Source organism: Ctenopharyngodon idella, chromosome 1 (genome assembly GCF_019924925.1).
Source record: "Ctenopharyngodon idella isolate HZGC_01 chromosome 1, HZGC01, whole genome shotgun sequence".
NCBI classification, from domain to species: domain Eukaryota; kingdom Metazoa; phylum Chordata; class Actinopteri; order Cypriniformes; family Xenocyprididae; genus Ctenopharyngodon; species Ctenopharyngodon idella.
In genome coordinates, this window is record NC_067220.1 from 3,359,602 (window position 1) to 3,423,486 (window position 63,885).

The 63,885-nt window shown below is 37.5% G+C and overlaps 4 protein-coding genes across 8 annotated transcripts; 1 reads left to right on the forward strand and 3 right to left on the reverse strand.

Moving 5' to 3' along the window:
• Window positions 1-10,676: 10,676 nt before the first annotated feature.
• On the reverse strand, window positions 10,677-15,898 carry LOC127508614 (tumor necrosis factor ligand superfamily member 14). The gene is made up of 6 exons (XM_051886729.1): window positions 15,446-15,898; window positions 13,081-13,116; window positions 12,966-12,993; window positions 12,787-12,876; window positions 11,942-12,176; window positions 10,677-11,867 (listed from the first exon to the last, which is right to left on the reverse strand). The coding sequence occupies exons 1-6, from the start codon at window positions 15,650-15,652 to the stop codon at window positions 11,696-11,698; spliced, it is 768 nt and encodes a 255-aa protein (XP_051742689.1). The 5' UTR covers window positions 15,653-15,898; the 3' UTR covers window positions 10,677-11,695.
• Window positions 15,899-18,224: 2,326 nt separating this feature from the next.
• tmed1b (transmembrane p24 trafficking protein 1b) lies at window positions 18,225-21,400 on the forward strand. Its single transcript, XM_051886751.1, has 4 exons — window positions 18,225-18,567; window positions 19,066-19,163; window positions 19,542-19,728; window positions 20,741-21,400. The coding sequence occupies exons 1-4, from the start codon at window positions 18,400-18,402 to the stop codon at window positions 20,957-20,959; spliced, it is 672 nt and encodes a 223-aa protein (XP_051742711.1). The 5' UTR covers window positions 18,225-18,399; the 3' UTR covers window positions 20,960-21,400.
• A 242-nt stretch (window positions 21,401-21,642) lies between these two features.
• Window positions 21,643-38,065, reverse strand: dnm2b (dynamin 2b). Of its 4 annotated transcripts, none has more exons than XM_051885577.1 (21): window positions 37,692-38,065; window positions 35,512-35,585; window positions 35,156-35,305; window positions 34,863-34,947; window positions 34,664-34,782; window positions 34,333-34,431; window positions 33,438-33,598; window positions 33,212-33,354; window positions 32,917-33,052; window positions 31,955-32,022; window positions 29,830-29,968; window positions 28,998-29,084; window positions 28,765-28,835; window positions 28,639-28,690; window positions 28,443-28,553; window positions 28,227-28,336; window positions 27,275-27,386; window positions 27,030-27,194; window positions 25,591-25,817; window positions 25,091-25,363; window positions 21,643-22,779 (listed from the first exon to the last, which is right to left on the reverse strand). In XM_051885577.1, exons 1-21 carry the CDS (start codon window positions 37,850-37,852, stop codon window positions 22,710-22,712), a joined length of 2,613 nt encoding a protein of 870 aa, XP_051741537.1. In that variant the 5' UTR covers window positions 37,853-38,065; the 3' UTR covers window positions 21,643-22,709. The 4 variants fall into 4 exon arrangements, with proteins under 4 accessions (XP_051741537.1, XP_051741556.1, XP_051741546.1 ...); XM_051885596.1 differs by having other exon boundaries at window positions 21,643-22,776; window positions 37,692-38,064; XM_051885586.1 differs by lacking the exon at window positions 29,830-29,968 and adding an exon at window positions 30,391-30,529 and having other exon boundaries at window positions 21,643-22,776; window positions 37,692-38,064.
• Window positions 38,066-49,755: 11,690 nt separating this feature from the next.
• On the reverse strand, window positions 49,756-60,190 carry LOC127508339 (GTPase IMAP family member 8-like). 2 transcript variants are annotated; one of them, XM_051886178.1, is made up of 5 exons: window positions 60,026-60,190; window positions 59,881-59,919; window positions 52,149-52,787; window positions 51,159-51,699; window positions 49,756-49,998 (listed from the first exon to the last, which is right to left on the reverse strand). In XM_051886178.1, exons 1-5 carry the CDS (start codon window positions 60,036-60,038, stop codon window positions 49,929-49,931), a joined length of 1,302 nt encoding a protein of 433 aa, XP_051742138.1. In that variant the 5' UTR covers window positions 60,039-60,190; the 3' UTR covers window positions 49,756-49,928. The 2 variants fall into 2 exon arrangements, with proteins under 2 accessions (XP_051742138.1, XP_051742131.1); XM_051886171.1 differs by lacking the exon at window positions 49,756-49,998 and having other exon boundaries at window positions 50,388-51,699.
• Between the last annotated feature and the right edge of the window lie 3,695 nt (window positions 60,191-63,885).

The following is a 63,885-nucleotide window of genomic DNA, read 5'->3' on the forward strand; positions in this document are numbered from 1 at the left end:
CTTTCATTTCAGCACCTTCAGACTGATGCATCATTGACTGTGTTCTCAAACCAGGGCCGGTGTCATGAGAAATCGAGTCCCCCCCATTAATCAGGTCTCCTTTAGGACCCAGGCGGTAATGCCTGAATAAAAGTTGTTATCATGATGTCTTGACTAATTATAACCTATTTCACTATTGTATGATGATACATTAAGTGCACAAATAACATGCTTGAAATATAAAATGAATGCCTATGTATTGCATAATAAAACAAGCTGGAAACACAACCATGCTTAAAAATGTATATCTTTTATAAGGATAAGGATTGCTGCAACATACAATGTTCTGTAAAAGTAATTTAATATTAATTTTACACAATAATAGTAATGTGGTATAGTATATAGTAAAACTACAATAATTTTTTAACAAATTAATTATCGGGTAGGTGTATGCTATGCAAGTACATAAGCTAAAACAGTAAGAACGAGAAATGCTTGATTTCACAACTTATAGCTTCAGTTACTAGTATATGAACCATGTAGTTTAAAAGACATTAATGGTCATTATAACACATTTTAAAGGGTTAGTTCACCCAAAAATGAAAATTCTGTCATTTATTACTCACCCTCATGCTGTTCCACACCCGTAAGACCTTCGTTCATCTTCAGAAAGCAAATTGAGATATTTTTGTTGAAATCCGATGGCTCCGTGAGGCCTACGTAGGGAGCAATGACATTTCCTCTCTCAAGATTCATAAAGGTACTTAAAACATATTTAAATCAGTTCATGTGAGTACAGTGGTTCAATATTAATATTATAAAGCGACGAAAATATTTTTGGTGCGCCAAAAAAAAAAAAAAAAATAATGACTTATATAGTGATGGCCGATTTCAAAACACTGCTTCAGGAAGATTCGGAGCGTTATGAATCAGCGGTTCGGAGCGCCAAAATCACATGATTTCAGCAGTTTGGCGGTTTGACACGCGATCTGAATCATGATTCGATACACTGATTCATAACGCTTTATAATATTAATATTGAACCACTGTACTCACATGAACTGATTTAAATATGTTTTTAGTACATTAATGGATCTTGAGAGAGGAAATGTCATCGCTGGCTATGCAGGCCTCACTGAGCCATCGGATTTCAACAAAAATATCTTAATTTGTGTTCCGAAGATGAATGAAGGTCTTACGGGTGTGGAACAACATGAGGGTGAGTAATAAATGACATTATTTTTATTTTTGGGTGAACTAACCCTTTAAACTATATAAATCATAACGTAATTCTGCAGGAATTATAATCTAGTGCTAAAAATACTATCCATTAAAAGTCCGTTGAACAAATGGGATCACTCAGGGTCCTAAAGGAGACCCGATTCCTGTGGGGACTCGATTTCTCAACACACTGGCGCTACCTATAGGCAGAGTAGGCAATTGCCTAGGGCCTCAGGCTTTGAGGCGGGGCCTCCATAACCGTAACATCCCATAATCAATAGTCCACCAATCAAGACAGGCAGCAAAATACTAGGCTCTTTGTCCCCTGGATATAGATGACTTTTATGTAACCAATTATTGTCACCGTATCAAATACTGGATACAAAAATGCAACGCCTCAGCAGCTGACTGACTTTAAGTCACTGAATTATAATGGCGCCGAAACGAACACCTTCGGAGGCTGCTGAGCGAAAGGCTCGTAATGTGTGTGGAGTTGTCATCTCTTTTGGAGCAATTGTAATGTATTCTAAAAATAAACTTCTGTTGATTGGCGTCATTTCGGGACAGATCATTTGCCGGTTTATTATGAGCGCCATCAACACATCCAGACTGTAGACACTTTGATTTTGTGCGTACAGTGAATGACATTGCATCAGGAGCTGACTAGCAAAATGCTAAAGTAAAAGCAAAGAAGTTCATATTCAAAGTCAAAGAGCAAACACAGAGCATGTGAATATTTCAAAAAAGTACGTCAACTCTGTCTTCTCAATTCTGCTGATGTGTACATTACTGCTGTAATTTCGGTTTTCATGAATACTGCCGTTTATTGAAAAACAAGCATCTCTTTCACTTTCACTATCATTTGATTTGTGTATATTGTGCATATTTGAGGTATTGCACTGTAATATATAATATGACAATACAGTCTATATTGGTTCAATAGAAGGGGGAAATCCCATTAAAAAAAAAAACGATTAAGGTCTTTTTTTTCCATTTTACTGTATAGAGTAGGCAAAACCATTAGTTATCCCAGGTTTGTTAATGTAAATAAATTAATAAACAAATGATTGCTAAATAAATAAATAAATCATGGCCATGATATCATCCTCAACAAACTAATGAGAGATTATGTCTAGAACCGGCAAAAACAGGTACTGTAACTGAAATAAGCAGCTTGTGTTCCTAGATCAACAGCATTCCCATTCACACATCCGATGTTTAAACTGGATTCTTATCAGCCCGTTATTCCCTCTGGTTTTTAGGGCTTGACAGGTATATTGTTCCACACCTGTCTGTCTCAGTTTGTTCTCTCTTGTTATGGTCTTTAGAGGAACAGCCTGATGTTTGGAAAGAAACAAGCAGCCCATCTTTCTTTCTTTCTCATGCCCTTTAACTCTCTCTATCTTGCTCTTTCTCTCTGAGTAACAGAAAGAAACGAGAAGAGAAAATGGTCTCGGTCGAGTCAATTGCGTATGAAGACAGAAAGTTTCAGGAAACTTCCACCAAGATGCCAGAAAAGTGCTGAATCAGAAGCGAAGGCACTCACCGCCCCCATCTCTCACTCTCGTTCTCCATCTCTCTCTCTCTCTCCATTCTCTCACCACTTCCTACCTCACTAAATCAATCTCTCTGCAAGACAGAACAATATCAGACAGACTTAATGTGTAGTCTCTCTCTCTCTATCTGTCTATCTACCTGTCTACCTGTCTGTCTGTATGTCTGATGTCAAATGCAGAGCAGGGCTGTTGGAGGATGTGACTCAGTGTTGTACAGGTGCCGTGTGAGCAGCGGCTGCTGTAAATCACCAGGTGTGTCATGCACACAGAGATGCCATGTCACCACAACTATACAATGAGGGTACAAGAGCTTTTAGTGTGTAAGAGTCTAGATCTTGCACTTATTCTAAAGCTACATTCACTCCATAAGCCTTAATAGAGTTGTTTTCAAAGCGTTTTTCTATTGACAGTCATGTTTGCACTTGATAAGACACAGGAACTCTGAACTAAAGCGCCACACTGAGCTCATGTTGATGCAGATGAATGTGTCCCAAACTGATTCAGTTTCCCTCAGATAAAATCAGATCTGTCATCATTTACTCACCCTCACATTGTTCCAAGATATTTTAAAGAACATTGGTAACCAGACAGCTGACGGTACCCGTTGACTGAAGAAAGAAACTCATACAGGTTTGGAACAACATGAGGGTGAGTAAATGATGCCAGGATTTTTATTTTTGGGTGAACTATCCCTTTAAAGCTGCAGTCCGTAAGTTTTGCCTCTTTGTCGCCATCTCTGTTTGAAACCCGCAATTGCAGTTATTTGCGGAATTATCATCTTTACGCGAGTTGTGTATCGGCACGGCTCCTCGGCGTGGATTAATCTAATGTTTGCTGTCAGTCACCGCACCGGTGTGGATACTGTACTTCACAATCACAGATTCTACATCTTGGAAGTATGACCAAAGTAATGTCGTCTGAACAAGTAAGTAGCATGTCTGCCACTTTTGTTCTGACCAACTGAGAAAAAAAATCATTACAAAAAATTCACGCTGCCAATGGTGATTAAATCTAACGATCGCTTAGCTCGGATCACATCAAACCTTGCAATTATTGTTATACTTCGTTCTCAAATTGTTAATGTTAACAACATCAGCATTGCGTGACTATGTGTCTTTAGTGTGTATTAGTGTTACCTGTAGATTTCAATCTCTGTAGCCACTCTGCAGTCTAAAGTCTTTTGCTTTTGACCACGGCTGAATCTCCAGTTGTCCCTGATGATTGTCATTTGGACCTTTCTGGATTACAATCCGCCATCAAAATGATAAGTTTAATTATTTCAGGTGCTGTGAGAAAAGGCTATAAATGATTCGTCACATGCAGCATCTTCACGTGATATGGCCTACTAGCTGGGACTCCTTCATGTAAACAGACGTGACGTAATGACGCAAAGACGAACGGCTGCATGCTTGAATTTCCCGCAGAAACCCACCAGTACCGCTCTTATTAGAAAGCATTATTACAAGCTTACCGTTGTGAATCGGGCTAAGGTAAGGAGATAAACTGGCTGTTTATGTACTTGCTCAAAAATTGATTTTGGATCATTAACAAAGTTACGGACTGCAGCTTTAAGATGCGTTTCAATTGTTTTCATCTTAGGTTTGTAGTCTGTTAACCTGAGGTGGGAAACCATACAGCAGTGAAATACTGCTCATGTTTCCTCAGCTTTGCTGATGTGTGCAATTTATATACACACTAATATACTTTTCCTACTTCTAGTTCTGCTATTTTCTGGTGACTCTCCTGAGCTATGATGTCAAAGGCAGCAGAAAAGGAGAAACACAAATCATTTAATTATTTCTTTTAAGAGCCTCCAAAAAAGAATCTGTCAGTAGTAAAACATCTACTGCAATATAATGGCATATGGTGCATGCATACAAAATATGATCAGAATTTTATTAGTCTTCTCTAAAATGTAAGTGCAATTGTCACAACTGTTTTACAGGACATCACGACTCTATTTCTTGTAAATGCATTAACACACCCACAGATTTTGATAATTAAATGTATCATTTTGCACATGATGACTCACACAACTAAATGTTTATAAGTGTGACAGTCTCGCTGAGAATCAACTTTTGATCTACAAGCCATATACATTTAGTTACTGTCCAAACTGTAGACCATTGTATTTGCAGAAACTAATTGTTCAGAGATCTGGACTGGTTGTAGTTGTATTAAAGGGAAAAAAAACTAATTTGATAACTGATTCCTGCCTTCTAAATTAAGAGACAATCGCTGACTGGTAAAGTCATCACATCACTGCACCTGCCGTTAAAGCTCCAGTTGCCATAGAAACAGTCATGGTGCGTTCGAAATCACGTACGGTCTGAGTTGGTACTACCAAAGTCCCTTTAAGACAAGTCATTTCACTCGGCTGCCATCTTTGAAACACCTCTCGGGCATGTAAGTGCAGCTCTTTGAATGGGGAAACATCAAATTCTCCAAAGTTGTTTGCCAAGCTTTTGATTAAATTTCATATTTGAAATCACCAATGAAATCTGACAACAACTGTCTCATAAATTTTGTTTCTAAACGCTCGAATCATGACAAAAAAAATGGTATTTTTCAGGCTGGATCAAGCTAATGCGCAGTCCTAAAGTGCACGTCTCATTTCGGAGGCGCGCGTCTGACTGTTTCTATATAAACCGGAGCTTCTAACGGCCGCTGCAGTGACGCGATGACTTTACCAATCAGCAACTGACTCTTATTTAGAAGGCGCAACTTATTCCGCCATATTGCGCATTGCACTTTTCTCCCATTCAAAACATTATGAGTGACGTGTCTTGTGTTACTCTATAGTCTTTGGTACTACATTTGAATATTGAACTTTGCGACCGTTAAAAAAGTATGCTTTATATAGTATGAATGTGTGTAGTATGAATGTAAACTGGATGTACTACATTTGCCATGTTGTCATTATCATGACCAGTGTTGGAGGAAGTTACTTTTAAAAGTAATGCATTACAATATTGCGTTACTCCCTAAAAAATGTAACTAATTGCGATACTTTTTATGAAAAGTAATGTGTAAAAGCAAATCTTAAATATAAGCTGAGAAACAACATTTGTGGAGAAACAACATCAGTTCAAATCTGATTTGAAATATGCTATTGAGAGTGTGAGAATTTATTGAGATTTCAGGATTTCCCCATTCACTCAGACAAGGAGTTGGTTGGAAAACCCCAAAATGGCCGCAGAGTGAACTTACTTTCCTTTTACTGGACTTTCAAATGGGACACCTGAATGTGATCAGTGGATTACAGTGTATTGAGGAATATATCAGGACATCATATTAACAAACCCAGTCGGACACACAGGTGAGTAAAAAACGTCTGCAGGGATTCTTGACTGTCTTTCTCTCAAGATAGAAAGATATTTGAAACTAGCTGTTTGTTTGTTTGTGGTGACAGCAGGTTTTTTGGAAACTTCCGCTGTAAATGCAGAAATGCGCTGACTCAGGAAAATGCAACCCCCTCCCCCCCAAAAAACTGTTCCTGTGCGCGGTCCACTTTCTGTCTTTTTCCACCTCACTTCACCACATCCTCCACAGTATCTCCCTGCTTATCTCCATTTCCCTCCACCTCTCTCTCTCTCTATTGTGCTCAGTGTGGGTTTGATGTGCAGGCTGCATTCAGCAGGTTGAGGTTGAAAACGAGAAAGAGAAAACAAGGTAGATAAGAAACATTGTGACGATCTGACTCAAGTGACTCGCTAGAAAAGACTCTGAGATTTCAGTATTTTATTATGATGATGATGACAATTCAATAAAAGCACATTCCAGTCAATAATTACAATGCTCGACTGACACATACAGTATGTACTTTATAAATAACAACAAACACAATGCCACAAACTCAATCTATGCAAGAACACAGCGTGAATGTTTGATTGATTCAAGTAAACGTGTTCTAGAGGCCTGTTCACACTAAGGATGATAGCTATAACGATAAACAAGGTTTTAAGAATCGCTCTAAATGTAAAGGAATAGCAGAGTCCACAGCACAACTATAACGATAAGGTTGGAATCAGGTTCAAAGTGATTTTGTCGAGCTGGTGAACCATAAAAACATTGACAGCCAATCAGAATCCATCCTGCTATAAAGAGATTGAGCATTTAAAGCGACATACGACAAAACTACTGTGTGCACTTATAACAAAGACTATAGAATAACACAAGACGTGTCACTCGTATTATTATGAATGGGAGAAAGTGCAACGCGCAATATGGCAGAATAAGTCCCGCCTTCTAAATAAGAGCCAATCGTTGATTGGTAAAGTTACTGCAGCGGCCGTTAGAAGCTCCGGTTTCTATAGAAACAGTCAGACGCGCGCCTCCGAAATGAGGCACAAGAGACGCGCATTTAGGTCTGCACATGCGCATTAGCTTGATCCAGCCTAAAAAAATACAGTTTTTTGTCATGATTCGAGCGTTTAGAAACAAAATTTATGAGACAGTTGTTGTCAGATTTCATTGGTGATTTCAAATATGAAATTTAATCAAAGCTTGGCAAACAGCTTTAGAGAATTTGATGTTTCCCCATTCAAAGAGATAAGAGCTGCACTTGGATGCCCGAGAGGCGTTTCAAAGATGGCCGCCGAGTGAAATGACTTGTCTTAAAGGGATAGTTCACCCAAAAATGAAAATTTGATGTTTATCTGCTTACCCCCAGGGCATCCAAGATGTAGGTGACTTTGTTTCTTCAGTAGAACACAAATGATGATTTTTAACTCCAACTGTTGCGGTCTGTCAGTCGTAAAATGCATGTCAATGGGAACTCCATCTATAAGAGTCAAAAAAACATGCACAGACAAATCCAAATTAAACCCTGCGGCTCGTGACGACACATTGATGTCCTAAGACACGAAACGATCGGTTTTTACCTCTAATAGACAACTATGTCCGACTGCCTTGAGCATCCGGTTGGTGAGGTCTAAAAACGCGCTCTGATGACGAAAGTGATCTCTCGCGTGTATATGTCAATGAGTGCGAGCGATCACTTTCAGCATCAGAGTGCATTCAGACGTGCATGCGCTCAATGTGTCGTCACGAGCTGCAGGGTTTCATTTGGATTTGTCTGTGCTTGTTTTTTTTACTCTTATAGATGGAGTTCCCATTGACATGCATTATTTGACTGACAGACCGCAACGGTTGGAGTTAAAAATCATCATTTGTGTTCTACTGAAGAAGCAAAGTCACCTACATCTTGGATGCCCTGGGGGTAAGCAGATAAACATCAAATTTTAATTTTTGGGTGAACTATCCCTTTAAAGGGACTTTGCTTATAATTAACAGAACGATCTAGCGTGTGGACGCTAATATATTCATCATTCTTGGTGTCAACGGGCATTTACTATGGCGCTAACAAACCTCATTACTGAAGTGGGACACTAACTAACTTGCTCAGCAAGACGCTCTCGTCATAACTGTAGATCACCTGAAAGAAAAAACCTTAAACCATAACATTTCAGAAAGTAACGATGCATTAAATCGAGTTTGCGTAGCGAGAGGTGTCCGCGTTCACGTACTTGAGTAAAGTACGTTTCTGCCCCAAAATATAAAACGTCATGGTAAATTTGCGTCAGCTGAAGGTGAGAGTAATGATCAAACCATCTCAGAGCATCTACCCTGATTGCACACGTACATCACAGAGACGTCTATTTGAAGATTTAAATCTGCAAGAGTGTTTGCACATCTGCAATACGATGTTTCCTGTCAGATGTTAAAGAGACATTTAGAAAACATTTTTTAAGATGTTTATGATTTAGAATGCATGTTTATCAGATGTTTGAACACAAATATATATTATATATAAAAGATATACAGCAGACATCGTGTTTACAAGCTTCTGAATCATCTGACGTGATCTGAAGCCACTGTGAGAGAGTGACTTCTGACCTCAAACAAGTTTATGCCTTTTTAAACGACTCCAGATGAATCTGAGCTGACACAGTAAAGCAGATCATTCTCAGGAAATGGTGTGTGTACTACTGATGTAATTAACAGCATACTGAACTTCGTTTTAATCCCCGCCATTTGTCACGTCCACACGTCAGCATTACATTTTGCAGGGTTATATAATATGAATAACTTCATATTGCTCGTCTTTTTAGGGCAAATGCAGAATGTCACTTTCCGTTCAACACTGTTATCCTTAAATTCCCCCGTTTAAACCGATGCTTTGATCATATTTGATAGAGTGATATCATAAGTCTTTTTGACCACATAGTTCAGTCAGTTTACAGAAAAGAAAAAGAAAAAAAATGCTGTTCTCGGCATAAACCACATGAATAACAAAGTGGTTTGGCAAAACAGTAATTGCTAGCAAAGACATTGCTGCTCTTTTATTTAGCCCTAATGATCAACCCTGAAACATTCTGAATGGAACACGGTTAAAACTAAGTAGTTTTTGAAACAGGTTGTAAATATTGGAAGTTCCAATTCTGCTTTAAAGAGCCCGAGCATTTAAACTGACAAACGACAAACAAGCACTTAATAAACAGAGCGATATTGTGTGATGGTGTGGACGCTAATATAACTATTGTTATAGATAGCATTCTTAATTGGCTGATTTTTAAGGCTGATTCACAACAAGAATATATATATATATTTATTTATTTATTTTTATTTTTTTAAATGGCACCGTCTCCTGAGAATGAGCCTTTAGCACACAAACCGGAATGTTATTTTACATTTACAGAGAAATAACATCTAATGGGTCACTTTTCAGCAATACACACTAAATATATTTAAATATCTGTAGAAATGAAAAACAAACAAACAAACAAAAAAAAAAAAAAAAAACTAGTGGTCGACCGATACTGAATTTTTTTGATGGCAGATGCCGATATCTTAGAGAACCGGGGTGGCTGATAGCCGATATATTTATAATTTATTTTACTTAATATTTAATAAATTACAAATAAATAATTAGTTAAAAAATGAATTAAAACATAAATCTGTAAAACAAACAGACTTGCATTATACTTTAGACGGCAACTTCTTGATTCTGTAGTCCTGTTTTCACAAATAAAGAAATTGTAAAATATATATGTATATATGAATAAAAAAATAAAGTAAACATTGTAACCAACAGGACACTCAGTAATCTGTTAAGTTTGTACACATGGGAATCATATTTTTTCAAATAATGACAAAGTAACACTAATTTTACATACTGCACACAGCATAAATGACATGAACATGACATAGTGGCCAAATACATATATAGCGCAGCATAGTTTGAAATCGAGGGTTTAAAGTTTGTTGATCGTGCGTCTACAGTAGCCGTTTCCACCAAAAGATGTGAATTTAACTTTGGAATATCGCAAAAAACATTTGCGAATAAAGCAGCGTTTCCATCCCATGTGTTCACGAGACAAAATTGTCACTTCCTGTGAAACCAGTGCAAAATATCAATAATAAAAATGTAAGTTTCTGCAGTCAGGCTCTTTTTCCCTCCATCATAACGAAGTTGGTCTCAGAGCGTCAGACGAAACACAATAAACGCTGTCATGTTCTCTTGCGTTCGGATGGTTTTTGGGAACACAATCGTGTGAGACGCTTCTGGAGGGAATTAAACCAAATCATTCTGATGACAGACTCTGACTTTCAGAACACCAAACCAACATCTGAGATGCTGCGATGTGATTGGTGCACTGGTTAGTCCAGTTATCCAATCACAGCCTCTGCTGAGGCAAAGTCATGTGAGGTTTTGAAGGATTAAATGTGTTTCCATCGTAGTTTATGCGCATGTCATGTATCCACCTCAATTGAGCGCATACATTTTTATGCACATTTTTAGGGATGCACAATAATTGGTATCGGCCGATAAAAGCAAATTTTCAGATTATCCGATAGTTTAAAAACATGCGATAGTCAGGGCCAATATATCCTGTCAATCAAAAGAGGGCAAGAAAATACACTGCATTTGGGCTTTGTGTAAAGAAAAAGCTAAGAAACCAGAATGATGTTCAATATTAGTAACATTCAGAAAGTTAAGAAGTATGGTTACACTTTATTTTACAGTGCCATAGTTACATTGTAATTACTCAAATAAGTACTGAGTACTATTAATTAACTACATGCTTGCTATAGAGTTACAGTTAGGGTTAGTTACTTGAAATTATGCATAATTTACTGTTATTACTATAGCAAGTACACGTAATAATGTGTAACTATGACACCAAAATTATCATTAATCTAAAAGAAGGTATAAAATGCAGAACCCCCAAACTATCGGTATCGGCAGATATCACTCTGAATAATCGGCGACTGGCATCGGTGGCGTATTTTGGCGTTTCCATCCAGCATTTTTCCTGCATATTTTTTATGATATCCCAAAATGTGCATAAAATAGGTGGATGGAAACATGGCTAGTGACAGCTGAACTCTCCTATTTCCGTTCAATTTGCACGGACCGACCATTTCGCACAGAGTACATGTTTTTATGCAGTCTACAAATACACATTTCAGATATGTAACAGCTGGAATTGAAAGTCTGCAAGGTTTGTGACAAAATGTTTTTTTAGATATTCAAAGATTTGTTTAAATGATATAAATGCGTACTTGCTGAATACAGATGGTAAATGAGAAAGTATTATAGTGTTTGGCTTTTTATTACTATTGGAAGCGCTGCGAATTGTTTGTCAGGCACTGTCAAAATAAAAGTCTCGCTTCCGACACGACGGCCAAACAGAAAATATTATCATGCCGATATTTAAAAAAAAAAATAAAATATATATATATATATATATATATATATCGGCTATATTGGTGATATATTGGTCGACCACTGGAGAAAAATAGTAAAATTCTATATTGCAAAGATTAACAAAATGTGTTTATAAAAATAATATTTAAAAACTGGAATGAGAACCTGGGCGTGAAAGAGTGTGTGTGTGTGTGTGTGTGCTTTTCTTGCAGCAGTTTGTCAGTGCTCAGACCATGAAGGCACCAAAGAAGTTCTCATATGCATTATTGTTCACCAGCGAGCTGTTATTGACCGTAACAAACACACTGTCTCCTTTATTCAGGTGGAAGACGCCGCCCAGGTAGCTGTTGCCCCGCTCGCCCGTTGGATGGGGTTTATTGGAGCTGCACTGTAGGTACCTACAGCGAAAACATTCATGACCTTAATGCTGACAGAGGTGATCTAAAGTGATTTCTGATGTCAGATGGAGTACCTGGAGTTCTGCATCAGCTCGATGGGCTTGTTGCTGTAAATCTCTGAGCGCTGCATGACTTTATGTTGGAAGAATTTGCAGTTCTCCAGGTGGGAGATCTTGGAGAAGATGTAATAGTAACCATCCTGCTGGACGTACAGACTGTTGTTCTTGTAGTCCAGACCCTTCTTGAACATTGGGTAGCCGACTGACCTCCAGAGCAGGATGCCGTTGCCTTTAGACACGGGCGAATCGCCTACAAAAACAAACACACGTCATGCAGGAACAGGAAACACTGAACCAGACTATTTAAATGTTGAGCAAGTAATCTCATTGGCTGCAGGATCAGCAAAGGCCAATGAGTTTGTGCCATGCGGTAATGATGTGATTGCTTGCAGATTGCATTTAAAGGGCGGATCAGCCTGCGCCCTGTAGAATTTAATGACAGAACTAGATATTTAATAAAAACTCTAACAGACGACAAAAAATGATAAAAAGGTTTTTTACGAAAAATGACCTGGGTTATAACATAATGATTTTACCAGAAGTTATTAATGGAAAGACTCTGTGTGTGTGTGTGCACCTACTTAACCACATTTTGGGGACAAATGTGTACCCAGAAGTGAGCTAAACCTGACAAAACCTAATTTTGGGCATGTCCCCATTTGTAAAAATGTCATAAAGTTGTTGTTTTTTATTTTAAATTGCAAAAAGGCCAAAGTTTTCTGTTAGGGATTGCAGTTTTTATAACTAGCTGAACTGTATATAAAATCAAAAGAAGTGTATGCAATGTCCTCATTCAATCAGATAGTAAACGTGTAAACGTGTGTGTGTGTGTGTGTGTGTGTGTGGACGGTTCGTCATACTTTGCAGAAATGCTGCAGGTTTGTCCTCAGCTTTGGCTGCTGGTGTGCTCTCAGCTTTGGGTTTTTTTTCAGGTAAAATATCATTATAATCTGTTGAGAAAACAAGCAGGATAAACACTAAACACATGGTGAATATCAGTATTTCAAACCTGTGTGTGTCTGTGTGTGTGTTTACCAACCATGTGCACTGGGAAATACGTCCTCTCCCTGCAGATAAATATTTACAGCAGAATTAATAAGATCATCCAAGACGTGTTTAAATACTCACACATACCTGAGTAAAGATAAACTCACTTTTATAAATTCCGCTTTCTGGACATCTGATGAAACCTGGGGGAAAGAGAAAATATTTGACATGTTTTTTCACAACTTTTTCCTGAAACATTCTGCCATTTCAGATGTGAATTTACTTGGAAATTAAAGCCTGAAGCTGTTAATGCATCAGACCGACACAAACACATAAACAGTAAGATTCATGTGGCTAGAGTTAAATAAAAATATGATTTGATGACGCTCACGACTTAGTCTGTCATAATTTTGACTTTTTCCTCATTATTATGACATAATTATTTCATAATCATGATTTTGACTTGGTATGTCATAATGACTTTTTATTAAGATTTCCCCAAGCATGATTATTTTTACTTGTGTGGTTGAAACAGGCAAAAATGTTTGTATAATCTGAACCTGATAAATGTGTTCATATATTTGCTCTCAGACCCTGAAAGTAAGTGTGCAAACCAATATATATGTTTACAGGAAATCAACGCAGTAATCCAAAACTATGAGCAATGTACTGCGGGGGTTGTGTAACCTCATGGTTAGCAATCTGGGCTAGTTACCAAAAGGTTCAAAAGGTTCAAACCTTCACCATCACCAAACACAACACCTCAGCCAGTTATTAATGACACTAGAAAAAAAGAGGGCAGAAGTCACTATCTATGACACAAATTTAACTTGTGTGCAAAATTGGAATATCGCAAACAACATTTGCGAATAAAGCAGCGCTTCCGTTCCATGTGTTCAAGAGAGCAAAATCATCACTTTCTAGGAAATTGGTGCAAAATATCAATAAAAAAAAAAAAAGAAAGTTGCTGCAATCTTGCTCTTTTTTCCTCCATCATAAATGAGTTGGTCTCAGAGCGTCAGACGAAACACAATGAAGCGGTCATGTGATCTTGCGTTCGGACGCTGGTGTTCGGGAACACAATCGTGTGAGACGATTCTGGAGGGAATTAACCCAAATCATTCTCATGACAGACTTTGACTTTAAGAACTACCACTGCGATGTGATTGGTCCACTGGCTAGTCCAGTTATCCAATCACAGCTGCTCAGGCAAAGAGTTTTTTGTTGCGCATCAAGGGACTTGTTCGGTAAATAAATTATGTGTGAATATTCCCTCTTGCAGTGCGATCTCTCTGTGGGATTTATCTAAAATAGGCCTATGTCTTTGTTAAAGTAAAAATTGAGGGAAAACACATTTTTTGGATAGTACTTTGGGTGTCTTGTTCAATATATTTATTTTCATATAAAAGCAATATGACTTAAGTTACATCCAGTTTATCAACACCACAGCGCATGAGTGTGAATCCCGTGATATCCGCCGTTGATCTCGTAGGTGTCTGATCCACTGCGAGAACAGAGAACTGTTTTTCCCCTCACTGCAGCCTAAATTTCAGGCAAGGCGCATCTCAAGCAAGCCTATTCCCGACAACGTTAGAGGAAGTGATGTCAGCACAGGGGTAGAGGGGGGAATCTGGTCATCTGACCTACACTGATGTTGTCATGACACGTCCAGAATTTCTTGTGTAAATATTGCACGTGCAAGTTTCATCAGCTCATATTAACACAATACGTGGAATATTTGTGCTGTTAAAACAAAAATGCACACCGCAGGACCACTGAAAGGCTAGATAGTGATTAAGAAGCAGCACCTACAATATACACTTTCCTTTTAGATGTACAGTAGGTCTGAATTTAACTGATTTTAACCGATGTTTCTAGTAATAAATATTCTCAGAATAACAATCCGAGTTAAAGCTGAATGTCTCAGTGTTTGGCTTGTGTCCCTTCAGTGCAAACTAAACCAGGAGATCATGATCTCCTGCAGGATCTGAGATGACTCGAAGAGCATCTTGAGCTTCACATAGGCAGCAATATTTCTGCAAAAACTCTTTAACTCTAGATGTTGAAAGAAAGTTCATGTCTGCATCTGCGTCAGGATGTTTTAACCCTGTTATTTCTCACGTAGGGTTCTTGAGATCCAAAGACAATCAGTGTTAAATTGTGTTTTGAATGAATGTACCTATTGTTTAATTGCTTATGAGTATTTTTTTGTTTTATTAGGTTTTGCATTTGGATATATATTTAGACTTCATCATGGCTGATTTGTAAATTGTAACCCCCCAAAAATCTCTGTATGTATCTTTTTACCATTCATTTCCTACGGCAGCTGTTTTTGACCACAAATATCACAAGTTTAACCTTTTTTTTTTTTAAAGACCATTAAGGCCTTTTCTTATGTCAATATTGTTCAGGTTTCATACCAATCCAGTAAAGTAAAAACTTTGAAAAACTTATTTTTTTCTTCAGTCTAAAATGAAGCATAACTATATAAACCATATAACTATATGAAAACACACATGCATGAGGACTCACCGCTTGTCTGCTGTACAGATGACAGATGAATCCAGCTTCGATGAAGATGCCCACCAGGGCCACAGCCAGCAGCAGGTAGACTAAGGTGAGCCGCGGGATGTCTAGCTTGATGGGCACCTGACGTGGGAACGCCTGGCTGTCCACCACGAACACCTGAGGACAGGGCTCCTTCACGTCTTTATTCACGCTCTCACCTGCGTCCGTCATGCTGCACGTCACGAGACCGATCTAACAAGTTTACTGCATCCTCACCATAAGCACAGCAAACACACAACCATAAACCATCATCTGAGCTTCAGACTCTCTCAAAAGTGAGCCGACATCATCTGACCTTAAACCTCATGAGAGTGAAGGGTGTGTGTTTCACTGAGAGAGAGAGCGAGAGAGAGAGAGAGAGCGCGAGAGAGAGAGCGCGAGAGAGAGAGAGAGATGACCGCCCACTGCTGCTGTCGGAAGGGTGTGTGTCTCACAGAGAGAGAGAGAGAGAGAGAGAGAGAGAGCGCGAGAGAGAGAGAGAGAGAGAGAGAGAGAGCGAGAGAGAGAGATGACCGCCCACTGCTGCTGTCGGAAGGGTGTGTGTCTCACAGAGACATTTGACTTGACATTTGATATTCAACAGTGCTTTGATCTGCCTGCATTGACACCATGTTCTTTAAGAGCTGCCAAAATTATTTACCAGTTATCACTGTAAAGCTGCTTTGACACAATCTGCATTGTAAAAAGCGCTATATAAATAAAGGTGACTTGACTTGACAGAGAGAGAGAGAGAGAGAGAGTGCAAGGGAGGGGTTCAATAAGGGATAGAAACTAAAATGAGGAAGTTTTGGCTGTATGATCATAAATCTGTCACTCCATACGTACGTCTTCTGAAACCATTTTGCTGTTGTTCTCTATTTACATTGCTCAACTTTTATTTGCAATGTGAAAAAAGTGACAAAATCCTACTTATTGAATATAAAGTAACATTTTACTATTGCTACTTAAAAAGTAACAATGTCCTACTTGAATAAAAAGTACCTTTTAACTGTTACTCAGAATGTAACAGTATTCTACTTATTTAAAAAAAGTAACTTATTGTTAAAGTACCAATATCCTACTTATGAAAAAGTAACTTAAAAGTAACTTTTAATTGTTACTTAAAAAGTACCAATATCCTACTTGACAAAAAGTTAATTTAATTTTAAATATATATATAAATATTAAAAAAATCTTAAAAGTAACAACATCATGCTAATTTCATAAAAAAGTAACAATATCCTACTTGAATAAAAAGTACCTTTTAACTGTTACTCGGGATGTAACAATATTGTACTTATGAAAAAAGTAACTTAAAAAGTACCTATCCTACTTGATAAAATGTTAATTTATTTATTTTAAACAATTTATATATATATATATATATATATATTTTTTTTTTTTTTTTTTTTTTTTTACTTAAAAATAACAATATCATGCTAATTTCATAAAAAGTAACATTTTATTATTGCTATTTAAAAAGTAACAGTGGCCTACTTATTAAATAAAAAGTAACTTTTAATTCTTACTTAAAAAGTAACAATATCCTACTTTAAAAAATGTTAATTTATTTAATTTAAACAGTATATGCATTAAATAAAAATAAAAAATTTTAATATTGTTACTGAAAAGTAATCTTATTTATAATATCCAATGACGACTACTAATGTACCAAACAGGAAGTAAGCTGATGTTATGTAATTTCATTTCTCTAAATACATGATGAAATTTTGAGTTTGTCTTTTTGAAATTTCCTCGCTGCAGTCCTAATATCTCGCTGCTTTCTGTGCATGCATAGGAAAAAGGTGAAGCTGATGCATAAAGATATGCACAAATGTAAAGACAATCCGGAAAGAGCAGACACAAATAAGGTGACCACATGTGCACTTGTTTATCTGATGACCTAGAGACTAGTGCACACACTCAATCACACACACACACACACACACACACACACACACAGAGCTGAGAGTTCCGGTGCAGAGGCAGCTCAGATGTAAGGATGCAGTGAGACAGGAAACAGTCGCTTTCTTTCACAAGCTGTTGCACTGACCGTGAATCAACTCTGAACACACTCTCTCATGCACTTGCCCTCATGAAACTGGACAAACGCCTGATCTCTCATCAGTTTTCAGTCAGTATTTCCAGACTCTCACTTTGTGTGTTCAAAGTTCAGCTCTCAGCTCTCATTAATTTCACTGTGACATTTCTCAGGTTTATTTTACAGCTTCTGTGCATTATACAGTTGCTTCTACCAACTTTATTGGCAGCTGAAGCTTTTTTGTGGATTAGGTAGGTAGAATAAGACAATAACCACTAGCCCAGAGGAAGAGCAATAGTAATACTGATGCTTGATTTAGCCAATACCACTACTGCCAATACCACCATTACTATGACTAATAATAATATTAAAAGCAACTAATTGTCAGTCATTTCTTATTTTACACCCTCGGATTTATCTAAAGCGTCTCTTTTAGCAGCAGAACTACATGAATGTGCTCAGTATGATTTGACTGTGCTGCCATCTAGTGACAGGAGATCATATCAGTGCATCTAAAACAAGATCTGATCGCAAACACGTACGTGTCTCGCTGAATTAAGAAGCCTAATTGTATCCTGTATTATACCAGGTTTATATATCTATATTTTTTATATTATATGGGTTTATAAGGTTTATCTTATCTATAATTGATTTATGATTCAGAATATCACGGGTCTATAAAAAGTTTCGATGTCATGGTTTTACGCCGCATGTGTAAAACGCGAGCCCCTGCGCGCTGATTGGCTGCAGCGCGGACACTCGGTGTGCTCCGATTGGCTGAGCGCCGCAGCAAAACTTGAGCTACGGAAGCGGAACACATCCGTCGCTGGACGGAGGGTTTTAACTGGTTTTCCCGTATACAAACACCGTTTAAAAGGCTCTTTCTGTGATAAACAGCATGGATGATGTGCGGAGGATATGCGTGCCTCTTCTCGCGGTGTTCATCGGCGCGGTTAACGCGTTCAGCCCCACAGACAGCGAGTTCACGTTTCTGCTGCCAGCTGCCAGCAAGGAGTGTTTCTACCAGAGCGCCTTTCACAACGGCACCATCGAGATCGAGTACCAGGTATGAACCGTGAATATGTACATCGTTCTCAGAACTTCAGCTGACGTTCTGGAAAGGTTCTCTCAATGTTATGAGCAAACGTTCTTCCAGTAACGTTATCTGGTCTTATGTTCTCTAAACGTTAGCACAAAAACATTTATTATTATTATTTATAACATTTTAGCAGAATTCGCTAACGATAGACAAATATTCTTATAGATTTTAAACCAAATTGATCTAATCAGTGATGGTTTCATATACCTTTGATTTTACCAGAAGTCTCAGTTAAACTACAGTGTATGTCAGTTAAGTGGGTGTGAGATGTTTGTTTATCGCGGCCTGTCGTATCCTGCCTCAGATCCGTGATGACACGTTAATCATCTTCAGACAGATTTTAAGACAATGATGTTTACCCGGAAAACTCTGCTAGGATGTTGTGGGGGGTTGCTATGCTGTTGTTAAGGAGTTCTGAGTGGTTATACAACGGGTAAAGTAAGACATTACGTTATTTTCCTGCAGGTGATCGCTGGAGCAGGTATGGATGTGGATTTCTCCATCGTTTCTCCTCAGGGGATCTACCTGGTCTCGGAGTTCCGTCGTTCTGACGGCGTTCATATGTGAGTGCTCACATCTCCCTTCTTTTTGGGCATTATACTGTGGTACATGATTGCTAGTACCATGGTATTACCACTTCATCATCATACACCACTGTACGTTTTTTTGAAAGTTAACCGTTCACACAGAATGCGTTTCGCGCTCAACTGCTTTTCCCTCGTTTTTCTATGTAAACACGCGCATCAAGACCGTTATAACTCAAACAACTTACCTTATTTTTTAATTCCACTGCCCTTCGTCTCACATTTTTTAAAGCAAAATCTCGTTCTGTGTGAATCTCGCCTCAGTAATAATTACAGGTTTATCATCGTGCCAGAATGATTGGCTGTTGCTCCCGCGGTCTGTCGCTTACTCGCCTGTGATTGGTCCGATGTTTTCAGGGTGGAGCCCTCAGAGGCGGGAGACTATCAGATCTGCTTCGACAACACCTTCAGCAGGTTCTCCGAGAAGATGGTCTTCTTCGAGGTCATCCTGGACAACCCGTCCAATGACGCGGGAGCGGACGACGAGTGGGCGGGGCTTGGAGAGCCAGAGAACCTATTAGAGTACAAGCTGGATGACATAAAGGTGAGTGCAGTGTCACGTGATTGATTATTCTTGATTAAATATATTTTTTTGCTCTATGGGCAACATCTAGAAACATCAAATCATCTTAGTTTTTTTTCTTTTCTCAGTAAAATGAATGTTTATAGTAATGCATGAACAGTGGAAGTGTGTGACCACTGGGCAAGTGTGTGACCTCTGCATTTTTGTTGAAGCCCTTACATGAATTAGTCAGTGAGAAAATATTTGATCAGTAAACTCATCTTTTTGAGGTGTAACTCAATGATTATTAGTGTTTAATTAAATTTAAAATACAACGAAAGTTGCGAAACAACTTAATGGTTCCCAGATAGGCATTATTAACTTTTAAACAGTGTTATTTTAGTATTATTTACACACCTTTATACTACTTATTCATTTGAATAAAGTTTATATATATATCTCCATATAAAATTGTCAGTTTTAGTAATTTCGTTATGTGCTTTTGTCATTTGTATTACTCTCTATTTCTGTTTATCTTTATTTTAATTTTAGTTTGTTCTAATAATTTTAGTAATTCAACTCATTTATTTCAGTTAGTTGCCAAGGCAACATTTCTAATTTTTAAGTTCTAAAGTTTAAGTTTCCCCTTAAATATTTATATTTTGTTTAAGCTTAATTTCAATTACCGTAAACAAATGTTAACAGTTTTAGTTTTTGTTATATATATATATATAAACGTATTTTTAATTTGGGTGAAATATGACCCGAACATGTTTTGATTGACGAGATTGTTATCTTTGATATTTCATAGATCTTCAATTGTATTTAACCATGTAAGCTTGTTTCTGCCACTGAATAAAAAATACAAAAGGTAATTGCAACTATCTCCCAATTCTTACTTTTTTTTCTTCTCAGAATTGCAAGAATGTCAGAATTGCGAGCTGACAATTACCTTTTGTAATTTTTATTCCGTGGCAGAAACATTCTTCCATATTTAATCCAGAGTACAAAATAGTTGAAGATGTTTTGTTTTTCTTCACCTCTTCTGCGACAGGAGTCGACGGAGACGGTTCACCGGCGGCTGGAGCGCAGTCGTCAGATGCAGACGGTCCTGCGGGCGTTCGAGGCTCGCGACCGAAACCTGCTGGAGGACAACCTGTGGCGGGTCTCCTTCTGGTCCTGTGTCAACATGCTGGTCATGCTGAGCGTGGGGCTCACTCAGGTCTACACCCTCCGACGGCTGTTCGACGACAAGCGGAGAGTCTACTCCTAAAGCAAACGCCCGTGTCCCGTCGGATCGGCTCGGCCGCGCTGCTGGAGAGAGATCAAACTTGAGATGAGGGAGCGCAGACAGAGACCGCCGTGCCTTTTAGATGGATTAGACGCCTTCTCATCGGACGATCCTTCTTGGTGTTTCCGGGTGCCTGTGAAGTTCAGTCGCGCACTGTGGAGTAAGACTCCAGAGAACTGCTGAAGTAATAATAACAGACTGCAAACCAGTCGTCCGATTCTTTTGAGGACGCAAGACTTCACGTATCTGTCCATTTCATGTCTTAGTTTTGTCACTTTTTTTTTTTAGTCCTGTCATTTCATGACGAGAGATGATGGTGTTTTGGGAGAATGTGATGTTACAGTTAACAAAGGGAATCTTCTGCACAGCCTTTTTAAATACTTTTACACAATAAAAACAAATAAAATGGGTTGTATATTTGTAGATGGTGTCGCTAGTATTGAATGATCAGGTCCAGCATGTTGAATCAACTCTTTGTTAAAAGCAGTCGTGGTACTATTTCATACGATTTATTCGTGCTCATTATTCAAGAATTTAAGTAATTTCTCTGCCTCTAAAACAACTTTCCTTTTCAGGTGACGGCACCAGTAACTCTTTATATGGAGACCTTCATAATGAGACACTTTACCATTCAGTTAATTGAGGGATAGAATTTAAGTCTTGACTGACAATTAAATATTCGGTTTTATTTGGAAATGTGTCAAAAAGGAAGTTTCATGTCAATAATTTTTAAGACTGACACATCCGTTACATTCAAGACTAAACATCAAAGCAAAAGCTAAACAAATTGCCCTTTTATTGATAATAATCATTGCATTTAGGTTACTTATGCTTTTGTTCGCAGTTCTTGCGAAACGTCATGAAAAAGAGAAGATATATGAAGAAGTGAAAAACCAAAAAAGGGAAGAGATCAGTGTTTCAACCTCCTGTTAGTCATACACCATATAAAAGCATTCATTTTCAAGTAGAAACATCTAAACATCCATAAAACAAGATGTAGTTGAGAATTGAAGCTGAATAAGACTCATTTTCAGCTGATGTGAACATAAGTCAACTAAAACCTCAAGATTTATTCTCTGAAAACAAGTATTAATATCTAGAATTGTTTCATGAAATGGTTTAAGGCAAAACACTCATCAGGTTCAGAATTAAGTGTTTTATAGTGTCACAGAACACTGTTAATGAACACTCATTAGTATTCGTTTATAAACGACGAGGTTTTTGAGATGTTTAGTGTGTCGTTTGAACTATCAACTACAGCGGCAGATAATATGGCATCAGAGCTTAAAAAGCACTGAACCCTAAAGAATATCATGTGATTCCCACCATAGTGTCATCATCAGGAAACTGAAGCATTTATACAAAAATAACAGAAAACGGAGTGTTAAAGACTATTAATGCTGTCAGTTCAGTCTTCAGGCGCTGATCAAACAAGTCGAGGTTCGGTCGTCTGTAAACGTCACTCTCATGTGAAATGAACGGACCTGCGGCGATGTATGATGTCACATTTAAAGTGTTGCTTGTCCTCCCAACAATTTCTGAAGTTCCCTGAAATTCTACAAAACATATATATATATGCAGAAATGCTTATTTAAATGATTCAAAAAATCTTATTACTACTTGAAGTGTATCAAAAACCACGTCAATCAAACTTTGAGTTGAGCCCTTATATGCACGTGTGTGTGTGTGTTGGTGGTTCCTTTGGTGTCGTCTGTGTTGGAAGTCTCTCTCCTCAGTCCAGCAGAGACGGTTCTGACGGTCTGATGATCGTGGGCCGGTTTGGAGCTGCTGGAGGTCTCCTGCTACACACACACACACACACACACACAGCACACATCATGCTATTAGAGACCTATGAAATATGTTTCGCTTTTTCACCATTTTCTTTCTTTTTTTTTTTTTTCAGTCTAATAGGCTATATGCACGGTTACTTCCTGGTTGTCGTTAAGCCAGCTCGGGCATTTAGCTGTTCATTCTGTAGTCGCTGTACATTGACACAAAACCATCAATGGTTGACTTTTTAATGTTGTATTCATATTTTAATGCACTTATCACATTTACCTAATTTGCCAATAAACCAGTTTTATTGACTGCAATAAAGACGACGCTATTGTGACCGTTTAAAAACGCTGTCTGTAATTAGACACACACACGCATTTTTCCCCAGCACTTCAAATGTTATTTTTAATGTGATGACCACAAACATTATTTGTTCATCCTTCTGAGATTGTCCCCATTTGTAAAGCCGAACGTTTAAAAATGTAGGAAATTTAACATTTGATAGAAAAGACTTATTTAAAAATAAAGAAGACACTAATGACCACTTTAACCAGCAGGTGGCGGCAAAATAGCATTTATTTGTGCATATATCAGCCATTCTCTCAAAACATTATAAAATAACTAGGTTTAAAAATACATTTTGCCAATGTGAAGTATGAAATACTCAAATCTTAAGAAAAACAATAACATTTCTTGTGAATGAATGACACAGAAAGCGAGCACCACGCTCTCCCTTTGTAATCACAGCAGCTGTCAGTCAGTGCAGCGCAAGATCAATGATTTCAGCACACTTGTAAAAACACACAATTTATTCAATTAATCTATCTAAAGTGCACAATAAATATTTAATTTTTGAAGCTTTTTTTCACTTAAAAGTGTGGAAACTGATGATCGAATTGAATTTAGCCGAGGAGGAACAATGAGGTACGTCTTTATTTATTTATTTTTTATGCTGTCTTATGTTTGAATAGCTAAATTAATGCTATGCCTGACTATTTAAGTGACTATATTCTGATTATAAACTAAGTATTACACTACTGATGCTCAACACACCAGCAAATGACATCTCACCGGAGGTTTTCAAGCTGGATTATATTAATGCGGAAGTTCGCTCATGCATATAGTCCATTAATTGAAATCATGAAATGTATACAGTTTAATTAATGAAATCTGTTTAGTCCCCCCCCCCCCCCCCCAAGTCTTCATTGTTTTGCCAAATTCCATTTTACTTAATTTTCCAGGATTCTGTTTTTTTCCTTGTTTTATTTTTTCAAGATTCTGCTTTAATAGTTAAATTTAATTGTAGTAAATCAAAAAGCATGTCTGATGAAGTTTATACATTTTATGATTCAACAACAGTTTATTCACTTTTTTAAGTGTAGTTAGTGTGTAATGTTGCTGTTTGATCATAAACAACATCTGCAAAGTTACGACGCTCAAAGTTCAATGAAAAGGGAGATATTTTCTTTTACAGAAATCTCTGTTTAAGGACTACAACAAACGGCTGGTAGGAACTACAACGAGCTTCTTCCCGGGTTGGTGACATCACTAACCCTAAAATTTACATAAACCCCGCCCCCGAGAACACACAACAAAAGGGATTAAATTAATAAAACATTAACAATAATTTAATATATATTTTTTTTTTTAAATAATAATGCCCTATGAAATGTTTTATTTTTTCAGGAATTGTGTTTATTATCAGAAATGAAGGCATAAAACAACAATTTAGTTAATCTTTTAAAATGTAAAAGAATGAAAATGCAACAAAGTGCCGCACAACAGAGGTTTACTGTTAAAATTTAAACAGATAAAAAAAACCAGGTGATACACATTTGAATAGTTTTGTTATTGTTAGGCCCTAGGATATACTCAATACGTCTATGATAAGCAAATAATCATCAGACCAACAGTCATGACTAATATCAGTACAATCTGACGCCAGCTTCAACACACAAGTTCGTTATCTATGAAATTTGCATAAACATGAATAATTTAAATGAAAAACAAACATGGAGTTAAACTGGAAGTGTCTCCATATTTGTTCAGTTTGACGGAAGTGTGAATTAACGAATCATGAATATTAATTACATTCAGCCAGTAGGAATAAATTATTAGTTGAAAGGCAGACGTTGTCTTCTGCTAGTCAGCTAGCCAATTAGGGAATCTTACTACGAATAATCCGTGGCTCATGAATATTTAATAAATTGTGAGACTGAGAATATGATTGAATTAATATTCATAAACCTTCACAATTGAAATTTCTCTAGCAATAATTTCTTTTGGAAAACCCTATATAAAACTGAGGGTGTTTGAGGAGGGTGTCGGTCGTACCTGGGTATGCCGGGCGGCAGAGAGGGCGGCACACGGGCGGGGCGAGACGGCACCTGAGGGGGCGGAGCCACCATTGGATCCAGAGCACCACTCCCAAAAGCATTAGAGCTGACTGGAGGCGGGCCGGGCCTGGTTGGAACGGGCGGAGCTCCAAACGCAGGGGAGGGGTTAAGAGGAGGTGGGCCCGGTGGGCCAGGGGTGGGGCCTCGCACTGCAGGGGGACGACCAGGGGGCGGAGCCGTGCCTGAGGACGGCTTACGCTGAGATGGAGGACTGACAGAGGAGGAGAAAGACAACGACAACAAATTCACTTCCATCATTACTAGAGCAGTCAAGTGATTTATCAGATCTGACATATTCGTAATTAATGAATAATTGAAAAGTTAAGGCAAGGTTGGGGCTTGCGAGTTGATGAAAAGCAAATAGTTATTCAAATCATAAGTTTGGGAATATCCCTGATTTGACACATGAATTACTGATGCTATCCAGATCAAATCTACCTGGGGTCGGTGTGGATCCAGGTGTCGTCCACGGGAGGCGGCACCGGCGCGGACACGGTGCTGGTGCTGATGTCACCGATGATGTGCAGCGCCTCTTTAAGCGCGTGATACATGCGCAGCATCTCGTCGCGCCGCTGCGCCTGTTCGGCCGACTCCTCCATCAGACTATTCTGATCGCCGGACGAGTACAGATACGCCAGCAGCTCCGAGTGGATGAACTCCTTCGCCTGAGACACAAACACACAGTCAGAGAGACCTGAACACCTGGACAAACCGCTGAACAAACTGACAACTGCTGGTGGCGCTAGAGAGGCTTTGAGGTAGAGATCACAAAACTCTAATAAAATAAATAAATAAATAAATAAAATAACCCCCCCAAACTAAACTCCAATGTAAAAAACAAATGAATAAAATAAATAAAAAATAATAATGAAAACAATAAAAGTATATAAAATAACCCCAAAACTCCTTAAATTAAAACAAAAATAAACTAATAAAATAATATAAATAATAAAAATAAATAAATAAACCTCTAAAAACTCCAAATGTAAAAATAATAAAAAATAAAGTAAATAAACCCCAAAACTAAACTTCAACAACAAAAAAACAAAACAAATGAATAAAATGTTTTTTAAAAAATAATAAAAACAATAAAAATAAAACTATATAAAATAAACCCCAAAACTCCTTAAATATAAAACACAAAAATGAATAAATAAAATAATATAAATAATAAAAATAAATAAACCTCTAAACTCCAACGTAAAAAAATATAAATAAAATAATAAATGTAAAAATAATACAAAATAAATTAAATAAACCCCAAAAACACATTAAAAAGAATAAATGAATAAATAAAAAATAAACCTTGAAATTCCAACACAATAAAACATAAATAAAATAAAACGATGCATAAAAAAACAAATAAAACAAACCTCAAAACTCTAATGCAAAAACCATATTCATTAAAATAAACCATATAAATAAACAAAACAAAAATATTAAATAGAATAAAATCAACCCCAAAACACAAATAAAAGAATGAATAACAAATATAAATACATTAAAACATAAATAAATAAAGTTAAAACAAGAACAAAAAACAATTAAACCCTCAAACAACTAACTAAATAAATAAAAAACAGATAAACTAAACCCCAAAACTCCAATGGAAAACATAAATAAATAAAATAAAACAGAAATAAACGAATCTGAGACAACTAAAAATAAAATAAATACATAAAAACAAATAAAATAAAACAAACCAAACCCCAAAACTCCAATGCAAAAATATAAATAAATAAAATATAAATGAATGAACCAAAACTCCAAGGCTAAAAACACAGGAAATGAAAAAGCTGGTGTGATTGACACCTGATTAATGTGAATAAGACATGTGAGCAGTGTAAGATGATGGCATAAGCCCCGCCCACACTCACGTTGTTGATCATCAGGTGCATGATGGTCTTGGGCATGAGGTCTCTGATGCTCTTGTTGACGATGCCGATGTAGGAGTCCACCAGGTTTCGGATGGTCTCCACCTGCCGCTCCAGCTGAGGGTCCATGGAGAGAGAGTCGGCCGGGACGCCGTCCTCGTTCTCCGCCTGGAGACAGACGAGACTCAGATGACGGGAGAATCATTGAGATTGAGGTGCGTCAGGTGACACTCAGGTGAGACGTTTACCTGGTCTTTCTCCGGATAGACTCCCGCCCGCAGGAACGATGCTTTCCAGCTGTCCACGTCCTCCTGAGAGTCGCAGGCCAGCTCGATCTGACGCAGGTCTTTATACACGTTCCTAAAATCACCACATGAAATCACATTTATGACTGCAGAGAAAAGGGGCGATTTTTCAGCTAGAAATTGTCATTTAAAATGCGATGTTTTTAAAATAAAAACTGCACAATTTGGCCAAAAATGTTATGATTATTAGTTAATGTAACTATAAATAAATAATATTAATAATAGTTTCAATTATTGCTTGATTTACATATTATGAATATTTATGCCTTCTATTATCTTGATTTCTCTGTTAACATGTTGAAACAAATGATTTGTTTTATTTTTTATCTCGTTGAAAAGCATCAATTAAGTTAAACTAAAATAATTGTTTCAATTATTGCTGTATTTTATATATATAAAATTCATTTAACATTATAAATATATATTTATTACTTTATATTTATTTTTTTATTTCTATTTAATTGGTATATTATTATAAATGGATAATGTTCATTAATTTACTTATTTATTCATAATATTTTAAATGTTTAATATATTTTTCTTATTTATGTTTACATTTATTTATATCTACTTTTTATATATATTTATGTATTTATTTGTTTGTATAATATAAAATATTTGTTCATGTAATATAAAAGTATAATATTCATTTATATATTTACTTTTTAATAATATCATAAGGCTAAATAAGTAAATTATTAAATAAATATGAATAAATAATTATTTAAAAAATTATTTTACAGTGCAACTTTAAAAAAAAAAAAAAAAAACAACATTAATATTTATAGCCGTCTTAATTTCTTCATTTTCAAACATTAAACCTTTTATTTTGGCGCGATAAAGCTTCGGTTTCATTGACAACAGCCAATCAATATTATTGATTAATTCGTCGCACCTCTGCTCGGTGTTGAAGATGGCAAAGGTGTGTTTGGTGGACATGAACCCTTTCTCAACGTCTCTGAGCTTCAGGTTATCCAGAGGCAGCATGAACTTCTTCTCTTTCTCCTGGAAAAAAAAAACACACAGATTTAATTTTCACAAAACATGAAGAATAAACGTCCACGTAAACACACACACACACACACACACACACACACACACACACACACACCTCCTCGTCCTTGTACCAGGACAGAGACTCTGCGGTCAGGATGAACCAGTAGTCCTTGGATCCGCCCTTCATGATGCTGATGTTGATGGTGAGCCAACCGCGTCTGATCACCTAAGGCGAGGGGAGGGGATATGATAATGAGGCGGAGGAACAAACCAATCGGCAGCTGGCTGAGTTTGTATGGATGTTGTTGTACCTGGTTGGGCATTGCCCTCTTCTTACTGACTGCCGCGCTCCGCTGCTGCGCGCTGAAACACACGGCTGTTAGACTGGTGTGACTGATATCAGGGTCAAAGGTCAACAGAGGTCAGAGGTCACTCACTTGGCAAAACCGATGAAGTCCTCATGGTTGGTGTTGATGTAGGAGAGCTCGATGTCGATCAGCAGCATCACCTGCGACACACACACACACACACGATGATCTGAGGCGACTAATACAATACATACAATTATGTGAACAAATAAATACATAAATAAAAACAAGTATAAATAAAACCAATTAATAAATGAGATATATGTATAATATTATGTGCAGAAATGAGCCAGTAAACACACCTGGTCTTTAGTTTTGCTCTCTCTCTCTCTGACGTATGTGGTGACGATTCTCTCCGTCTCTTCTCTCAGCCGAGGATACGAGTTCAGCTACGACAAACACACACATCATCATTGTGTAGTAAGACAGTATAAACAGACGAGTAGGACAGCATGCAAACCTGAACCAATGTGTGTTTAAACAAACACCGGCGGCGAATGTGACTGTGAGTAGTATGTGTGTGATTAGTAATTAAAATCCCCACAAAGCAAAAACAAACACAAGCTGAGCTCATCCACCACAGACAAACACTGAACTTTACAGGGTCATGAAACACCAGCAGTTATGTTTACATGTCACATGATTAAACAATGATATCGCACATTATTACTTGACTGGATTTAATTGGTTACAGGATCTGTCAATCAAAGCGGGCTGGGTTATTTGATTGGTTAAGGGATCTAACAATCAAAGAGGTTTCGGTTATGGGACTGGGTTTGATTGGTCAAAGGATCTGTCGATCAGAACGAGTTTGGTTACTGCTTTGGATTTGATTAGTTAAGAGATCTGTCAATCAAAGCGGGTTCAGTTACAGGACTGGATTTGATTGGTTATGGGATCCGTCAATCAAAGCGGATTCAGTTAAATGACCGGATTTGATTGGTTATGGGATCCGTCAATAAAAGCGGGTTCGGTTATAGGACTGGATTTGACTGGTTATGGGATTGTCAATCAAAACAGGTTCGGTTACAGGACTGGATTTGATTGGTTAAAGGATCTGTCAATCAAAGCGGGTTTGGTGACAGGACATGATTTGATTGGTTAAGGGATCTGTCAGAAACGGTCATGTGTTACCTTCTCGGTGCACTTAAGGATGAGCGTGGCGAGTTCAGACACCACCAGGTCTACACACTTGAGACACGGCTCCTTCAGTTTAACAACCTGCTTTTTCACTATGGCCTCAAAGGCCAGGTCAGGGGTGAACAGCCCCGTCCTGGAGAATCATGGGACAGCGGAGGTGTTATTTGTGGTGATAATTAGGGGCACAATATTAGGAAAAACTGGATGGGTGGATGAAATCAGAGAAGCACATGACTGTTCATTTATTCTGTGCTTCCTCTTTCCTAAACGTGACGCGTGTCCTTTCTGGAATTGTAGCACTTTAACCTGCGAGTCACGATTGTTTAACGCTATTGGAGTGTTAAAACAACATTTATGGGATCGTTCATGTCAGACTGTATTGCTGATGTTATTTACATGTGCGCTTGCGGAGCAGTTTTGGTTACTGAAGTAGAGGGCAGTTGGTCTTGCGTGACTGACGCAGCATGGCTTGAGCGTTTTTGCTTTGCGGAGCCGTTAGCGGCGTGAGTCGGTCAGATGTTAGCGTGACGTGCTCAGGCGTCTCTCTGCATCTACCTTCAGTGTGCACTGCCTGACCGTATTGATGAGCTCCTGGATGACCAGGTCAATGCATTTGAGGCACGGCTCCTTCAGCTTGATCAGCTGCTTTTTCACGATGGCCTCGAAGGCCATGTCAGGGGTGAACAGCCCCGTCCTGAGGTCACACACACACACAACAAACGGTCAAACAGAGTAAAACCATGCTGATCTCGTTGGCTGTGTGTATCAGCATTAAGCGGCATGTTGAATATACAGATCAGGCATAACATTATGACCACCTTCCTAATATTGTGTTGGTCCCACTTTTGCTGCCAAAACAGCCCTGAGCCGTCGAGGCATGGACTCCTCTAGACCCCTGAAGGTGTGCTGTGGTATCTGCACCAAGATGTTAGCAGCAGATCCTTTAAGTCCTGTAAGTTGCGAGATCCCACACATGCTCGATTGGATTGAGATCTGGGGAATTTGGAGGCCAAGTCAACACCTCAAACTCGTTGTTGTGCTCCTCAAACCGTTCCTGAACCATTTTTGCTTTGTGGCAGGAGCATTATCCTGCTGAAAGAGGCCACAGCCACCAGGGAATACCGTTTCCATGAAAGGGTGTACATGGTCTGCAACAATGCTTAGGTAGGTGGTACGTGTCAAAGTAACATCACATGGATGGCAGGACCCAAGGTTTCCCAGCAGAACATTGCCCAAAGCATCACACTGCCTCCGCCGGCTTGCCTTCTTCCCATAGTGCATCCTGGTGCCATGTGTTCCCCAGGTAAGAGACGCACACGCACCCGGCCATCCACGTAATGTAGAAGAAAACGTGATTCATCAGACCAGGCCACCTTCTTCCGTTGCTCCGTGGTCCAGTTCTGATGCTCACGTGTCCACTGTTGGCTCTTTCGGCGGTGGACAGGGGTCAGCATGGGCACCCTGACTGGTCTGCAGCTATCCAGCCCCATATGAAACAAACTGCGATGCACTGTGTATTCTGACACCTTTCTATCAGAACCAGCATTAACTTCTTGAGCAATTTGAGCTACAGTAGCTCGTTTGTTGGATCGGACCACACGGGCCAGCCTTCGCTCCCCACGTGCATCAATGAGCCTCGGCCGCCCATGACCCCTGTCAGTTCACCACTGTTCCTTGGACCACTTTTGATAGATACTGACCACTGCAGTTTTGGAGATGCTCTGACCCAGTCGTCTAGCCATCACAATGTGGTCCTTGTCAAACTCGCTCAAATCCTTACGCTTGCCCATTTTTCCTGCTTCTAACACATCAACTTTGAGGACAAAATGTTCACTTGCTGCCTAATATATCCACCTACTAACAGGTGCCGTGATGAAGAGATGATCAGTGTTATTCACTTCACCTCTCAGATAATGTTATGCCTGATCGGTGTATGTGTGGTGTATCTATGACTTCTTCGAACAGTTCAAATGTTAGAGGTTAAAGTTACGATGATAGTGCATGTGATCAGAGAAGTTCAGCTCTGTGTTGTGTGTAGGACTGTATCACAGTTTAATAATCGAATTATGTTCCTATAATGAGTGCAAGTGTGTAGTGTAGTGTGTCAGTGTGCACTTGCCTGACTCCATGAATGTTCTTGATGGCGTAACTGATCTCTCTCCTCAACTCCTTCTCATCAAACTCCATCTAAACACACACAAACACGCTTATCTACTGTATTATATGATTCAAAGGAATCGTTCCGCTAAAGATGTAAATTCTGACATTATTTACAAAATATTAGAGCTGCATGATTCTGGATATAGTAAGAATCACAATTTTTTTTGTTTAAAATAAAGATCACGATTCTGTATAGACAACTAAACAAAGGAACATGCAGTTTACTAGAGGTTCTGACAAAATGTAAATTGTCTATTTAAAAATGATGAACTCATTAAAATGGTTGAATGAATGATTCAATGACTCACTCATAAAGACTTGCTTCATTACTGGATGAATCAGCATTTTTGAACGAATCTCTTGAGTGAATGATTCAATGCCAAATACATTTTTAACAGCCACTTGTTGATACCTACTGGTGTAATTATGTAATAACAATCTTTATTTGAAGCATCAAGTTACTTTCAAAAGATGATTTATACTATTTTTATCACTACCATAGACATCAGTGTTTATATCCCAAATACAATCTCAGTACAATATGAATGATTGTAAGACAGAAATATTGATATTGTGTGGCTGAAAAGAAGCTTTTTCATACCTATACATAACTCTCCTGGATCAAAACAAAATCTGAATGTTCATTGCGATCATATTTGTCAAAGGTTTAAAAGACAGAGCCGAATTGCTGTTATTTAGGACTAAGATTGTTTATTTGTGAATCAGGATCGCCCTCTTTTAAAGATTAATTGTGCATCTCTACAAAAAAATGCTGCAGGTTTGACATTATTTTTTTCAATCAGTGTTGATTTTATTGGAAATGAAGATCCATTAACACAGACACATCTTGTAAATCAGCTAGTGAGACTCCAGCATAACCAAACGAAGTCAAACCCAGTGAATAAACGAGGCTAACTGTACCTTAACTAGCTCAAAAGGGAAGCGCTCATGGAAGATGCGGTTGATTCGCGCTCCGCCGGAGAGTTCCAGCGTGTCCACCTGATCGCCAGAGCCCTCGATCCGCTTCTCAAAGTCTACGCCAAACTGCTGCACCATCCTACGTACACACACACACACACACACACACACAGTAGTTTAATGGACATGTGGTCTCTTCTATTCACACTCAACAAAACGTTTGAGTGATACAGGACAATAATAATGTAATATAATGATCTTAATAAAACTGCAGAAGGTTTGTGTATCTGGGTCTCACTGCAGCAGTGCTTTGGTTTTTCGCGTCGGGTCGTCCGGTTTGAAATTCTTGTATTCGTCCACCTCCTTCTCCAGTGACAGCAGCTGACTCTGTAGTTTACTGCGCAGCGCCGGCAGAGTGTCACGGATGTGATTCGTCAGTTGCTGGAAAGAGTTGATGGAAACGTGACGAATCCAAATGATGTGTTTAATAGAGCAGTTGAAACGTCTCCTGTGGGTGTTTGTACCTGGTTGAGTGTTTTCTGCAGGTAAGGCGTGCCCATCCGCTCCGCTATGTGTCTGTACGCTGGATGGGACAGGAAGAACTTCCTCTCGGCAGCCAGAGCGGCTCGGATGTCCTTCCTGCCGTCGATGTCCTTCTGACTGCGGTTCACCACACCAATATAACCTGTAAACACACACAGAGACTCATTCAGCCGCCTGCGTCACTGCAGCTGTAACACGAGTAACAGTCACTAGCAATGTTTCCATCCAAAGGTGCGAATTTAACTTATGCGTATAAAACATTTGTGACTTTTTTTTTAATGCAACATCCCCAAATTTGCATAAAAATATGTTTATGGAAACAGCTACTGATGTACTATTATAGTTGTCGTCGATATTTTAAATACAGTGCATTAGTGCCCGCCCCCATTTTCACCAGGAATTCTACTGTTAAACAGTAATTTTATAACATAAGTTGAAATAATGTGGGCTGACGGCTTCAGCAGAATCAAATACCTTTGATTCACATCCTCATAGCTCACAGTAGGGCTGTCTTTAAATGTTTATAAGTTATTGTTAAAAATCAATTTCCCTGTGGAGCAAATGAATAGAGTTTTTATTTCCGAAGCACAACTGTTGTGCTCTATTAGGTTTTATTTTTATACTGTCTTTTCATCTTAATTTTAGTTAACGTTTTAGTCATTTTTTTTTTTTTTTAGATCTATATAGTTATTTATTCATTTAAGTCTATTTCAGTTTATTTTAGTACATAAAGTTACACTTAATGGAAAATGAGAATTTTTGCCTTGGCAACTAGCTGAAATAAAATAAGTTTAAGTTTTTTATTTAATTTTATTTCCAGTAACAAAATGTTTTTGGTTTTAGTGTTATTTCTCTTTAACCCCAGGTGTGCAGCACCTCTGCGCAGCGGCAGCAGCTTGTTCTCCAGGATGTCTTTGGCATCCGTTCCTTCATCCATCAGATCCAGTTTGGTCATCACGCCGATGGTGCGAAGACCTGCAGGGCAGAGGTCAAAGGTCAAGCGGGAATTTGGTTTCTCAATTACATCCCGACCTAACAAAAATGTTTTTCTAACATTCCCATTAAATTATGAAGGCGTTATTTCTGAATGTTCTATGAATGTCCAAAACAGTGTTTCTTCTTAGTCTCTGTTAATGTTACAAGAACATTATGAAGAACGTTTAATCATGAAAGAGTGTTCCCAGTTCGCTGTCAGAGCATCTCTCACCCTGAGGATCGACCTCTTTGCTGATCTTCAGCGCGTCAGAGTTGGCGAGGTCAGTGTTGGCGGGTGTGACGGCCAGGATCAGGCAGTTCTCTTTGGAGATGAACTGCAGCAGCATGTCTCTGATCACACACACACACACAGAGAAGAGCCGTCAGTGTTTCAATCAGGTACTGTAGGCGATCAAACCCACAGCTCTTACCTGATCTGGAACTCGATGTCCGTCGGCTGGTCTCCCACCGCCACCTTCGTCATGCCGGGAAGATCAATCAGCGTCAGATTTAAGACTGAGAGAGAGAAGAACGAGTTTGATTCAGCTGTAAAGCAGCGCTACAGAAGACAATAGTGTCTTTATCAGTTCAGTTCAATAATGACTGTGTCGATGTTACAAAGCTAGTCTCAAATGAGTTCAAATTTCACACGCCCACATGTGACGTTTAAGTACAGCACCAACAGAGAGACACTGTTTGTTGTGGAAGACGGAGTTGAAGTTACCGTTCGGTGAGTAAACGCGCAGGTTGATGGGCACTGGAGAGATTCCCTTATTGGATCCAGTGATTCGGTCCGTCTCGGCCTCGATCTCTAGCCGAACCTCATCAAAGTCCACGAACTTACGGCCCTTACAGTGCAGGAACTCTGCGTATTCTAGAGAAATTGAAAATAAATGATTTCTACGTGAATATATTGTAAACTGTAATTTATTCCCGTGATGCAAAGCTGAATTTTCAGCATCATCATTATGCATTATTGCAATATTGTGATATAAACTAGTTTGGCATGATGTAAATTAACACGGGTAATAATTTCAGTGAGAGATTAAATGTTAAGAATATATATGATGTGTGTTTTACCCGCTTTGCTGTTGACTAGCTGGAGAATCAGAGGCCTGCGAGTGACGATGCCGGATCCTCGCGGAAGAAAGTCTCTGAGTGACGGAGAAACAGAGATGGATGAGCATTTCTACAGTTTCAAAGAGTAACGAAAAGACCAACTTTTTGTTTTCTTGCAGTTTAACGCCATGCCAGCTTCTGTGGCATTAAAATGTTATTAAAGGTGCCCTAGAACACTATTTCACAAGATGTAACATAAGTCTAAGGTGTCTCCAGAATGTGTCTGTGAAGTTTCAGCTCAAAATACCCCATAGATTTTTTATTATACCATGTTTTAACTGACTGTTTTAGGGTGGGATTAAAAATGCTCTGATGTGGTGCGTGTTCACCTTTAAATGCTCGTGCTCCCCGCCCCCAAGCTCGTGACTCTATTAGTCATTGCATAAATAATAGAATAAGTTCACACAGCTAATATAACTCTCAAAATGGATCTTACAAAGTGTTCGCGATGCAGCATATCAGATCACGTAAGTATTTTGTGGATGTTTACATTCGATTCTGAATGAGTTTGATAGTGTGCTGCACGGCTAACGGGGCTAAAGCTACACAGTTGGAGAGATTTATAAAGAATGAAGATGCGTTTATGAATTATACAGACTGCAAGCATTTAAAAATGGAAATAACGACATGGCTCTGGTCTCCATGAATACAGTAAGAAACAATGGTAACTTTAACCACATTTAACAGTACATTAGCAACATGCTAACGAAACATTTAGAAAGACAATTTACAAATATCACTAAATATACCATGATAACATTGATCATGAACAGTTATTATCGATCCATCTGCTATTTTCACTATTGTCCTTCCTTGCTTCACAATACCTGCAGAACTTCTGATGATTGACAGCTCCAGACGTTAACACTGCCTTGAACATGGGCTGGCATATGCAAAAGTTGGGGGCGTACATATTAATGAACCTGCGTCACGGTCGGTGTTATGTTGCGGTTTGCCTGTTTTTCTGTGGTGTTTTGCACGAACGAGATTTACATACGAAGGAGGAAACGATGTTTGAGACTCACTGTATGTCATTTCCATATACAGAACTCTAATTATTCAACTATGCCAAGGTAAATTCAATTTTACGATCTAGGGCACCTTTAAATGCAGAGCAAACACCCTATAGATGTTTTTTAGCAACTCTAACATGCAACAAAACTGATTTAAAAACGGTCCTTTCTCAGTCAAGGGTTGATTTGTTTATGAAATGACACAGAATGACAGCATCATTCTCTGGTTCATCAAACTACATACTGAAAACAGAGAAAAGAGCAATAAATCAAACACACCCTCAAAGGAAAGACAAGAAATCGGGTTTCACTTCCCAGACCAAAGTCTCTCTGCACTGACACAAGCTTATGTATGTATATGTGTGTGTGTGTGTGTGTGTGTGTTGCTCTTCCTGTAGCTTGAGCAGGAATCCTGAAGAAGTCAAGTCAGCACATGCTGAAATCTGTCTCAATCACACAGTTAGATGTGGTCTGTTCTTATGAATCACTCAGAAACAGAAAACAACACATTTGAGGCTCTGATGGACGAAGAGCTGATACAGATTATCATCTTCATTCACTCACTCACCCCCAGTCCTTCCAAACCCTTTTTTTTTTTTTTTTTGGTGAACTATCTCTACAAGGCCCGTTCACAAAAAGAACGATAATAAAAACGCACGATAACGATGTGTTTATTATAAGCGCGTCTGCCGCTTTAAATTCTCGCGTTCCATAAAGCAGGACGGATTCTGATTGGCTGTCAATATTTTTATTGTTCGTCACTTGGAAAAAAACAAAACATAATTGAGAAAGTGATTCCAACGATATCGTTCCTCTGTGCTGTTATCGATCGATTTTTCAAACTAGTTATAGTCCCTGGTGTGAACAGGTCTGTATAATGTTCATTTCTGAGTTAACTATTCCTTTTAGAGCACAGCAACAATCTGAAATGGTTAATGTTTGACTAGCAGTGACATTCTGATCACTGAACGCTTCAACAGATTTGAGTTTAGACGCACGTTTTCAAATTCATGTTTTACTCAAACTGTTATACTTATAACTTGAACTAAATAATAAATTAGAAAATAAGTATTTGACATATTTCACTCTGAGAGTGTTGTTTACACATAAGACTCGGTATTATATCACCTGCCCACGAAGTTCTCCAGCACCGAGCTCTTCCCGGCGCTCTGGCCGCCCACCACAGCAATCTGCGGCAGCTCGAGGTTGCAGCTCTGGCCGATGGAGCTGAAGGCGTCCTGCAGTTTGTTAATGAGGGGAATCAACTCCTCCATCCCGCGGTTCCCCATGACGAGTTTTAGTCAAACACCACAAACTCCAGATAAATTGTTCAGATCACTTCATGACTCACTATTACGCGCCCTTAACAGTGGCGCGTAATAACACTCAAAACAAACCGTTTTAACAGAAAAAAACGGACCCAATATATCAAACTCCAGTTGTCAGACAGTGTGAGAGAAAAACGAAGGAAGAAAGTTTTCCCATCCGGTCAGCAGACCACCATAAACTTCTGAAGAACAGCCCTTGTTTGCAAACCGCGCGTTCCTATTGGCCACTGCTGATGTCCGTCAAATACGGCAGACAGCGGGTAAACGGGTGGGGCGTTAGAACAGTGACAGAGACAATTATTTAACCCGTTTTCCATTACATAAATAAAATATTTTAGTAATACTTAAGAGGCGATATTAAGATAGAATTGTACAGTTGTTTGTGTCTGAGATAATTTACGCCAGTCAGGCTATTTCGCAAAAAAAGAAAATAACTTTTTTTTTTTTTTTTAAAGGGCTAAATAAAGCCTAATTTAGGACAATTTAAATGATATTTCGATCAGAACTGGCTCTTTCTTAAGCCCCGCCTTAAAACCGTTATTGACCGTTATTATTACCAGACGATCCTTCGCTCTTCTTATGCAAGCCTGTTTAAAGTGGAACGTTTTAAAAATATATTTTATAATATATACAGTATAGTTATGTCACAATGCAAAAAACGTAAAATAAAAAATTGTTAGTGGTCCTAAAGATTAACTTTATTTACTTACAACAGAGACATTTTGGTCGATTTCGTGAGAAGATCACCACAAACATACAGACTAGCTTAAGTAATAATAAAAATGACCCAGTGATTCTAGACTAAATATACACACTATACTGCTCGGAAATCAAATTCAGCTGCTGTATTTTATGTCAGATTTTGTCTTAAATGTAAATCATGTGTATGAAGTTAGTATGGAAGTCCATTTCCATCACACAAGAAAAATAAATCTTGCTTTCGTAAATCTTAAGTCAAACTTGACTTTAAAAAATATTTATGAGATATTTATACGAAAAGTCAAAATCATGATAAAAAAAAATCATGATTATGACAAGTCGAAATAACGACATAAAAAGCTGAGAGAAAATTTTGTAAAATCCAAATAAGCTTTACATATCTTTATTGGAAAGTGTTTAAACAATGTTTTTCATGCACAAGCACCTGCAATCATCAAAATAATAATTCGTTACAGCCCGAAATACACTAATTTTTTAAAATGTATTTATTTTGTGGCGGGTCCAGCTCCAGAACACCGAACAGACAGACTTCAGGCTTTCTCAAGCCAACATCAAAGTTTGTTTACAAACTTTAGCTTTTAGTTCATTACGAGATAGTTAGTCATAATTATGACTAATTATGAGATTGAAAAGTCAAGAAGTACTTAGTCATAATGACATTTCGACTTTGAATCTCACAGTTTTGACTTTTTATCTCATGATTATGACTTATGTCATAATTATGATTGACCAAAGCATGATTTATTTTTATTATGTGGCGGAAATGGGCTTCCATAGGTTAGTCATGTAGCACACATCATGAATGTCGAATGCCACTGCTGAAATAAAGCCTTTTTTCACAAACTAAGGCACTAAAAGACACTATGATGATTCTGGAGCAGTTTGTTCTTTAGCGTGTTTCTTCTGGTGGGTCTGAAAACTACCTAAATAAGCGAATCTCTCGCCGCAGATGGAGCAGTGGTAAGGTTTCTCTCCTGTATGAACTCGCTCATGAGTCTTCAGGACGTCTGATCGAGCAAAAGTCTTGTCACACTGAGAACACTTGTACGGTCTTTCTCCTGTATGAATCCTCTTGTGATTTTGTAAGGTATCATATGTACTGAAACTCTTCCCACAAACGCTGCAGTGATACGGTCTTTCTCCAGTGTGAACTCTCTGATGGACCCCATATTGACCCTGATCAAAAAAGCTCTTCCCGCAGTAGGAGCACAGGTACGGTTTCTCTCCGGTGTGAATCCTCTCATGACGAATCAAATTAGATTTTTGACGGAAGCGTTTCTCACAGTATGAACACTGATACTGTTTCTCCTCAGAGTGTATTTTCTGGTGTGACTTCAGAGTAAATAACTGCGTAAAGGTTTTCCCACATTCGCTGCACTGGTACGGCCTCTCATTGGTGTGAACACGCACATGTTTTTTCATATGGTATGCGTACATGAATCTTCTCTTGCAGTGAGGGCACTTGTACGGCCTTTCGCCCGTGTGAGTTCGCTTGTGAACATCTAGATTCCCTTTGCTGCTATAATTCTTGTCACATTCGCTGCAGTGGAAAGGCTTTTCGCCAGTGTGTGTCTTCATGTGAGCTCTCATATTAGAAGGAGTGGTGAAAAAATCCTTCCCGCACTGTTCACAGCGAAACTCCTTCTTCACTCTGTGCTCTTTTGTATGAAGTCTCCTCTCTTCTAAGGTAGGAAAGCTGATGTCGCATATCTTGCAGGTGAAGTCTTTCTGTTCTGTGTGTTTTCTCTCATGTCTCACTAAATGTCCCTGTGAACTCAATGTTTTCCCACAGGTGATGCAGGAAAATCTCTTGACCTTCAGCTGATCTTTTGATGTTGAGACTGTTTCTTCATCTCCATCAGATGATGAAACACTGTTGTCATCTGAAAAGAACAAAACATTAATAAAAAGCCTAACATTAAATTGTACTCAGAGTTCGGCTGCATCCACATCTAGAAGAAACAAACCTGCAGGAATAAACTCATCATCATCATTCCCATCATCCTCATTATTCCCATAATCAATCCCATCCTCCTCATGTCTCTGTTGTTGTTCCTCTGCTGTGGTTTTTTCTCCTCTGCTCTCTATCAGGTTCCTGCAGTCCACCAGTTTGACGGAGCACATCTTCAGCGGCGTCTGCAGCATCTGCTGTTCTCCAGCGTTACAGTCAGAGGTTTGATCAGCGGATCCATGATCCTGAGCGTCAGTATAACACAGTAAAGTGAGGCTGAGCTCTGAGTCCTGTGTGTCTCTGGATCTCCAGACTGAATCCTGAGCTTCTGTCCCGTCAGTCACACACACTGAAACCTTCTCCAGATCCTGACAAACACAAATAAACAACAACCTGTTGATATTAGCCTCATTACTCAGCAGTTATCTCTAGTGGTTATATTGGTGATTAGATTAGATACTGCTGGTTTAATTTGAGATGTGCATAAGAAGTGAGAAGCTAACAAAACTTTGGTTTGATTGATCTGAAGGATGAAATGAGCCGCTCAAACCTCTCTGTTGGGTTTGTCTCCTCTTTCTCTCAGCTTTGCCTCCAGTGACGCCACCTCTTTCTTCAGCTGACAGATTTCACTGATGAAATCCTCAATATCCAGCATGGACAGATCAGTTCCTACTGATTTACAGCAGATCACATCCATCTGCGCTTTCATGCTCAACATCTGAACACTAACACATCATGATTTTATAAGACATTTATAATAGATTATTTGCATAAAAATCGATTTATCTTTATTTTACTCTATTTTCTTCAAATATCATATACCCTATATTTTATCTCCAGGACAGTCTTTCTTTATCATTTCCACACAGAAAAAAAGTTGTTTCAATGTGGTTACAGTTTTTCTCAATCGATTTGACACATTTCTCAAAACAGTTAACTCAGTGATCTGAACACTTTGTAATTGTCCTAAACAGATTGTGTGTTTTCATTTATTTCACAGAAACTGCAAATCATGTGAATAATTTTCTCAAAACACTACGCACAAAATTGTTCGCACAAAGTTCATACATCCAACCAAAACTTTAATATATCACGAAAAAAAACAATCACAGGTATTTTTACTGGCTTTACACATAAATAAAGAGATGTATGCATAAAGGTTGTGGTGTGGTTAGAGGAAGGGTGTAATGAGAAGGAAAGGAACAGATAGAATGAGATCATATATGAGGAGAGAGGAGGAAGTAAAAAAGGAGGATAGGAGAAGTGCTGAATACAGTGGAGGACACTGGTGCAGTGGAAAGAAATTATTTATTTGTATTTGTACTTTATTTAGTGTATTTGTAATTTATAAGAAATTCAAGATACAGTGGCAATTTGTATTTTCTCAAATGTCAGGGTGGCACAATTGCAAATATTTTATTAATAATAAATAAGTTTATCAGTAATAATGTTAAACCTGATTATGCAACATCTAGAGGACCCTGATAGATCACTGTGGCGGATTGAAAAGGGTTGTAGATATCTTTCAAATACTGAAAAAAAAAAACCCAGCTCATTTCAACTATATATTTACAAATATTTGGTTGTACCACCTGAAAAAAAAAAAAAAAAAAAAATGTAAACACTGAAATGTCATGTAACAACTGAAACTTGTTTAAACACATTGTTCATGACTCAAAAATATGCATTACATCAGTTTTGAAAAGATTTTTTAAAAATACCGTTTTTGAAGCTTTATTTGCTCAATGACCCAAATAACAAAACCTGTTGGAAAAACATTACAATAAACGTGTATTTCGTTAGTGTATTTGTACATCTACAGCTGAAAGTGTTATAAAATCTTTAGAGAAACACTTTTGAGTATTTACTTTTAATGAATACATTACTAGAAAAAAAATCAGTGCTTTATTTGTAAAGTTGAACTGTTTGGCTAAGGTAAGAGTGTGTTTAGATGTGGAGAAATGTGCCAAATAGATTGAGAAAAACTGTAAAAGAAAAAAAAGTTTCCTCAGAGACGAAGAAAAATTAAAAATAAACAGGGTAATAAACACGAATTCTGCTTTCCAAAAAAAAAATACTGTAATAATAAATAATATCACCTTCATTTAAGACATTTACCTTCAGCTGCTGGATTTTTAGATTTCTGCTCGTTTCTCCTTAAACTGTAAATCATTTAAACTGATACGAGAAAGCATCAGACAGTCATAAAAACATCAAGCACATAATGATGTAAAATCACATCATCGGTGTAAAACATGTTAAACACGCACGAGCTGAATATATTTACCAACAGAACCAAACAGATCTCTGCACCACTTTCGCGGGCTGTTTTTTTTTTTTTTTTTTTTTTTTTTTTTTTTTTTTTTTTTTTTTTTTTTTTTTAAATTATTTATTGTACAAATTTCACATATATTCAACAGATATAAATGTTTCACAGATAATGCTCTGAAGAGTTTCATATCATCATGAATCAATAACACTTTTACCTTAGTTATTATATATTGCGAACAGTAACATTCATATCAAAAATATTTAAAAAAAATATTTCCAGAAATTAGAGGAAAAAAAGAAAGGAAAAAAAAAAAAAAAAGGGTATACATGTATATTTAAATTAAAGAAGAGGAATTTAAGTCTTTGTAAATGTTTATAGTTCTGATTGCTTTGCGGTTTGACAGTCCTTGTAATGTTTCAAAATAAATCTTCATGTCAGCCTTGAAATGGGTGATATTAGGTATCCTTTCAGACCATTTACATTTGTGTATATGAAATTTACCAAGTAATATTATAAGATTTAACATAAACACATGACTCTTATCTATACCTTTTTTGTCATAATAAAAAATAACATCTCTTTTCTCTATATTAATTTGGATTCCACTTAACATATTAAATAAATATTCCACATCAATCCAAAAGAATTTAACATACATACAATCAAAAAAAAGATGTAAAATAGTTTCAGTATCCATTTTACAGAATACACAAGATTCAGAAAGATCATTTTTATATCTTTTTAGGAAATGGTTTGTTGGATAAATTTTATGTATTATTTTAAAGTATATTTCATTAACTTTATTATTGATACAGTATTTGTTGTTATAAGTCCAAATCAATCTCCAATTAATATTCTCAAAATGGTCATTCCAAAAGAATTTATGTCGAAATGTTGTAGGACAATGAATCAAACGTCTGAAAAATGTATTATTACATTTACTGTCATTAATATCAACACCGTTCAACAAGACCTCTTTTTTAAACGTTGATTGCTTGTGAGATTCACTGATGCCTTGCAGAAGTCTCAAAAAACCTGTTGGTATTGCATCAAATACGATGCTGTATTCTCGTGGAGATATTGGAATACAGAATGTCTGTAAAAATTCAGAATATGTAAATAAGTACCCCTTGTCATTTATCAATTGTGAGACCATTAAGATACCATTTTTAAACCAATTGTTATAGAAGATTGATTTATTCTTATATTTAATGATTTTATTATTCCAAATTAACTGTTTGTGGGGGGAAAAATTATGTTTGTATATAAGAAGCCAACACAAAAGAGCCTGTCTATGAAAATTGGATAACTGAATAGGGAGTTTGTTAACTTCAAAGTCGCATTTTAGGAGAAAATCTATACCACCAACTTTTTCAAAAATGAGGTTTGTAATTATATACCATAACTTATCTTTATGCTTAATATAATGTTTAATCCAGTTCAACTTGAAAGTTGTATTAGAAGTAGCAAAATCAAGGACGTTCAATCCTCCTTGATCATAAGAATTACATAAAATATTTTTATTTAAATAGTGAGGCTTGTTTTTCCATATGAAATTGAATAAGGTTGAATCAATTTTTTTTTGAAAAGATTTTGGTACATCTAATACTTTGGCAGGATAGACTAAGCGAGATAGCCCCTCAGATTTGGACAAAAGAACCCTACCTTTGAGTGACAAATCCCTCATGAGCCATATATCAAATTTCTTTTTAATTTTCAACATAAGGGGTTGAAAATTGGATTGCACTCTTTCTGACTGATTTTTACAAATATTGATACCAAGATAAGTTACCTCCTCCCTAACTGGAATACCTTCAAATTCGGTTAAAGGAATACTATTGTCTTTAAGTGGAAAAAGAGTACATTTTTTAACATTTAAAGATAAACCTGAAGCTTCAGAAAATATATTGAGACACTCTATAACTTTTTTAACCTGTGATATATCTTTCAAAAAAATTGCTGTATCATCAGCAAGCTGACAACTTTTAATTTCTTTTTCCCTAATTTTGATGCCTTGAAAAGAGTTATGATGTAAATGTAATGCCATTATTTGCATGACCAAGAGAAATAGAAAAGGGGCTGCCGGATCTCCCTGTTTTATGCCCCGGGAAATGCTAAATCTACGAGTAGTTCCCCAAGGAAGTTTAATTGAACTATTACAGTCACTATATAAAGTTTGTATCGCCCTTTTAAAGTATTGACCAAAACCAAAAACATCCAATAAATCAAATAAAAAATCGTGTTTCACAGTATCAAAGGCTTTATATATATCTATAAATAGAATGTAACTGTTATCTATTATGTAATCCTTATAATCTATTAAATCTAAGATTAACCGAATATTATTACTAATATGTCGTCCTTGCATAAAGCCGGACTGACTATCATCTATAATTGTATCTAAACACAACTTTATTCTTTGTGCAAAAATATGAGCAATCAATTTAGCGTCATTATTAATTAAGGTTATAGGCCTCCAATTGTCAAGAAGCAAACAATCCTTATTGGGTTTAGGTAACAATGTAATTAAACCTTGACACATAGTTGGGGGAAGCCTACAAGATTCTATAGCCTCCTTAAAAACCAATAATAAGAATTCAGAAATATAATCTTGAAATACCTTATAAAATTCACCTGTAAGGCCATCATTCCCTGGGGATTTATTATCTTTTAACTTACTGATGTTCTTTTTTAGTTCGTCAATGGATATATCTTGATCACAAAAGTCCTTCTGAGTTTCATCAATACCTTGAGCCACATTTTTTATATAAGAGAGGAAGTATGAGCTCTGATTACTGTTGTGTTCAGAGTATAGTTTCTTATAAAATTCTTCCACAAAATTTGAAATTTGTGGGGGGTCTTCAGAGAGTTGTTCATTAATTTTAAGTTTATATATACTATTAACACTAACATTTCTTTTTTCTAAATTATGAAAATATTTCGTATTCCTTTCACCATATTCTATCCATTTCCGTCTAGAACGAATAAAAGCACCCCGTGCTAAATTTTGATAGATATTGTCCAATTCAGATTGTAATTCAAATAAAATACTGATATCGGCTGGAGATTGCTCATTCTTTTCATAAATAGAAATTATTTTCTTCAGTATTCTATCTTGTCTCTGTCTTTTTTCCTTAGATAATTCTTTTCCCCTTTTGATTGCCATATTACGTATCTGAAATTTGGTATCTTTCGCGGGCTGTTCGCGGTTTAACACAGCAATGAATGACGCATTTCCGCCTCCTTCTGGACTGGAGCGAATATTTAGGCTGCGTCCTGCAGAGGTCGCATTTGTCGCGTGTATACGACACTGAGGCTGCCTAATTTTTGTTGCTGATCTATTCAGCTCTAATGATGATCTGTTATCTTACGAAAGTTTTATGAATATCTACTAATAACAAAAAATGTATATCCTTTTTGAAGAAATGGCAGTTGTTTTCACCAGTTCACACTTACAAATAATAAGAAGAGGCTCCAAGCTCAATTGAACCCAAACACAGAGTGCTCCCCCATATCCTGGGAATAGGAACCAGCCGAGAGTGAGTCAGGGTGGTGGAGGGATGCAGAAAACTGTCAAGGTAACTATAGGTGAGTCGGCTCTCGTCTGTGTATACAGGTGCTGGTCATATAATTAGAATATCATCAAAAAGTTGATTTATTTCACTAATTCCATTCAAAAAGTGAAACTTGTATATTATATTCATTCATTACACACAGACTGATATATTTCAAATGTTTATTTCTTTTAATTTTGACGATTATAACTGACAACTAAGGAAAATCCCAAATTCAGTATCTCAGAAAATTAGAATATTACTTAAGACCAATACAAAGAAAGGATTTTTAGAAATCTTGGCCAACTGAAAAGTATGAACATGAAAAGTATGAGCATGTACAGCACTCAATACTTAGTTGGGGCTCCTTTTGCCTGAATTACTGCAGCAATGCGGCGTGGCATGGAGTCGATCAGTCTGTGGCACTGCTCAGGTGTTATAAGAGCCCAGGTTGCTCTGATAGTGGCCTTCAGCTCTTCTGCATTGTTGGGTCTGGCATATCGCATCTTCCTCTTCACAATACCCCATAGATTTTCTATGGGGTTAAGGTCAGGCGAGTTTGCTGGCCAATTAAGAACAGGGATACCATGGTCCTTAAACCAGGTACTGGTAGCTTTGGCACTGTGTGCAGGTGCCAAGTCCTGTTGGAAAATGAAATCTGCATCTCCATAAAGTTGGTCAGCAGCAGGAAGCATGAAGTGCTCTAAAACTTCCTGGTATACGGCTGCGTTGACCTTGGACCTCAGAAAACACAGTGGACCAACACCAGCAGATGACATGGCACCCCAAACCATCACTGACTGTGGAAACTTTACACTGGACCTCAAGCAATGTGGATTATGTGCCTCTCCTCTCTTCCTCCAGACTCTGGGACCCTGATTTCCAAAGGAAATGCAAAATTTACTTTCATCAGAGAACATAACTTTGGACCACTCAGCAGCAGTCCAGTCCTTTTTGTCTTTAGCCCAGGCGAGACGCTTCTGACGCTGTCTGTTGTTCAAAAGTGGCTTGACACAAGGAATGCGACAGCTGAAACCCATGTCTTGCATACGTCTGTGCGTAGTGGTTCTTGAAGCACTGACTCCAGCTGCAGTCCACTCTTTGTGAATCTCCCCCACATTTTTGAATGGGTTTTGTTTCACAATCCTCTCCAGGGTGCGGTTATCCCTATTGCTTGTACACTTTTTTCTACCACATCTTTTCCTTCCCTTCGCCTCTCTATTAATGTGCTTGGACACAGAGCTCTGTGAACAGCCAGCCTCTTTTGCAATGACCTTTTGTGTCTTGCCCTCCTTGTGCAAGGTGTCAATGGTCGTCTTTTGGACAACTGTCAAGTCAGCAGTCTTCCCCATGATTGTGTAGCCTACAGAACTAGACTGAGAGACCATTTAAAGGCCTTTGCAGGTGTTTTGAGTTAATTAGCTGATTAGAGTGTGGCACCAGGTGTCTTCAATATTGAACCTTTTCACAATATTCTAATTTTCTGAGATACTGAATTTGGGATTTTCCCTAATTGGCAGTTATAATCATCAACATTAAAAGAAATAAACATTTGAAATATATCAGTCTGTGTGTAATGAATGAATATAATATACAAGTTTCACTTTTTGAATGGAATTAGTGAAATAAATCAACTTTTTGATGATATTCTAATTATATGACCAGCACCTGTATATATAATTCATCATGGAGATGATTAGATAGACTGTTTCAACGTTCTCCTCCCAAACTTTGCTTATAAAACATAATTTGTCGCCTGAATTCTTCATTCTCTTGAGACGCAGACATGTAAGAGGCTGACAATTAATTGAACATATACTTGTTTAATTAGTGACACTTAGCCTACATTTTAAAATATTTCTTTGAATATAGCAACCTTTGTACTTTAAAAACTTTATTTGAATATGGCTATGACACCTCATTCTACAATATTTCTATGATTAAACAGCTGACAGAGACTCCTCCCCCATCAGCCAATCACTGTGGGCATAGTTAGTAAGCATGTTGACATCATCCATAGCAACAAGGTCAACCCCGCCCTTACTCTTCGCTTAAAGTCCCTGTAAAGTCAATTCTGAGAATTGTTTCTAAACACATTATAAATGTTACAAATGTATTGCTGAAACACATTACAAAGACTGTGAACTCTGTAGTACTGAATTGTGGAGTTAGACCGTTAAACAGTTTTTCACCAATTCTGTGTTCAGGATTTTTTGGGTGGTGGCTTGATGATGCACTAGAGCCACCGAACATGGCCCCACCCTTAAAACTATAATAGGCTTGTTCCGTCTGAAAAAAGCAATGCATTCTGGTTAGAAAACCTGGTTGCGATAATATACAAAACAGCTCGGTCTCCTTGTTTAAATTTTCTAAAAACGATATGAAGAAGAGGTGGATTTATTTTGTGAAGAGCCATCTTGATGGAGAGCTGACAATCACCAACACCCACCTGTGATAATTTAACAAACTTCCATCAGAGACAACTGGGATTCCGCTGTTATTGGCGAATGGGGCCGAACCAACTATCTCCCGCCTCGGCCTTCATTCTCCCGTCTTGCGGCACCGACATCTGTCGCCACAGTCGGCAGTACGTGCCCACCAATGAGTGTAAGTTGCCTTGTGTGCTTATGTTATAGTTAGTAGGTAGTCCACAGTAACTCTACTAAACTTTGCAACCATCTTATTCTTTTGTTTATATGCATCAGTATGTTTGACTCATCAGTAGATTTTGAAATACACTGTTTGGAAGTTAGTCAGGCCGACACCAACAACAAACGTGTAACCAATCAGCATTAGGGGGCTTATGACGGTCGAGGAGAGAGAAGGAGCAACAAGGAGATTTGAAAATAAGAAAAAAAAACTGCAGAACGTGAGATGTGAAACAATACAAAAGAGCTCAAAAGAATATCACTGGAATGAAGGTTTATGACTGGGCAAGCGCTTTAGGACCACGTTAATATTAGAAAAGCATTCCAGCACTGGAGAGAGCAAAGTGGGAAGGCCTGAAAACAGATGCGGGGTGGGTTTGTTTGGGTTGATTTCAAATATCAACAATGTCAAGAGATCATCAATCATTCAAAGAGTCAAAAACACATCTCGCAGAGGAAGCTGCCTCTTTTCTGTAGAAACTAGTCTGCCCCGACCCAGATTCCACTCCAAAGTATATTTTAGAATGAGCTCATCCCCAAAATAGCTTAATTATCATAGAGAAGAAGAAAGTCAACAGTTATATTGTTTATGTACCATTTGGGTTGATCACATCCTAAGCAAATGGTCATCAATTGTAGAATGGGAATGGGTGTGGGACACAGAGAACCATCTCAGACAATGAGGTGTCTCAACTTCATTAACATACAGACCACAGCTGTTACAACAGGAGCAATTTAATATACATTAAGAGTGGTAAACTGTAACAGGATAAAAGGTTTGAGATTTGGATGTTCTGAGTTCATTCCGACTCTGATGAACCCAAGGTGCTACATGTACTTTGTCACTGCTACGCTGCAATAAACTTCTTCATCGAGATCTTCAGCATCTTCATCATTTTTTTCTTACATTTCTGAGTTGTGTAGATGTTGATGTTGGAAGCGTCAGAGTTAGAGTCCCTCTCCTTTAGTTGTGGGTTTATAAAAAAAAAATAAAAATAAAAAAAAACAATGAATAAATATCAATTTAGTTTAGTTAGCCATTTAGCAAAAGGCTAAACTACAGCGGGAACAGAACGAGAAGAGGGTCATCTCAATATGATTCACGAGTTGGGAGAGAATGGGTTTCTTGGTTTGTTGTATTTAAAAATGATTTAGCCCTAATTTTCTTCACTAAAATAATAGGATAAGACAAATGAAATTAGAAAATATGAATTCTTTAATTTATTTTTATTCATAGCTCCCACAAAATCATAAATTGACTCTGCCCAAAACTCTGCCTATGCCAAACACATGATGTTGTGTAGCAGTAGGCCTGCTTAACTTATAAAATATCAAAGACTTCAACAAACAGTAAGTTCATCAGCCTGATTTTATTAAATTCTTGTATGCTGAATTTACACAGCGGTGGCCTTTAAAGCCATCACATCATGTATGTAATTCAGCAGTCCTTGATTTGAAATGGGGAACTTTTGATTAATTGCACTGGTTTAATTCTACAAATCATTTTTCATGCTAATCTGAACACAAGCATATAAAGCCACCTGAGTACAAAGAACAACATTTAAACATTAAACTAAAAACTGCTCCTAATATATGAGAGCAAAGTGTCATGGAAGATGTATGGAGAGCTATTATCATAAGCACAATCAAAATTCCCATTTACCTTTACAAGAATGAATCAAAAACGTTTGATTTATATACAACAAATTTAAGCACTCAGATTGAATGATCATCATACTGAAGATTTAAACATTAAGGTCTCTGCTTATTTTAGCCACTTATTAAAATGCCTCTTTTAATTTGTTGTATGCATCACTGTGTCATCCATCCACAACCACTGTGACATAACAGTCATGCATAAAAATGGTTAGCTAAAGTGTCCTAATCTTTTTTAAAGAATCTTTTATATATTGCTAGTCCTCCAGCTCCAGCTGCTCCAACTAAAGCTAGACCTCCTCCTGCAACTATTACTGCTGGTGCTGCCACAAATGTTGTTACTCCCAGGGTAACACCTCCTGCTACTACAGCTGCTGCTCCTGCTGATCCAATTATTACTGAAACATTACGTAGTCTATGTTCTTTTCTTTTGATAATTACTTTAAACCTCTCATTTGTGTAGTACCTCCATCCATTGTCCTCTGCCATGTTCTCAATCTTCTCCAGCAGCTCTGTGACCTGATTGTGATCGCTTCTGTTCTGTTTGTTGAATGAGTGAAATCTGCTTCCACAGCTGTTGACCAGTGATTGAAGAAACATTCTCTCTCCAATATACTCATCTAATGATTTACCCCCCAGATTATCAGTGTGAGTGAACAGAATGATGGTGTGTTGTACAGCATGTACTCCAATGTTCTCCTGAATCCAATCCTTTGTGTTTTCCTCTTCATCTGCGAGTTTGATGACCAGCAGGAACACATGAGGACCGGGAGCAGACATCCAGACAAACTTCTCTATTTCTTCTTTCACCTTCTTCTCTGCTGCATCAATCAGTCCTGGAGTGTCAATTATTTTCATGCTCTTTTTATCCACATGTGCTTCTTTTAGCTCGCAGGTTTCAGTAGCAGAATTTCTCCTTTCAAAACTTTGGCCTACAATGGTTTCTACTGCACTGGTCTTTCCTGATCCAGTTTTACCCAGCAGCACAATCCGAGGATTTTCTGACCCTGTACATCAGAATTTCAAATAAAATACATCAATTACAATTCAGAAAAAAAAAAAAAAAAACATTTAGATTAAATAGATCTACTTAAATTCTTAATTTCTTAAATACTGTCCCTCAGTTTCACAGATGAGGCTTAAGCTAGTCTCAGACTAAAATGCATGTTTGAGCTGTTTTAACTGAAAGAAACTTGTACTGACATATCATAAAATACACCAGTGTTATTGTTTTGTCTCAAGATGTACATCAGTAATGTTTTTTTTCTAGTGTACGTTTATAAAAGCTACTTAAATGTCCTAATTGAACTAAGGCCTAATTCTGTGAAACTGGGCCTAAGAAATTAAGGAATGCAGGAATGATCAATACTTGATCATTTATATCGTTTATATCATTATGATAATATGTTTCAAAGAATAAGCCTTATCAGAAATAAAAAGCCAAACACACACTTACAGAACTGTTTTCTATCTAGTATCCTTCTCTGAGCTTCCTGGTACATCTCATCAGTGTAATGTCCTCCTCCGTTCTCTTTCACCATCTTTTCAATCTTCATCAGCAGTTCTGTGACCTGTTTGCGGTTCCTCTTGTCTTCATTATTGAATGAGTGAAATCTGCCTCCACACTCATTAACAAGAGCCTTGAGATTATTACTTTTTCTGATCTCCACATCAAATGGTTTCTCCTTTAGTGCATCAGCGTGAGTGAACAGAATGATGGTGTAACATGCAGCTTCTTCTCCAAAGTTCTCCTGAATCCATTTGACTGTGTTTTTCTCCTCATCTGTGAACCTCACATCCAGTCTGATGACCAGCAGAAATGCATGAGGACCAGGAACAGACTTAATGACACACTTCATTATTTCCTCCTTCATTTTCTGTTTTGACATTGTCGTATCAAACAGGCCTGGAGTGTCGATGACTGAGATGATCCGGTCACCCAACTTTACATCTCCTCTCTCACAGGTTTTAGTAACTGACACTAGTGAAACATCCTCCTTAAAATACTTTTGACCCAGGATGGTGTTTCCCGTTGAACTCTTTCCTGATCCAGTTTTACCCACCAGAACAATCCTGAGTTCAGATGAGGCTGATACTGTGAGTCAAATTAAAAAGCATTTAAAAATAATTCTACTAATTGGGGCTGTATTCACAAAGATTTTTATCTTATCACTAGGAGTCCCCCTAAGCGTTGTGGAGTTTTAGCTTAAAACCTATTTACAAAACTGTAAGGCTGACATCTAAGGCTGTGGCTGGAAGTCAGTTGTAGTTCTTGTGTTTCTGTTAGTCTTTTTTCTGTTCTTGTTGTTTCTTTTCCTTCAGTGATTCTGCTTGTTAACAGCAGGTGTTCATCACTAATTCTCAATTATCACTTAATTAATCACTTAATTATCTTATTAATTTCAACACTGCTTCAGTGTTACTCCAATACTCTGTAGTATGGACACAAGTTTTCATTTAAAACTGAAGATTTTGCTGTGGGGTTTAAAGGGTTAAAGGTGTAAGATGAAAAAAAAAAAACAGAGTGAAACCTAATTTAACAGTAATCAACTGTAAATTAATTTATGGAAACAAACTAGAAAAACAGCAATTTACTGCCAACCCTGCTGATAGTAGATTACCATAAAATGAAGGAAAAAAAACAGTAATATTCTGTCAAACGTAACATAAAACAAAAACAAATTTTCATTTACCATATTAAACAAGTTAATTTCACTGAAATATTAGTGCAAGTTAATAGAAAAAAGTTATGCAAAGTCAATAACTGATAAGGAGAGTAAATATTGAACTGAAGTGTTTTATGTGTTTTTGTACAAGATGATATAGGAGAGATCTTTTAGTTTAATTCATTCATTTTGTGGGTCACCATTGTGCTGGAGAGCAGAGCCTGTGCTTCAGTCAGTGATGAGCTGAGAAACACTGATGTTATGCTGCATGTTGCTTTATTTAATGGCAGCAACTGTGTAGTTACTGATGCAGTGATAAGCTGTTTGTTAAGTACTTTAACACATATATGTCTGCTATTGCTAGCTTAGACAAACTGCAAAGATTTGAGTTAAAATCATATTATTAATTTACTATTATACTTTAAGTGTTTGCAGTTAAGAAATATTCATTTTCAGTTGACTCAAATGAAAGAAGTACTAACGATGTATAATACTATTTTTTAAACTCAAACTGTTTGAAGCAATCGGTTTCCCAAATGAAATTAGTTAATTTCTATGGTAGTATTACGGTAACATACTGTAAAAAAGGAGAGCTGTAAATTAACAGCACATTACTGGCAACCACAGCTGCCAGTAGATTACCGTTATTTTATAGCACAATTTTTTACAGTGATAGGTAGACGTCACTAATCCATGTCTGACTGATACCGGCACAAAGAGTTTTTTAAACCTGTTCTGTTTGTAACGGGGAATTCCTTCTTCCAGAGGGTAAAAGTGTATATGAGACGGGTCACTTAAAATCCTTTTAGCCTCGTTCAATGTACATTGGTCATACAGAGTCTGAATCTCTGTATGATCAATCAAATTAATCTCAGAATAATAGATAGAAGAAGAGTCTTGTTTTTTTCAGCAGACTTAAGATTACTGTATCATATGAGTACTTCAGAACGTAGTTCTGTGAGTGCCTACTTGAGCACTCATTAGTGTACAGTGTGAAAAGAACTGGTATGTTAACACAGCCCTGTGGAACGCAAGTGCTACAGTATTTTACTTGAGATAGATTATTTACTTTGACTCTCTTAGTTCTATTTGTTAAAAAGGTTGGGTTGGGAGGGAGCAGGAAGAATTAACTTCACACATGAATTGGCGCCTCTGAGTCCAGACCTTAATTTCACTGAAAGTCTTTGGGATGTGCTGGAGGAGACTTTACAGAGTGCTCACCTCTTGCATTGTCAATACAAGATATTGACCAAAAATTGATGCACATCTTGATAGAAATAACATTGCAACATTTATTTCCATCAAGATGTGCATAAATTTTTGGTCAAGATCTTGTATTTGCCTATTTACATCCAAGAAGTGACTTTTTCTTTTCTTTTTTTTTTTTGGCCGGGCAGTGTATAACTGAGTGATGATTGAGCATTATTGAAGACAGCTGATGATGACAAGCAGAATCACTGAAGGAACGAGAAACAACAAGAACACACAAAAGAGAAACACAAGATCTACAACATAGTCACAGCCTTAGATGAAATCAAGATAAAAGACATTAAATCTCTCAATATATATACAGTGGGGCAAAAAAGTATTTAGTCAGCCACCAATTGTGCAAGTTCTCCCACTTAAAAAGATGAGAGAGGCCTGTAATTTTTATCATAGGTACATAGAGACAAAATGAGAAAAAAAAAAAAAAAAATCCCGAAAATCACTTTGTCTGATTTTTAAAGAATTTATTTGCAAATTATGGTGGAAAATAAGTATTTGGTCAATAACAAAAGTTCATCTCAATACTTTGTTATATACCCTTTGTTGGCAATGACAGAGGTCAAACGTTTTCTGTAAGTCTCCACAAGGTTTTTACACACTGTTGCTGGTAGTTTGGCCCATTCCTCCATGCAGATCTCCTCTAGAGCATTGATGTTTTGGGGCTGTCGCTGGGCAACACGGATTTTCAACTCCCTCCAAAGATTTTCTATGGGGTTGAGATCTGGAGACTGGCTAGGCCACTCCAGGACCTTGAAATGCTTCTTACGAAGCCACTCCTTCGTTGCCCGGGCGGTGTGTTTGGGATCATTGTCATGCTGAAAGACCCAGCCACGTTTCATCTTCAATGCCCTTGCTGATGGAAGGAGGTTTTCACTCAAAATCTCACGATACATGGCCCCATTCATTCTTTCCTTTACACGGATCAGTCGTCCTGGTCCCTTTGCAGAAAAACAGCCCCAAAGCATGATGTTTCCACGTCTGGCACTGCAGGATTTGAGTCCTTGGCGGCGTAGTGTGTTACTGATGGTAGCCTTTGTTACTTTGGTCCCAGCTCTCTGCAGGTCATTCACTAGGTCCCCCAGTGTGGTTCTAGGATTTTTGCTCACTGTTCTTGTGATCATTTTGACCCCACGGGGTGAGATCTTGCGTGGAGCCCCAGATCGAGGGAGATTATCAGTGGTCTTGTATGTCTTCCATTTTCTAATAATTGCTCCCACAGTTGATTTCTTCACACCAAGCTGCTTACCTATTGCAGATTCAGTCTTCCCAGCCTGGTGCAGGTCTACAATTTTGTTTCTGGTGTCCTTTGACAGCTCTTTGGTCTTGGCCATAGTGGAGTTTGGAGTCTGTTTGAGGTTGTGGACAGGTGTCTTTTATACTGATAATGAGTTCAAACAGGTGCCATTAATACAGGTAACAAGTGGAGGACAGAGGAGCCTCTTAAAGAACAAGTTACAGGTCTGTGAGAACCAGAAATCTTGCTTTTTTGTAGGTGACCAAATACTTATTTTACAAAGGAATTTACCAATTAATTCATTAAAAATCCTACAATGTAATTTCCTGGATTCTTTCCCCCATTCTGTCTCTCATAGTTGAAGTGTACCTATGATGAAAATTACAGGCCTCTCTCATCTTTTTAAGTGGGAGAACTTGCACAATTGGTGGCTGACTAAATACTTTTTTGCCCCACTGTATATATATTTTTTCCCTCTGGTTGCAATAACTGTGTTTATGGTGGCAGGACAAGCAAGAAAAATTGTGATCCAGTGATGATGAAAAACATAATAATCCCATTTAGAGCCTGATATCTGATGGCATTGGTGATGTTATTAATTTCACATTATTGATTATTGTGAACATGTTAGCGTACATCTTCTACAAAACTCCTCCTTGGCTCCCAGCATGCATTGCAGCATGACTCATGTCACCAGTTGTGGTCAGAATTATTGGCACCCTTGGTAAATATGAACAAAGAAGCTTGTAAAAATAAATCTGCATCTGCTTTTGTTCTTTAATTAATTAAAAAAAAAAAAAAAAAATCACAAAAATCTAACCTTTCATTGAAGGAAAAGTATTGAAAGTGGGGGGGAAATCACATTATGAAATAAATGTTTTTCTCCAAAACACATTGGCCACAATTATTGGCACCCTTTTATTCAAAACTTTTTGCAACCTCCTTTTGCCAAGATAACAGCTCTGAGTCTTCTTCTATAATGCCTGATGAGTTTGGAGAACACCTGACAAGAGATCAGAGACCATTCCTTCATGCAGAATCTCTCCAGATCCTTCTGATTCCCAGCTCCATGTTGGTGCTTCTTCTCTTCAGTTCTCTTTAGGGTTCAGGTCAGGGGACTGGGACGGCCATGGCAGAAGCTTCATTTTGTGCTCAGGGACACATTTTTGTGTTGGTTTTGACGTTTGTTTTGGATCGTTGTCCTGATGGAAGATCCAATCACAGCCCATTATTGGATTTCTAGCAGAAGCGGTCATGTTTTGTTTTTTTTATCTGTTAGTATTTGATAGAATCCATGATACCATGTATCTGAACAAGATGTCCAGGACCTCCAGCAGAAAAATAGGCCCACAACATTAAAGATCCAGCAGTATATTTAACCGTGGGCATGGGGTACTTTTTATCCATGTGTGCACCAAACCCATCTGGAGGGTTTGCTGCCAAAAAGCTCTTTTTTCTTAGTTTCATCTGTTAGTTTTATCATATTTACCAAGGGTTCCAATAATTCTGAGCACAACTGTATCTTGTTTCTTGATGTCTGTGGGTGTCTAAAGTGATTAAGGAATTCAAGATGTTGATAAGATCAATGAATCTGAAAACTACATGACAACATCATTATCAACAAGTAGCCAACATTGTCACGGTTCATGGGTTCACTGACTCATTCTCGCTGTCTCTGTGTGTGTGTGTGTGTGTGTCTGTTATTGTTGTGCTGTCAGTGTCAGTTCGTCGATTAGTGTTGCCGTAGCGACTGACTGCGCTGATCAGCTATTGATCAGTCGCAGGTGTGGCTCGTTATTGTCCCTATATGTAGTCTTGTGTTTGCTGTGTTCATTGTCAGATCGTTCGGGTGTTCACATCTGTTCTCTGTTGTTCCAAGCAGTATTGTCTTGTCTCCAGTTTCTCTGTGTTGGATTATTGCTCGAGTGTGGATTATCTCGCCTATTCTGATCGTCTGTGGATTACATGCTCGTGTGGACAGCGTGTTCTAGCCCGTTGCAGTCACCAAAGCCTGTTCTACGTGTTGCACTTCTACATCCGACCATCTTGCCTTGTTTTTCTGTTCTGCTGTGGACTAAATAAACTGTTGTTGCATTTGCTACTGGATCTTGTGTTATTTGCCGCGTGACAAACATCATCTGATTATATTCGCTTCTGCTTTTCTTACCATAACAATCACAGTTAACAGCCAGAGAGAGAGAGAAACAAACATTAAAAATTCAAGGCCAAAGAGCCCAACTAAAGCAAACACCAACCGCCGTAACGGTGACTTCAAACTAAACTATTATTTTCAGTTAATAACTTTATTTCAGCAATAAAGTCAGTCTGGTTAGTAATAAGTGAAGCTGATAATGCTGTTTGTGGAGTTGTTTAATCCTCCTCTAAGAAAGAAAGAGAGAAAGGCTGTGGCTGAAGTCAGTTGTAGTTCTTGTGTTTCTGCTTGTGTTCTTTCTTTTTTTCAGTGTAAACATGTTACTTCAGTTGATGGTCTTGATTCTAAGCATTACAAATATGATGTTCAGAAGCATTGTTGGGGTTTCATTTTTTATGAGGACACTCCTTAGACATAATGATTTGCTGTACAAATTTTATATTCTATTAAACCAAACCTTACAGAAACCTTTCTGCATTTATACATTTTAAACAAACAAACAAAAAAAAGTTTGTGTATTCTGTTTCCCTCTTAATTATCATTAATTAATTTTCAGGTGCGTATTTATCTGCAGAAGAATGTATGTATGAGAACCTTCTGTTTGTTTTTTAAAAGTGAAACTGTTGTTGTTTCTCAACTCTACTTGTTACTGAGTTTGAAAGCTACTGTTACGCAACTGAAAAAATAAGTACAGTAAGCTGGTAGCAATGCTTATTTCCTAAAGCCGAATGCACGGTGCAATTTTTGCCGTCTTTTTTGTCTCTGGAGAAGTTGTGTGAAAACCATTGATTCAAACATGTTTGAACCTGTTGTTTCCTCATGTTTATACTCCTGTGGAACAGGAAGTCATGGCTGGACAATTTCATGTTCATGATCACCCTGGTGTGCTAAAGAAAATATGTATATTCCCATCCATATGTAAATATGGATGGGAATATACTTCTAGGGGTGCCAATAATTGTGGCCAACGTGTTTTGGAGAAAAACATTTATTTCATAATGTGATTCCCCCCCACTTTCAATTCTTTTGACTCTGGGGACATTTTAATGCTTTTAGATCTGAGAGAAGCGTTTGACACTGTTGACCATGGAATTCTATTGTCACAGATATATTTATTCACACATATGCAGAGAAATATATAGCTTAATATTTCTTATATTTTAAAATTATTTACATTATAAATGCTCCATATTTTCAGGCTAGTTGATAAAAGCACACCTGCACTTACTAAAGTGTTTATCAGAGAGACTATCACTGTGTTGAAGAGCGCACAGCCATTATTTTTTTTAAAATAAAGTAATTTTAGCCTTAATGCTGATTGGTCAATCATCCTAACCACAGGCTCTACTCTTCGGCTCAATGATAACCCCAAAAACTCACACATACCAGAAAACCTTTTAAATCCCAAAATAATAGAACATTAAACACTAACAGATCTCCCCCTATATTAATACTGAGAAAAACACATGAAATAACACTTCATTTTAACATTTACTCTCCTTTAACAGTCAGAAGCAAAGCATGCTGGGAACTAGAAATCTGCTGTGACTCATTCTGTGAATGTGTGTATATATGTGTGACACGATTATCAGGTTAACTGACTCGTAACACCACCTCCCGGGTGTCCCGGGTAATTTTGCAGAAAAAGTGCAAGAATCAAAGTTAATTTAATCACAGTGTATGTAAAATGTCACACTAAAATAATTAGTATAAAATCTTTATCAGTGCTTATTTAAGACGAGGCGAACTTCCCAGCCCCTGAAATTAAATGGCTGAAATGAAACTAATTTTGGGTAAAAAGACTCTTTCGCAATATAGGTACATGCTTACATCTGCTAACACTGAAGTGAAATGACTGAATGGGTCTTACCTGCCAAATTATTGTCCTCTTCGTTTGAAATCAGAGGTACTGTGAGGAAACAAATGTGATATCTGTATTGATATTGTAGAATAAATATATCTATAGATTATTTCTAGGTTTTGCAATGCTGTACTTGTAGATGTAGGATACTCACCTTTTTCACTCATTTTGTTTCCGTTTGGTTTTGAATACTTAACAGAAAAGGCTGTAAATCATTCAATCACTTATTTGTTATTGTTATTTTTAATCATGCAGGGTTTGATAAACAGTATAACAGTTTAAACGTTTAAAGTCCGTGTGAACAGGAAGTTACTACTGACTTTACTATATTGTGACATATATATATTGTGAAATATTGTGACATATTTCTAACTGAAACGGAATATTGAATCGAGGGTGGGTATTTATTTTAGCTCACCTCCTCTCCATCCCTCGCTCACAGCAAACTAATGGTTGGTTAAAGATATTCTGTCCAAGCCCTCAAACTGACATCATCAGAGAAGGAACGCCATTCCAGAGTGGAAGCAAATTTTCAAAGATTACTAAGACTATTTTTTCTGTGTATTTACTTGTACAGATTAATTGTTCACCACAAGACTAGCAATGTGCATTAAATAGTAAATAGTGTCAATTTTGAGTTTAAAACTATTTCAACATTTAAAAAACGCATCTCTAGAGCTTGATTTTTTTTCTTCTTCTTTTTTTCTTCATTCAACATACATGTCTCATGTTTTTAACCACAAAAAAAACATGTTCTGTGTGAATGGCCCCTAGGATATGTTGATGTTTTTGAAAACACCTTATGAAAACAAGCCTTATTTTGGAGTTTATTCAGGTTATTCAGGTGTAGTTTCATTCCTTTTCTGTTTCTTTTGTAGCCTACGTCCTATTGGTGTAAATGGCTTAAACTGTTCCAACAACAGATTAACAATTTTCATTTATGACTGAGACTCAAACCTGCGCCACAAAAAATAATGAAAGCTTTATTTTCATTACTATACAAAAATATAGAGTACACATGTAAAATAGCTACATGCATAAGCCCACTGGAAAATTATGGAATTAATTTTGTGCCGTGCAGGGATCATGTTTGTGACTGATCTTTTTAGAGACACCTAACATCTCCGACAGCGATGGAATGCCATAGCTCCAGAAATGGAAGTAATCACTACATTAACTACAATAACATATTTGGCAACTGGAAAAATGCAACTGCAAATGCAGCAGTCTGTCACAACCCACTATAAGCAAAGTGATCACACAATTACAGCACTTTCAGAACCTCTTATTGTGTCGCTGTTCATTTATCAAATACATTAAATACAACTCTAACAGCATGGTAAATGAAAAATAAGGAATATATATACAGGTGCTGGTCATATAATTAGAATATCGTGAAAAAGTTCATTTTTTTATTGTAAATTATTTTAAAAATTGAAACTTTCATATATTCTAGATTCCCTACATGTAAAGTAAAACATTTCAAAAGTTTTTTTTTTTTTAAATTTGTTGATTAGAGCATACAGCTCATGAAAGTCCAAAATCCAGTATCTCAAAATATTAGAATATTTACATTTGAGTTTCATTAAATGACCATCCCTACAGTATAAATTCCAGGTATCTTTTGTTCTTTGAAACCACACTAATGGGGAAGACTGCTGACTTGGCAATGGTCCAGGAGACAATCATTGACACCCTCCACAAAGAGAGTAAGTCACAGAAGGTCATTACTGAATGGGGTGGCTGTTTACAGAGTGTATATCAAAGCATATTAAATGCAAAGTTGACTGGAAGGAAGAAATTGGGTAGGCAAAGGTGCACAAGCAACAGGGATGACCGCAAGCTTGAGAATACTGTCAAGTAAAGCCAATTCAAACACTTGGGAGAGCTTCACAATGAGTAGAATGAAGCCGGAGTCAGCGCATCAAGAGTCAGCCACACTCAGACATCTTCAGGAAAAGGACTACCAAGCCACTTCTGAACCAGAGACAACGTCAGAAGCATCTTACCTGGGCTAAGGAGAAAAAGAACTGGACAGTGAACAGTGGTCGAAAGTCCTCTTTTCAGATAAAAGTAAATTTTGCATTTCATGTTGAAATCATGGTCCCAGAGTCTGAAGGAAGACTGGAGAGGCACAGAATCCAAGCTGCTTGAAGTCTAGTGTGAAGTTTCTGAAGTCAATAATGATTTGGGGGGGCCGTGACGTCTGCTGGTGTTGGTCCATTGTGTTTTATCAAGTGCAGAGTCAATGCAGCCATCTTCCAGGAGATTTTGGAGCACTTTATGCTTACATCTGCTGACAAGCTTTATGGAGATGCTGATTTCCTTTTCCAGCAGGACTTTAGCACCTGCCCACAGTGCAAAAACCACTTCCAAGTGGTTTGCTGACCATGATATTACTGTGCTTTACTGGCCAGCCAATATGCCTGACCTGAATCTATGGGATATTTTCAAGAGAAAGATGAGAAACAGTCGATCCAACAATATACAGATGATCTGAAGGCTCAATAGTGCCTCAGCAGTGCCACAGGCTGATCACTTCCATGCCACACTTCACTGATGCTGTAATTTGTGCTAGGAGCAAGTCATTTGCTGTAATATGTCCTGCCGATCAAGTATTGAGTGCACAAAAGAACATACTTTAAAGAACTTGAACTTTTCTGTTTTGCAAATCCATTTTTTGATTGATCTTAGGAAATATTCTAATATTTTGAAATACTGGATTTTGGACTTTCATGAGCTGTACGCTCTAATCATCAAAATTTAAAAAAAAAACTTTTGAAATGTTTTACTTTACATGTAGGGAATCTAGAATATATGAAAGTTTCATTTTTAAAAATAATTTATAATAAAAAAATGAACTTTTTGATGATATTCTAATTATATGACCAGCACCTGTATATATAATATAGTTGTGCTCAGAATTATTGGCACCCTTGGTAAATATGATCAAAGTAAAAATAAATCTCCATTGTTTATCCTTTTGATCTTTAAAGGGTTAGTTCACCCAAAAATGAAGATTCTGTCATTTATTACTCACCCTCATGTCGTTCCACACCCGTAAGACCTTCATTAATCTTCGGAATGCAAATTGAGATATTTTTGTTGAAATCCGATGGCTCAGTGAGGCCTCCATAGGGAGCAATGACATTTCCTCTCTCAAGATTCATAAAGGTACTTAAAACATATTTAAATCAGTTCATGTGAGTACAGTGGTTCAATATTAATATTATAAAGCCACGAGAATATTTTTGGTGCGCCAAAAAAAAAAAAAAAAAAGACTTATATAGTGATGGCCGATTTAAAAACACTGCTTCATGAAGCTTCGGAGCGTTATGAATCAGCGTGTCGAATCCGCAGTTCGGAGCGCCAAAGTCATGTGATTTCAGCAGTTTGGCCTTTTTACACACGCGATCTGAATCATGATTCGACACAAAAGATTCATAACGCTCCGAAGCTTCATGAAGCAGTGTTTTGAAATCGGCCATCACTATATAAGTCGTTATTTTGTTTTTTCTGGCGCACCAAAAATATTCTCGTGGCTTTATAATATTAATATTGAACCACTGTACTCACATGAACTGATTTAAATATGTTTTTAGTACATTAATGGATCTTGAGAGAGGAAATGTCATTGTTCCCTATGGAGGCCTCACTGAGCCATCGGATTTCAACAAAAATATCTTAATTTGCATTCTGAAGATGAACGAAGGTCTTACGGGTGTGGAACGGCATGAGGGTGAGTAATAAATGACAGTATTTTCATTTTTGGGTGAACTAACCCTTTAATTCATAAAATTAGCAAAAATCTAAACTTTCATTGAAGGAAAAGAATTGAAAGTGGGGGGAAAATCACATTATGAAATAAATGTTTTTCTCCAAAACATGTTGGCCACAATTATTGGCACCCCTAGAATTTTTTATGAGTAAAATATCTCTAAAGTATTTTCCCATTCATATTTACATTTTTTTAGCACACCAGGTTGATCATGAACATGAAATTTTCCAGTCATG

Bases quoted from the DNA above. Each gene is read 5' to 3' on its own strand.
- LOC127508614 (XM_051886729.1), bottom strand. From the start codon at position 15,652: ATGACGGACGCAGGTGAGAGCGTGAATAAAGACGTGAAGGAGCCCTGT. The intron at 12,177-12,786 runs GTATGACGAACC...TTGTTTTTGTAG, and splicing joins ACCTGCAGCATTTCTGCAAA to GCGATTCGCCCGTGTCTAAA. The intron at 11,868-11,941 runs GTACTCCATCTG...TTTTCGCTGTAG, and splicing joins GAGCTGATGCAGAACTCCAG to GTACCTACAGTGCAGCTCCA.
- tmed1b (XM_051886751.1), top strand. From the start codon at position 18,400: ATGGATGATGTGCGGAGGATATGCGTGCCTCTTCTCGCGGTGTTCATC. The intron at 18,568-19,065 runs GTATGAACCGTG...ATTTTCCTGCAG, and splicing joins CCATCGAGATCGAGTACCAG to GTGATCGCTGGAGCAGGTAT. The intron at 19,729-20,740 runs GTGAGTGCAGTG...CTTCTGCGACAG, and splicing joins ACAAGCTGGATGACATAAAG to GAGTCGACGGAGACGGTTCA.
- dnm2b (XM_051885577.1), bottom strand. From the start codon at position 37,852: ATGGGGAACCGCGGGATGGAGGAGTTGATTCCCCTCATTAACAAACTG. The intron at 29,085-29,829 runs GTAACACATGAC...TGTTTGTCGTAG, and splicing joins TCCTTAAGTGCACCGAGAAG to CTGAACTCGTATCCTCGGCT. The intron at 28,836-28,997 runs GTGTGTTTACTG...TGTGTGTCGCAG, and splicing joins AGAGCAAAACTAAAGACCAG to GTGATGCTGCTGATCGACAT.
- LOC127508339 (XM_051886171.1), bottom strand. The intron at 52,788-59,880 runs GTAAGACCCATT...TTTGACTCACAG, and splicing joins AGAGGACAATAATTTGGCAG to TATCAGCCTCATCTGAACTC. The intron at 51,700-52,148 runs GTAAGTGTGTGT...TCTGATGTACAG, and splicing joins ACTAGATAGAAAACAGTTCT to GGTCAGAAAATCCTCGGATT.